The 72089-nt window shown below is 39.5% G+C and overlaps 1 protein-coding gene and 1 long non-coding RNA gene across 2 annotated transcripts; one reads left to right on the top strand and one right to left on the bottom strand.

The window, feature by feature from the left end:
- Positions 1 to 19217: 19217 nt before the first annotated feature.
- On the bottom strand, positions 19218 to 20775 carry LOC141627256 (uncharacterized). The gene is made up of 3 exons (XR_012536818.1): positions 20689 to 20775; positions 20311 to 20387; positions 19218 to 19274 (listed from the first exon to the last, which is right to left on the bottom strand). It is a non-coding gene; the product is annotated as an uncharacterized LOC141627256 (long non-coding RNA).
- Positions 20776 to 59344: 38569 nt separating this feature from the next.
- Positions 59345 to 60397, top strand: LOC141631792 (uncharacterized). Its single transcript, XM_074444416.1, has 2 exons — positions 59345 to 59859; positions 60046 to 60397. Exons 1-2 carry the CDS (start codon positions 59345 to 59347, stop codon positions 60395 to 60397), a joined length of 867 nt encoding a protein of 288 aa, XP_074300517.1.
- Positions 60398 to 72089: the final 11692 nt, after the last annotated feature.

The following is a 72089-nucleotide window of genomic DNA, read 5'->3' as shown; positions in this document are numbered from 1 at the left end:
AAAACTGGACGTTGTTGAGATTTGTGTCGGTACTCGGTCGAGTAAGGTAATACTCGACCGAGTAAGGGCTACTCGGCCGAGTATTCCCAATACTCGACCGAGTAATCCTCTGTGACAATTGCGTTCACTTCTGGAGTCGAAAACTCAGCCGAGTAATATAGTTACTCGACCGAGTATCCTGTACTCGACCTAGTATGCCATGTACTCGACCGAGTGCATCTTTGGGCGCTCTTTTTGAGTCGATGACTATGTTCTTACATTTGTTTTGAGTCGTAGACTTGACCTGAAAAAATTGGCAAACTACTTAAAATTTCCAAGTTTTTAGAGCCGTATAGCTGGTGTCATTTATGACCAGTTCAAGTAGGAATTGAGAGTAGTATACTCCTAGCATAACATGTTCACTAATTTGCACTTTTATGAAATTCTATTGCTTTTCGCTTGCATACATTCGGATTTGTGGTCGGTGTCACATGCAGGGAGGCGCTTGCAATTTTTCCCTTTCTTTCATTTTCACCCATTTAGCTCCACATTAGCCAAACTTAGCCTTTTTCTCCCATTAACTACACCCAAATTAAGCCTGCCTATCAAGCTAGTGAGTACGGAGTTTTGGGACGTAGTATCATGTCAAGTCAAGGGTGAGTTTTGTGGTAATAAAAGAGATGAACTTGAGAAGCTAATGTGAGTATGTATAACAATTGTGGATTGCAAGCCAAGATCGTGGAGATAAGTGTATATGTATATAGAAGTATGTCATTTTGCGGTAATGTGGAAGAGATGGAGTAGTGGTTATACTGAGGATTTTATGATATATGTTATGGGAGTACAGAATAATTGGAGGCATGAGAACTGTTAGACAAAGAGAGCCCGGATATAGAAATGGTTGTAGGTGTTGACGTTATAGTGGGTTATCATTGACATGCGGTGGTAATGAGGTTTATGGGAAGTATAGCAAAGGACCTAGTATTAGTGAGTTACGAGGACGTAACATTTATCTTAAGTGGAGTAGAAGGGGAAAAGAGAGTTTGATGGTTGTACATGTTATAGTACAATTGGAAGTTTGAGTGTTGGTGTAGAGTAAAGGATGGATTCGTGTTGTGGTTGATTTTCTTACAGGTAATGGCAGTGCTCGTAGTAGTATGATTTTTAGGAGTGTGAGTAAACTTCGATAGTGTTAAAGGATTGTGTGAGGATGTTTATGTGTGTCAGTAAACTTCGAGGACGAAGTTCGTTTTAAGGGTGGTAAATGTAACATTCCGTCTTGATGGTTGATCTTGTTCGGTGGATTGTCTTGGTAATTGAGGGTGCTAGTGAGCGTTATGGAAGTAAGACAGAGTTGGCAACAATTATGTTGTGGGTATCCGATAGTATTGTGGAGTTAGTATTAGGAGTCTATGTTGTACTTGAGATGATATCGTGAGCCATGTTTTGGAAGGAAGCGTGGTTGGTGGAGGTAGTGTTAGGTGTCCATGTTTTATAGGTTTGGTTAGAACTTCGGGGATGAAGTTCTTTTTAAGGGGGGAAGATTGTAATACTACGGTTTTCCTAAGCTGGTACTCGGCCGAGTATGGCCTGCTCGGTCGAGTAAGGGGTGTCGTGTATCCTGGTTTGACTACTGGCAATATACACTCGGCCGAGTATGTGGAATACTCGACCGAGTAGAGGGTGCTCGGCCGAATATACTCTATACTCGACCGAGTATCCGGTCTGACGGGATTAATTCCGCGATTTCGTTAAAGTGATTAGAGATTATTATAAATTATGCTTTTACGGTTTCTAAATCTTTCTTTTACCAAAACTAAACGACACTCACATCTCTCTCTAATCACCCTAATCATTCTCAAGACTAATTGATCGGTCGCAAGTCTACACTTTCGTCTCTTGTCTCGATTTATTTGGTAAGTCCCTAATTCGTTGTAATCTGCTAATAGGTTGTCTTTTAGGTTTTGACCCTAATTATTGTTTGGGTTAATTTGGGGGTTTAGGGTTTGGTCATCATATGTGTGTTGATTGTTGATAATCATTGTTGTAGGTGACAATGTGGTATTTGTTATGCAGTTGTATGATTGATTGCGGCGTAGCGGTTGAAAAGGTAGGGTTTCCCTACTCAGTTCCTGTTTAATTGACTTAAGTCTGTATTGCGATTGTGGTAATTGTTGTTGTGATTATTTGCTGTTGTTGAAGTATTGGAGTTGGTGTTGGGTTGTGATGATTGATGATAATGATGGTTCTTGAGGTACGTCCTCAGCTAAGTGGAGTCACTTACGGGAGTGGCTTCACGCCCTAGTTTCGCCCTCCGTGGAATCCGCCACGAGAGGGGATGTGCACATTAATGGACAGGGTTATCGCTCGTTGATGAGCGGGGTTTAGGTGGGGATTGGCTGCGGTCCCCCACTGGGGGCGAGGATTACCTGTTGCGATGGGTAATCTGGCAGGGCTACACACCTCGGTGTGTATTCAGTGATTGTGTGTGATCGGGAGACGATGGTGGATGTTGATCAGCTGATTACCTTATTGTACTTGTCTTACTTTAATTACTCAGTAACTGACCCCGTTGTTACAAAGTGGTATCAGAGCCGACGATTATGGTACCTAAAACTAGTGAACCCAATGAACTTAGGGAGTCTAAATAAAATGAACCTGGGGAGAGTTGTTTGGAGCTACCGCAACGACTTGGGAGATGTCCCGAAGTCGCACTAAGGCCCTTACGATCTTTAACCAACCGGTCACATGGGGGAGTCTTGGAAACTGTTGTATGTCGAGTCATGTATGTGTAGTACTTGTAACTTGAATTTTGTGAAATGGTTGGATGAAATGGTGAAAGTAAAGGAACATGGTAATATATGAAAGGTGAAATGTGAATTCGTATACGATAGATCTTGAGCATGAAATATGTTGAGCATGTTAACTGTTTAATACGTGACCTTCAAAATGGTAGTGGTACATGTGTATATGATCATGATGATGTTAATGCTTGGTTTGTTGGTAGTAGTATGTGATTAAGGTCATGCGTCTATATATATGAATGTCGTGTTTAATTTTCATGTGGGTATGATAAAAGTTCAATTATGTACTGGTTTTTAGAACTGTTGAGTCGTTATTGTTTGCTTTATTCATGTTTAAGTTGTTTTGTTAAGAAAAATTGATTTGTATGAAAACCGATTTTGGAAGGGTTGTCTTAAAATGATCATAAGTCGAGTTCTAGAAATGATATTGCGGTAATTCCAATTGGAGGTGATATCTTGTCCTCTTACGATTCTAAGATAGGTCACACACCCAAAATGACCTAGTAAGAAGTGAGATATGATTGTTTTACGAAAACTGGACGTTGTTGAGATTTGTGTCGGTACTCGGTCGAGTAAGGTAATACTCGACCGAGTAAGGGCTACTCGGCCGAGTATTCCCAATACTCGACCGAGTAATCCTCTGTGACAATTGCGTTCACTTCTGGAGTCGAAAACTCAGCCGAGTAATATAGTTACTCGACCGAGTATCCTGTACTCGACCTAGTATGCCATGTACTCGACCGAGTACATCTTTGGGCGGTCTTTTTGAGTCGATGACTATGTTCTTACATTTGTTTTGAGTCGTAGACTTGACCTGAAAAAATTGGCAAACTACTTAAAATTTCCAAGTTTTTAGAGCCGTATAGCTGGTGTCATTTATGACCAGTTCAAGTAGGAATTGAGAGTAGTATACTCCTAGCATAGCATGTTCACTAATTTGCACTTTTATGAAATTCTATTGCTTTTCGCTTGCATACATTCGGATTTGTGGTCGGTGTCACATGCAGGGAGGCGCTTGCAATTTTTCCCTTTCTTTCATTTTCACCCATTTAGCTCCACATTAGCCAAACTTAGCCTTTTTCTCCCATTAACTACACCCAAATTAAGCCTACCTATCAAGCTAGTTTAGTGTGTTTTGCGGTATATTTTTTCCATTGATGCTAGTTGGTTTGTTTTATATTGTTTTGAGTTGGTAGAAAAGATAAGGAAGGAGGTTGGATGAAAAGAAATTGAGAAAAAAAATAGAGTTGAAAAATGAAAAAAGAGAGAAAATTCGTGAGCAGGAAAATGAGAAAAAAAAGAAAGAAAAACTGACCGTGTGAAAAGAAAGCAAAAAAAAAAAAGAAAAAGCATGATTGTGACGGTCTTACTCCAATGCTTCACCTATATCTATTGAGGAGTTGTTGTGTTTGGTTGAGTGAGTTTATGTGCCAATTGAAGGGCACATGTGCTTAGTTTTCTAATTGGTTAGGAATTGGATGTTGCTATATGGTATTGTTTAGATGCCAGCTTGACGCTTTACCTCTACATTTTCCATAACTGTTTTTGCCTATTCTTACCCATAGCCTCACTTTCCCATAATTTTTGTAAGCCCTCGGCTGTGACAGACATTGTTTGGTTGGAATGTATGTATGGTGATCAGAATTGTCTATCACTTTTGTTGCAAGCATGTTTATGTGGATCGTAGTTTAGGTGAGTGACTATTTTCTCTTCTTCTCTTACACTTATATACTTACCCTTTGCTTCATGAGAGAAGAGTGACCCGTGAGAGTCAAAATTTTAAAGGTCTTGCAAGGTCAACAGTTCAGCTTATTTATAGACATCATACAACTCGTTTGCGCTTGACTGTTGTAGCTATAATGCCAGTTTTGTTTGCATTAAACGGTTTAAGTGGACAAATTATAGCTAGCTCTGAGTTTTCATTTCCGTTCCATTAGTTTGCATTTAGTTTATTCGAGTGATACGTGCATTTTATATAGTCTTATTAGCCTACTTTATGCACGTATTTCTATGCTTTTATCGTGGTTTTATGCTACGAAATGCCCCGAATATGCTACTTTGGTTTGTTTTGTCTTATTTGCAGGAATGAACCCAAAAGTAGTGAAATCAAGCCTTTTACCATCCTTTTAGCATGCATTTGGAGGAAGAGTGAATTTGGAGCGGGAATGAAGCTATTTTGAGATGAGCATTGGAGTAAGGAAGTTAGGCGAGCCAAGAGAGTGCTTCAATTTGCTAGTTCCTGCTTGTAAGAGCCATATCTCGAGTTCTACAACAGTTAGTAAGGTGATTCCAGTTGGAGGTGAAAGCTTATCCTCTTAGCTTTCCAACGCCACTGACCACGCCCTATTTGTCCAAGTAACGAAGGAATGGCAGCCGTTTGAAGTTCAGTGCGCGAAGCAGGAATTACGTGCTGAGAAGTGCTCGATCGAGAACTATTTTTATTCGATCGAGAGCCCATTTGCTCGATCGAGAGCTACTTCTTCTCGATCGAGTGATTAAAGGGAAAGAAGTCTTCGATCGAGAGGAATGCTAAGGAATATTACTCGATCGAGAGCCTTAAGTGCTCGATCGAGCAACAATCCTTGATGAGTGGGCTTTTAAGCTTTATTTTCCGCAATTAGGTTAATAATCCTATTTTTCTAATAAATAGGATAGGAGGTCGACATAATTAGGGGGCTTCTCCTCTCTAATTACTCTTAATACTCTGTCACTTTTACACTGTTACTTTGCTCTTTCTTTTAGGATCACTTAATTGATAATTTCTTCCCTTATTCTCTTTTAATGCTTATTTCTTCTTTAATTATTGTCATTGCTTATTTTATTATGAGTAGCTAATTCCCCGTAGTATGTTAGGATTAGGGAAGTCGTGGTAGCAATGTTTTAACTGACTTATATAGATTAGTCTTGCGATAGGAATTGTATTGGGCAACTTAATTGTTATCCGGTCGAATGAATGCATGCAGGAGACCATAAATTTAGTTAACCCCGACCTGGATCAAAAGATTGGAAGGGAAGGCTTGCTTAATTACAATAGGGTATTGCAGTGAGGGCGAAAGTTAAGCTGTTTACGCTCTAGGGCGGTTTAAGGACCGAAAGGTGACGACCATAGCTCTTCTTATCAATAGTCTAATCGCCTTAGTATTCCCGATAGTATAAGATCTGATAGCTGCCACGGTGGACCGACTCTTAGCATACTTTCCTTCTCTTACTGTTAATTCTCTTCTTCATTTTCCTTTGCATTAATCTCTAGTTTAGTTAAATCAATCAAACCCCAGCATTGTGACATTTAGACAGATAAACGGACAAATAGATAGTACACCGCCTCCCTGTGGAGATCGACCCTACTTACCGCTGACTTCTGTTAGTTGTACTTAGGTATTTATTTTTGGTACGAAACGACAGTATCATCGAGGACGAGTAAAGGTTCGGTTTGGGGAGATTTGATACGTGCAAATTATATAATCTTTTTGGCCTCTTATTGCCATGCATTTCCATGTCGTTTTCATAGTTTTGTATTGCAAAATGCCCCGAATAGGCTACTTTGGTTCGTTTTGCCACATTTGCAGGAACGGACCTGAAAGTAGTAAAATCGTGCCTTATTCAGTCCTCTTAGCATGCATTTATGGAGATGGAGGATTTAGAGCGGAAGTGTTGTGCCTCGGGAAGCGTGAAGGGGTCCTTGAAAGCTGACCAAACGAAGATCAAGTTGTTTTCAGTGGTTGGGCACTCGATCGAGAGCTCTTTTGTTCGATCGAGTGGTTTTGATGGTTGCTGGTGTTCGATCGAGTCCCTGCTGAACTCGATCGAAGTGTGCTAATTTGGAGGTCTTTGATCGAAGGCTGTTTTTGCTCGATCGAAGGGATTGGCTGAAGACCTGCTCGATCGAGAGGAATGAAATGCCTCGATCGAGAGGTTTGCTGTTTTACACGGGATTTTATTCCGTGGTTATCTTAATTAGTATTTTAGTTTAGTTAATAAATATCTTCCCTATATAAGGGAAGACGTAATTAGGTTTTAAACACATTCGATATTACGCTTAATTACTCTAGTTTACTCTTAATTACTGCTGAAACTTTCTCTCCTTTTGGGTTACGTTGCTTTTGCTCTTAATTCCGGATCTCAAGCTTGTAATCTCTCTTTACTTTTGCTCTTAATTTAATTTCCCTTTGCTCTTCTCTTAATCCTTATTCTTAATTTCTGTCTTATCATTATTGTTTTTATTAGTTCATGATTCATCTTTATTGCTCTTTTATCATGTCTCTTGCTTATTCATATATTGTTGTTGTTTATTGCATCAATAGCATGAGTAGCTAAATCTATCTATGTTAGGATTAGGAAAGCCATGGTAGTGAGTTGACGACGTTGTGAATAGGTTAGATGATTGAATTGTGGGAACTGTTTTATTACAATATAATTGTAATCGTTTAATTGAGTGCACGCTTCTAAACTAGTTAAATTGGTTAAATTCAGACCTAAATCGAAAGATTGGAATGAACAGACCTGTTATGAACAGTAGACTACACTAATGAGGATAAAAGTTAAGTTAGTTGTATTCTAGGGCGGATAGCGGACCGAAAGGACCTTTCCCTTACCCTTCTCACATTAGATCGTCTGAATTATTTATGACTGAGTTGATTAATTGCCATGGTGAACCGACTTCTTAACATACTTCTCTTTATTTGATTACACCGTTTATTTCTCTTTATTCTTACTGCTCTTTTCTCTTGCCTTAATCCTTTTATTAGTTAGAAATCAATTCAAAACCCCCAATTATTACGTGACAGACTTAGTTAGCAGATAAATATAATAGCCTCCCTGTGGAGATCGACCCTACTTCCACTAGCTTTTGTTAGTTGTTTTAGGTATTTATTTTTGGTACTAAACGACAGGTATCAAGCAGCTGCTAGAACAAGCTAAAACAATTTTTTTTTAAAAAAAATAATTAAAAACAATAACGGTTAAAAACAACTCGTTGTAAACAATTATTTGACAACGATTTTATTTAGATAAATAACCGTGTTGACATATTTTCCCTCCCATTCAAACCGCCAAAAATATAAGATAACGAACGATAACCGTTGTCGAATTCAAAACTTTTACAAAAGTTTATTTAAGCAGAACCGTTGTCAAACTTTCATCAATAAAAATAGATAACGGTTACATACCGTTGTCAATAGATAAATATAACAACGGTTTTGCATGCAATAAAGCCGTTATTAAATTTTGACATTCAATTAAATAAGATAATGAAATGAACCGTTATCATATATAATATTTAACAACGGTTTGGGAACCACTAAAACATTGTCAATAGTAAACTACGACAACGGATTTGAAACCGTTATTAACATTTAATAACGGTTTCTTAAAAGTATACCCGTTGCCATAAACATATTTAACAACGGTTTTATAACGGTTCTTGAGTTGTGATAACGGTATTATAGATCCGTTATTGATGTTATATAACGGTCGCGTGTTTGTACAACCGTGATATATATTTAACAACCGTCGTTGCAATAACGGTTCCATGTTTTTATTTAATAACAGTAATTGCATTATCTGACCATTATTGAAGGACTTATTTGGCGTAGTGATATCAATATTTTTCATTCTTAACTTGTATGAAGTTGCACTCAAATGAAAAAGACTAGCTTGTAACCTCACCAACACGTAAAATTGGATATGTGGAGTTGAAAAAGTGCAGGTTATAACTTTCAAGATGTTGGTTTTGAAGTAGCAATCAGGGCTGTTATAGGAGTTAAGTTTTGGCACATTCGAGTATGGAACAAGTCAAGATTCTTTTCTTTCTTCACCCTTGCTTGAATTCCAACAAGTTTCACCATTGAACGCGACAATGGACTGTCCAACCCTCAAGGTTTCAACTGTAGGCAACCCTTGGTTCACAACCACAACCAGCTCTAGGGGACTCAAATCAGTAGCTTGGCGAGTGCTTGCACCATAAAGCATGCCAGGACTGGTGTAGGCTTGTTCTTCCTCTTGTTTGTCAGCCTCAAATGAGGAGTTGAGTGTGGGTTCAATGTGATATGAGGTCTTAAAATTGACGGGGCAGGAAATACAAGTTCCCTTGACTTGTGGCTCAATGTTCTTAGACTTAGGGCAAACAACATCCAAGCATGGCATGACAACTCTTTGGTTTAAACACTCTTCATCCCCAACTATTTTCATGGCTTCTAAACTGTCCTTTTTAGCTAAGACCTCATGTTTCCTAGGCCTTGCCAAACTCCTTTCAACATACACAGCCAACTCAAGCAATTCACCATACGAATGCATCATTTCCAAGTTAATTCTCCTAGCAATTTCAGATTTCAAGCCAAGATAAAATCTGATTCTCTCTTGGACAGAATCAACTTCTGTGTCACACAAAAAGTGTAACTCTTTAAACAACTTAGCATATTCAATAACACTTAAGGAGTTTTGTTTAAGGGTCTTAAGTTCAGCCCACAAATCATTCATGGTAGAGCAAGGTAGAAACTTTAGTTTCATGTTCCTTTCAAGTTTAAAGCAAGAACTAAGTTTACCCATCCCTTTCACCATCCTTGAAATATTAAGTGTATTATACCAAAACAAAGCAACGCCCTTTAAACGAGACACAACCATTTTACACTTCTCTTTATCAGAAAAACACTTGTTCTCGAAATAGCATTCAACATCAAACAACCAAGACAAAAATGCTCTACTGTTTTCACCACTAAAAGAAGGACGTAATGGTGTTGTACCTTTACCTCTAAGGGAAGGAGAGGACTTAGAACATTGACGGAGCAGGTGGTGTTCTCCATGGCATAAATCAGGTGGCTTTGGTTCTCTCGGAACTCCATAAGTGCTGGTTGTGCTCCTTGTATGCACAACACTTCCATACCCTTTTGTTAGAGCTTTCAACTTCACCCTAAGAGCTTCTAAAGACTCGGAGACGGAACCAAGGTCACAGGGCTTCATCTTTGAGTATGGAACATAGGCTACAACATTAATAGCTGCTGGTTTTCCATAAAAAACAGAATGACAACAAGTTTGTCAAAAACAGATTTTTTTAAGAAACAAACCAAAGTTTTGATAACCTCTCTTCACTGATTGGGTTATTTTTTTTATTTATTTTTAATGTAGTTAAGGATATATAATGAACTCACAAAAGCTTAACCAAAGACACACAAGATGGAATTCTGTTATAACCTGGCTCTTGGTACCAATTTGGACTAAAACTCAAAGGACTCGAATTTAGGACGAATTAAGACTCGAAATAGCTCTGCCAAATGCTCGAAATTGAGTTAAAAGGATATGACTTGAATCAAGCACTAAGCCAAGATTCAAGCCTATAAGTTAATCCAAGCATGAAGCAAAGGATTCACTCAACTCCAAGCACATAACAATGGAGGGTCTTCTAGCACTAAGCAAAGAATTGAAGTTGAAAACAAAGGTTTCAAACTTGTGTTTTTATCTCAATCAAATCTGAATGTTTACATTAGGTTTACTTGGTTTATATAGACCAAGGCAATACAATCTCCACCATTCATTCTAGATCTAAGGGCCACGAAAGAGCCTTACAAAAGCACAAAATAATAGCTCTAAAGCTTTACACAAACTGAATAAAAGACTAGAAAATAATAGAGCATAAAGTAAATAAAGTTGAATTCTATTTTGTTTGTTTGCACAAGGTCAATTAAGATGTGTAAGACCTGGGAGAAGGGCCCTTGGCAGCTTCAAATTTTCAGGTACAAATGGTTAGGAGGACTCCCAAACCGTGCCCAACTCTTTTTTAGCCAAAAGAAGGAAGTTGAAAGCGATATTGCACCCATTCTCTAAAACAGCCCAAATCTGATAGACAAAATGTGCCCTTAAGCTACTTTTTGAATCCTGCATTTTTAGGAGAAATGACCCAGACAAAGTTGCTTAAAACTCTCCAAAAAATCCATATTAGTCTTTGGCTTCATCACTTAAGCATTTGTGAAGCTCCTGGACTTCAAAATAGAAGACGAACCAAAATCGGGTTGGAGAACATCTCAGGAATTCAGACGCATCTTGTAGGAGCCATATCTCTTAGCTCCGGGTGAATACCAAGGCCCGTGATAGCTCATTGGAAATATAATGAAGTTAAATTTAACCTCCAAAAATAATCATCCTTAAACATGGAGTAAATCTTGAGTTATCCAACGTTTAGTGTTGATAGGTCAGAAGCTGTTCCAAAACGCATAGGCAGTTTGCATCGGCCAATAGAGCTGATATTGTGGTGATTCAAAATTCATGATCTATTTAAGACCTTAAGCTTTCTAATGACATAAGAATCAAAGGATTTTCATGAGTATAACTTGAGACATAAGGCTTAGAAATTAGGCCCGTTGTAATGACACTTCAAAAAGCTATGAAATGCATTCAATTGTGAACCATTTCTTGGACTGTTTCTTTTGGCATAAAATGAGTCACAATGAAACAACTTTTGTTGTATATTACTATTATTTAATGGACATAGCATGGTCTACCTTTATTGGGTGTGTGTGTAGGAGGCATTACTACTTTACATAACTCAATTATGAGGCCAATTAGGCCTGAGAGTTAATGTAAATTTCCATTGCTGAATAAAGATTGTGAAATATTTTTGCCTGTTGCTGTTGGTTTATAATCTCAACCATTACTGATTGTAGTGTTAGGAAAATGTTGTTGAGTTTTGTATGACTATAATCAACAAATGCTTGCATCACTGAATTCACTAGTTCATCAACTAATTTTACTACTTTTTTATTGTAAGGACTGTAATGCCCTAAAGTACACAAGGTCATTACAGTTTAAGTCTGGTGAGTTAGGAGGTTGGAAAATTAGCTCAATGTTGAAACCATTTGTGTTTGCAACAGCCATGAAATCTGGATCATTATTCTTTATATGAGGCCTTGCATTATCTTGTTGTATGAAAATGTGTTTACTTGCTCCTTCAGGCCATTTACTCTTGATAGCTAGTATCACTTGTTATATAATGCATTCTCTTGTAACTTGTTTTGTGATAGAGTCAATTGGCTTTGTCTCCAAAATTCCTCTTGGTCTGTTTCTACTTGCCCTTGTTGCTGGTTGTTGTTTTGTGAAAGGGAACATACCAATTTTTCCATCAAAGAGTAACTCCCCATCCTCTGAATATATAGGCCTACTAACTCCACACATAAACATTACTTTTATGATATACCACTTTGATTGACAGCTCCTATATGGCAACTCCTCCCCATTAACAACATAAAACTTGTGACCATCATAGGTTATGTAAAACCACTTCTCATCCATGTGAATTATGTTGCTCATCTCATCAAATTTGATTTTAGTGATTGGCATTGCTTTTAAATCTAAGTATTCTTGTACAACTTGTTGAACCACTCAACACTTCAAAGCATGCTTCAATCTGTGGTACTTGTTTACATCTATGAGATGAGGATGTAGTGGGCTTGAATGTGGTTAAAGTAAAACTTCAGTCACCCATGAGTGAACTGTCTCCACTGAAACTCCAGTGTTTTCTGCAATCCTAACCATGGTGTCTCTTTGACCCCAATCCGGTGCTTTTATTTGCTCAACATCAGGTAGTATTCGTTTCCTATTCTTGTTACCCATTCTTTTGCTCTTCACATCTAATGCTTCATCTAATGATAGTCCGGAACTTGGGTCAGTTTGCAAAGCTTACCATTTAATATAGAGACATCAAGAATTTTCGTGGCTTATCAATTTGAAAACGTGTGCGAAACCTCTAGTCAATGGAGTTGGAATTATGCAAAAATCATTTACACAAATTAAATGAGGATTTTTACAAAAACGTTGGTCAAAACGTCACTGCACAGGAACTTCCCGACCACAGCCCACTAAATCATTTATTACTCTTAATCCGTATACCCTATAAGCATGAAACCAACGCCAAAAGAACACTAACTCACGAGGCTATTTCTCATAAAATTTTCGTCCATAGAAAATTAACAGCAAGGAAATGACAGCAAGATCAATTACAGAGTAAAATCAAACAAAACGGATTTCAACACTAAATCATTCATTTTCCATGTTCCACCCTATTACAACCATACTATCGACACTAACTCATCCTAACTTAAATCTCGCACTTTTGTATATACGTAAACATCTATCCCATAGAAATCCTTTCGCATCCCGACCTACCCCTTACATCTAATCACGTTTGCTACGACTAGAAACAAGCAATTCAATGGTGCCTCTCATTACCATCACGATACTATACTAGCATGGCTTCGGGGTCACATAACCGCATATCACTAGACATAATAGTACAATCAACACATCATTCAACATCCAACTAGGCACTATCATCGACTCGCAATTATTTTCATACTCACGGCTACCACAACACTTCATTGATTATTAACCTGAACTCGAAAATTTTATCTCTCATTTCTACAACATCATATGCTCACGTCATCATTCATACAAAATACTTACCGTAGCGTTGTCATGCAGAATGGTTAGAATATATGGGTCGCAAGGTATACATCACTCGGTTATGCAATAATCAATGTATCAATCGATTAACACTTAGACAATGATGTAAGAATTTCATGCTCTACCTCAAGCCACTTTGCTACCCTTTCCCTCATATACACTCGGGGTTTCGGGTCAAATCGAGAGGGCGCTGGTTCGGTGTGAGGGGGCCCCTAACTCATACCTTACCTTAGTGTGCCCCTAACAGTTCTATCCCGGGGTTCATTTTATTTAGACTCTTCCTATGTTCATTGGATTCATTGGTTTAGGCCTGAGGATCGTTCGCTCTGATACCACTTTGTAACACCCCCATTTATTTAAGGGCCTGAACTAGGACTCCTCAGATAAATGACGGTGTTACCATCTCAAACCCGAGGCAAGTAGATATCAAAGGAAAGAAACACAAGATTACTTTATTAATTTCTTATAGTGAGATTACAAATCGAATAAAACAAAGCCTCCAAAATATGACCCAAAAGAGGAAGTCTGTTAAAACTACTAATAAGACTAAGGTGGGCTAAGCACTAAGTCCGTCATCCAAGCTCTCTTCCCGGCCAGCTTCTATCGGTCTACGAAATACTGTCAATCTGCTCCCCAATAATTGGATCATCACAGGCGTACACGAATACACGGTGGTCACCGAAGGCTGTAGTAGGGAAAACAATTGAACAACAAAATATGATATGCATGATCCTCCGTCACCTCCATCTTCATCTCAACTCATATCTCATATCTCATTTCTCATATCTCATAACCCGGACAACTTGACCATACCGATCCCCGGTAGACTATATATATCGACCGTAGCCGATCGCCGCTCTTGTTGAGGACACCAGGGCAAGTCTGCAGAACCCGCTTTGGGCCTTATCACAATCCACATCGTATCTCAACATCGTCACTCCTACACCATCCTCCAACTCCAATGCATATGAAATGCTCAACAATAATAATGCAACACAATGTGTATATTAATGAATGAAATCATGCCAGCTATCAAAAGATTGGAATAACATACTCAACACTAACATTGATCAACCCCACCTCATTACATGAAACATAACATCAATCACAACCACGAACAAGTCAACGATCTCAGCTTGGTCATATGAAACACAAACAAGTCAACTCAATTCAATAATACGGTAAGGAGTCAAGTGTGTTTCCCCTACCTCAAAGTGCCAGCGAATCCAACTAAGCAGTTAAGCAGTCCAGAAATAAGGCAATGAATTTGATTATCGATCCTTCACGAGTCCGTCACCTAAAACCATTATAATATTTATAATTACTAACTACTAAATATAGCAATCTCCCAAAATAGAAACTTTCCCCTTATAGTAACTTTCCATTTTAACCAGTCCCGACTCAAAGTCCATCTCTAATTATTTTAATGCACTCGGGAATTAATTAATTAATTTAGAATACGACCCGATACGAAATATAACGATTAAATCAATAAAAACCGTTTCAAACAACCAAAACAGCCCGTACCCCTTCACACTCACCCACGCACCACCACAGGCCACCGTGAGGCCGTGTCAACCACCAGCCCCAACACCCACTTCAACCCACCACCGAGACCACCTCCGGTAGGGTCGACTCCGGCCGAGGTGAACCACGGCCGCCAAAACACCTGGTTCACCACCACGCAACACCAAACATCCCTTTTCTCCACTCACCACCACCGCTCCTATTAACTAATCCCTGCCCAAACCACCACCATTCTTTTCGCCGCCAACCCATGAACACCGACAACACAGCACCACCTCGTCGACCTCCCCCTAGTCGACGGTGGTGCCACCCAAAACCCACTGGTCTAAACTCCCCTGAAAACCGTGTATAAACCTGTTTCCTACCCCCTTATCGACACCGCCTCTCTCTGCCCCTACAACCACCTACGACCACCCTAACCGCCACCAAAGCACTCGTCACCAACCACCCTTTACGTATACCCAGACACCAGCCACCATTATCCCCTCCCTAAGACACACAACAACTGCCAATAACTCGACATAAAACAAAAACAGAGAAGGGAGTTTAACTTCTTACCTTGCCGCCACCACAACAGCCACCACGGCCACCCACAGCCGTCGACAAAAGTCCCTAGCCCTTCCTTGCTTTGCTGTCAACACTCACGGCCACACCCTCTCCCTCTCTATGCGTGAATTCTGGTGTTTTGGTGTTGGTGAAGGAGGGAGGCGTGTGAGATGAGGGGTGTGTATGGTTAGGGTAAAATTAGGTTAAAAACTTAGGTTAAACAATCAAGTTAGAAGGTAAATGGGTCATGGGTATGGGTAACGTGATATGGGTCATGGGTAAGCTATCGTTCAGTTAAGCCCGTCTCAACAAGTTTACGAGTAACTTGGTCTTACGATATCAACACGACTAAACAATTACTCGACTCGATAGGCAATATAAAATACGGGGTATTACAGTTTAAGATTGTTTTATCCTTAATATCAAACCTCACCACGGGTGAGCTTGCCCTGTTTTGACTTTTGAAGCAAGTATATGGCCACTTCATGCCTGCTAGATTCAGAGATGCACTTGGCTCCCATTACTCAATGAAGATTGTGTAATTTATTGCTTTTGGTTGTGTAATTTTTTGGTGAAGGTCTGTAATTTTTTTTTTTGCTTATTTTCCGAATTTCTGTAATTTTAGTTGCCTGATTGAAGAAGCTGTAATTATTTAGGGGAGAATATCCTTATATAAAGGACTGTACTGGGCCACAAGTGTACTTGTGGACTTGATGATTTTTGGGGGGAAACTCTTAAACACACCGTTTGGTGAAGTTTTTAAAAATTTGTAATTTTTGGTGGGAATTGTAGTCCCTAATGATTTTGTTAATACCAACGGTTTTTGCACTAATAAAGCAGATTTTTTGTAAAGTACTTGTCCTTTTATTATTTGTTTAATTTTTCCTTAAAACTTGTGCATAAAGCATAAGTGTAACGTCAAGTTGAATGGAGGGAGTATAAATTACTAACACTGTTTTAAATTACATATGATATGTCGCAAGATAAAAATAATGGAACACAAAATGAGACATAAAATTTGGGCATACACAATTCTCATTTAAGATAAGCACTACCGTCTTAAGCCAAATACATACCACATCACCCCACTTATTGTCTAGGAAATACCAAAAATTTTGGTGATAGTATTTTACCCGCCTTAAGCTTAAAACGGATAGTATCGATCTTAAGTAAGACTTACTATTGGACATATAATTTGAACTCATTGGCGAACCTATTTGAGATTGAGTCGTTAAATTAGTCTGTTGATGGCAATGAGGTACTTGTACTCCGTGAAATTTTTTGTTGTACACCGAAAATCATTACTCCTCTGGACAGTGATATGTTTACACTGCCGTTATTTTGTGAGAGGGAAAAAAAAGATGTAAACATATCACTGGGACGGAGTGAGTAGAAAGTAACGTGATTTCACTAGAAGAAATACAATATTGGTACTGCAAATAATATGAATACAATGTTTCAATTTGATGAATATGATGTTTTAATTTGAGGAACACAACATATATTGTTAAAAAGGATGCAATAATGTCCAACTAAAAAATGAAAATTTTGAAAGATTTTAGGTAAAATTTTAGGGTTTTTTGTCAGAAACTACCTTTTATTTAGGGTCATTTATGAACAACTACCTTTCATTTTATTTTTGGCTTTCAACTACCTTTCATTTCTTCATTTTGCGAAAGACTACCAAAAATCCACTTCCGGCAAAAAAAAGTCAACTTTGGCATTGACTTACCATTTCATGTTGAATCTAACTCTTTACTTCATAACTCTAATAATCGATGATAAAGATTGATTAAACTCAACATTAATCACCTCAATTTGTATATCTCTTACCCGAAGCAATGTCCTAATCACTGAAACAAAATCATCATTGATATTAATCTTAACATGGTAAATAATTCTTCAACAGTAATGATCTATTATGACCTTGTTGGCAAAATTAACTCCTAGTGTTAACTATTCGGAAAAAAAAAACATGGATTCATTCTTAGGATCACTTGTGTGCTACTATCTCATTAGTTATTTTATACCCATCATCTTACCATAAAGAGAGAAAGAAGGTACTTTAATATGACTTAGATGGACAGTAGATTGATGAATCATGAGTAGTCTATAAAGTTGTTGAAATGTAAGGGTGAATGTGAAAGTGGTAGTAAAGGTGACGACGGAGATGGAGATGGAGATGGAGATGGTTGATGCGTTGGTATTGCTTTGAACAAACTTTTGATAAGGTGTTGAGCATGGAGAGAAGCTTTTTCGGATTTTGTTGGGTGAACAAACGGAGAAATATAAGTTATATGTGTGAAAAAAGGAGAAAAGAGGAAGTCAACACCGGAAAGTTGACTTTTTTTCACCGGAAGTGGATTTTTGGTAGTCTTTCGCAAAATGAAGAAATGAAAGGTAGTTGAAAGCCAAAAATAAAATGAAAGGTAGTTATTCACAAATGACCCTAAATAAAAGGTAGTTTCTGACAAAAAAACCAAAATTTTATAATATTTTCCCAATTACTATAATAAATTACTAATTCGCCCTTGCATAAATTTTTTATCCCTCCTAACTGCAATTTATGGTTACGCGTTGGTGATATACAACAAAAAGTATCAACCATACTCGTCAAGACTTAATACTCACAAATAGGATCCTACATCGTGTTGTACAGTAGCATTGTACAACAGACTCATATACTATATATATCTATCTAAGCCAAATAAAAATAAAAATAAATCCTACGCATCTTCTTTTTCCCTAATTCTGATTTCTCTTCAGTCGACAAACACCTCTTCCTTCTCTTCTCTAAATTTCTCTTATACGACAGTCGACAAATCTCTTTTCTTCATAATTTTGATTCTAAAATGGTGAAAGGGAAGCAATTTACATCATCATCGAGGAAAAACGCATCTAACAATATTTCGTGAACGAGAAGCAATTTATATCATCATCAGGAAGGGAAAATGCATCTAACAATACTTTGAGGTAAATTTCTACAACAATCATACGAACTATTATTAAAAGAATACGAACTAAAAAATACGAGCACCTAAGAATATGAGCTATTAAGATAAGAATATGAGCTAATGTAAAAAGAATACGAGCTTAAAAGGATCACGAACTTAAAAAGACGAGCACATAAGCATACGAGCTATTAAGATAAGAATACGAGCTAAAGTAAAAAGAACACGAGCTTAAAAATACGAGCACATAAGATTACGAGCTATTAAGATGAGAATACGAGCTAATGTAAAAAGAATACGAGCTTAAAATGATCATGAGCTTTAAAATACGAGCACATAAAAATACGAGATATTCAGATAAGAATACGAGCTAATGTAAAAATAATACGAACTTCAACTATTTTCATGCATTATAAATTTTGGTTAAAAAAATTCTTTCAAGATGATGCTCAGTTCCGCATAATCAATTAATTATAATAATTTAAGGGAGAAGATGATTCATTAACTGGATGATGGAGGAAGATGAAGAAAAGTTAGAAAAATATGGAAACAGACAGAGAGAAAATGAGGATTAGATTGAAAATTGAATTACGTTACCTTTTTTTTTTTGCAAAAATATTTGAAAAAAAGACTAAAATAAACTTGGATGTACAATGTAGTCTTGGAACTGCTTAATACTCGGAGTGGTTCTCAGAAAAGTAGTTTAATGGAACAGCCAAACTCGTTAAGACTCTTCCTCTGAACATTTGGAACATTTGCATCTAAAGCCATAATCAGCCAGTGATCTCTGCCTTTCTTCGTATGACAATTCCTCATTGATATACGAGACAGTCAATTAAAAATGATCTGATACAAACACATCTTTACATTTAGATGCTCTCGTCTGAAATATTTCCGTGAAAATGGTTCACTAAATTAAATAGGTAAATTATGTCCTTAATATTGCTAGACTGTTATATTACCTCCTCTCCCCTTTGAATGTCACACGCACTGCCACGATTGTTGCCTGCCCATCCTTGTCCTTCATACAAAACAGAAAAAATGAGTTAGAATGAGGTGATTTAAATTTTCGAACAATCAAGGATTCAACACAAATTTAGGTAGACATTTGTCGAAAACCGGGATCTTCTTCACTTCTATGCATGATAATAAATCTAAACCGCAACAAAGCCTGCTTTGTAAGGATTAAGGTCATTCTGACTGCATTTTAAGCATTGATCGCATCTATGGTGCAAAAATTAGAAATCAAATTCCGTGATCAAGCGTGAAACTGATATTTAATACTCCCTCCCATTCAAAGTAGGAAACATAACATTTCATGGCAGTAGGGTCAAATATGACGGCAGATTTCCACCTAAAGAGGGAAGCTGTGATGCTTGGGAGCAACGAAGATGTGGGAGAAGAGAGAAGAGAGAAGAAGAGCGTTGGGAATGGTGGTGGTAGGTGGTCGTGGTTAGCGTTGTGGTGGTGATAGATTTTGGGTCAATGAGTTGGCTGGTGGTTGTAGTTGTTGGGATGGTTGTGGAAGAGGGTAGATCAGGGTATAATGAAGGAAGTAGAAAGTCGAAAAAGCAACTGAAATTTTGAAACCGGCTTCGAATCTGTTTAAAGTGATGAAAAAACGGGTTGGATCCAGTTCAGGAAAATCATGATTTTAGAAATCATGTTAGGTCATCTGTTAGGTAACACTGTCATTTCAAGAAATGATATGAATCCAGTAACTGAGATGAAAATGCAAAATAGTATGAATCCAAAGAATGGGAGGGAGTACCATGCTTTGCATTTCTAACTTCTAAGACCTACAAGAAAGGAATCATCCTCACTATCAGAGAAAATCAACTAACTTAAGAAGTAAAACTTTTTTTTTGTCAACTTTTCCCACGATCATATTCGGCTGAACCCCTTTGATATAAGACTGAGATAAGCGTCAATGACGTTGAACATTTCCCGTGTACGTTTCCAATATTCATTCGTGGAAAGAGGAGTCAAAGCGATGTCAAAACTACAGGAAGAATATAATCCAGCCAATCTAGAAACAAGAGATTTACTGTACATACTTCATCTCTCTTGAATGCTTTTGCATTTGGACAACATGAATGATTCATACAACTTTGCAACGGAAAGAAAGCAGTGCCTACAATAAGAAAAACATAATATATTAGTTCTTGTTAAGACGAAACAGATGTTTCATCAAATGAAGTGAAAAATTATAGTAGAAAGTTACTGTTGCAAGAGTCTATGGGATATTTTCGAGAAAAGGTTCTATGAAGTCAACAACAGACTCTTTAAATACTTGAGCTAAAAGAAAAGATAGTACTCGTATGTAATATACAGCGCATAATCCAAACCCATATCCATAAAGTTGTATGACAAAGACATGATCAAATATCCAATTAACTACTACACGTGCAATTAAAATACAAAAAACGCCATACCTTGACAACAAATAGAGTAGTCATCACCAAGAGCATTCAATATAGGTCGGGTTACTGCTTCAGCCTTTTTCTGCACAAAATCAGGAAAACATATCGTGACATTCATGGTGACCACAGAACAGGAAGATTTCTAGTTACTAGTCAAAAGCAAGATCCGGACCTTTTCAGTGCCTGGAAGATCATCAATATAGAGAAAATATTCTAAGTATTGATGGGAGAATGAGATATAATGAATTGGAAGGAGAACAAATAACCCCTAAACTATGAAGAAAAAAAATCTGAGAAGGGAAAATTTACAGCAGATAATGCTTACTCAGCCATAGTCATGAGGGAATTGCCGAGATCAATTTAAAACGATATACTATTGTGTATGATGTTTCGAGATGATTGTTGGAAATTATCTCATGTTCGGTAACCCTGCTTAATATGACACAGGTATAATGTTTTATTACAAAAAAAAAAAACTAATTATAACTTCAGTACCTTTTTGTAAGGACCAAGTAATGTTAAGTGGATCTACAAGGTCATACGAATCAAGTGTTCCTTATTATAGAGACTAATTATAACTTTGTTCTTGATTCCTACGTGTGGATACTGCTAGAGAGTGTTTGTTCATGAGATTCACCCACTATTCTGGAGCTGCTTTGTTGAGCTGCGCTGTGATTTCATTCTTTAATTTTTGGCACCGGGCATTACAAATACTCTTTAGTTACTGTAGATACCGAAATTTTATATTTTGGTATCTATTTATTTTATAATATCTTTAGTATTTAGAGATAATTATCAGAAAATAATGTGATAATATCTTAGAATATTCTAAAATATGTCGTCTTGCCCTCCAAGCCACTCTACTATAAATACAACTCCATCTTTAGGGTTTAGAGGAGAGTAGATGGATTAAGTCAAATGACCCCATCTTCCTACTACCAAATTGTAGGTAAGATGAAATAAATCACAAAACGACCCCATATCTCCCTACGGGAATAAGTCGATAAGACCCTCGTAGAAACTATCAAACCCTAGCCCTTAGAGATGGAATCAAGAGATTTCCGAAAGTTGTAACCCTCAATCTTTCGATAATAAAATAAAATCTTGTTTTCCATATTATTTGTTCCTCTTTAATTTTTTTATGGTTAACAAATTGGCACGCTCGGTGGGACGATTTTCGCTCTTCATCTCCATTCTCAAGGGTCAAATTCAGTAGCAGATTCAAGACCAAGTTGCAACCGACATCAAAGTCTCTACAACCAGTCTCGAGGGGGCATTTGTAGATACCGAAATTTTATATTTTGGTATCTATTTATTTTATAATATCTTTAGTATTTAGAGATAATTATCAGAAAATAATGTGATAATATCTTAGAATATTCTAAAATATGTCGTCTTGCCCTCCAAGCCACTCTACTATAAATACAACTCCATCTTTAGGGTTTAGAGGAGAGTAGATGGATTAAGTCAAATGACCCCATCTTCCTACTACCAAATTGTAGGTAAGATGAAATAAATCACAAAACGACCCCATATCTCCCTACGGGAATAAGTCGATAAGACCCTCGTAGAAACTATCAAACCCTAGCCCTTAGAGATGGAATCAAGAGATTTCCGAAAGTTGTAACCCTCAATCTTTCGATAATAAAATAAAATCTTGTTTTCCATATTATTTGTTCCTCTTTAATTTTTTTATGGTTAACACCATGCTTGTAGGAAGGGCGTGAAGAGCAGCCACTATTTCGTTCTCCTTTTCAGAACGCAACTGTTGAGGCAATACCGTATCATCTGGGCCTCCTTCCTCTATATTCTTTTTATCATCACCACCTTCCGTAGCTGAGACGGTGCACACGGTAACCTTGTTTAAGAAGTCTTGTGGGAAAAATTCTTTTAAGGTGACGGGACTCGGTGGTTCTTGCTCAAGTATATCGATAGGCAAGACATGTGGTTTGACCGCTGTTTTGGACTTTCTCTTTCCCTTCGTCTTGCGAGATTTCGTCCTTTTTGATTGTTTTCTTCGACGATGAACAGGTTGCGCTATCTGTCTCGTTTGTTTCTTTGACTTCTTGCGCGTAACCAAAGTCCAACCTTCATCGTCATCTTCATGCTTCTTTTCCTCATTCTTATTCTGAGGAGGTAGTTTTTCTTCCAATGACATTGGAGGTAGCGACGGCAATGACCCTTGGATGCAGTAATGCCACGGGCTCAAAACTTCCGAATCGCAACATATACACACATTGTCCTTGCCGTATAATTGGCTCGTCAAGTTGCTCCAGGACTACGGTAGTTTGATTTGTGGTTCTTTGTGTCCTCCAAGTCAAGAATGATCTTCCCTTCCTTGGAGAGCGGCATGATCTTCTCCTTGAGTGTTATACACTTTTCAATAGGATGACTCACCAGCCTATGATAACGATGATAATTGGGATCGTTTGTCTTGTTTGCTTGCTCGGGCGCTTCGACTCTGGCAATTGTATAACCTTCTTCTCTAAGAGGTCATCGAGCATTCCAGACAAGTCAGAATCTGGGAATGGGTATTTCTTAGCCTGCAACTCCTTCAATGTAGGCTTGTCTCGTTGGTAGTTGTAAGAGAATGACTCTTTCTTCTTTTCATACTTAGGCTTTGACGAGATTTTTGACAGTGCATCTTTCTTTGGTTTCGACGACCATTGTTTCCTTTGTCGACGATTTGGAGTTCTTATCAGTTTTCTTGAACTCCTTCTTTTCACTTGGCACCTTAGAAGAACTTGGTCGAGCACTACCATGTTCTTTGATTGTGATCTCCATGTCATGGGCGCGGGTAGCCAGGTCTTGGAAGCTCTTTGGCATGATCCCTTTCAGGATGTAAAGAATGTCCCATTTTATCCCGTTGACGCACATTTCAATCGCGACGCTTCACTTAAGCGATCCTTGCATTTCGGACTCGCGCACGCCATTGTTGATGTAATCGACAGGCTCATCTTGCCATTGAGTTGTCTTTGTCAATTCGCTCATCGACGACACGTCTGGTGGTCTTTGTAGAATCTGTTGAGGAATTCATCTTCCATGTGACCCCAGTGTCAATTGACTCGAGTCTAGATCGTGTACCGGTCGAACGCGATCCCTTTGAGCGAACGAACGAATCGCTTCACCAAACGATCACCTTCTGTTCAAAGATTGTTGCATGTCTCGACGAAGTGGGCGATGTGTTGCTTTGGGTTCCCCTTCCCGTCGAATTGTTGAAATTTTGGAGGCCGATAGCCGGATGGCATGCGCAGACTATCAATCCTCTTAGTGTAAGGCTTGATGTAGCGTCCACTACTTGTCGAGCTATCATCCAACTGACACTTGATCGTCTTGGCTATTAACTCCTGCAGACTTCTCTTGGTGAAGTTGCTTGATCTCATTCTTTGGCTTTTCCCTATCTTCGCCAACTTCTCTATCGCTATCAACATCCCTATCGGTGTCACCATGCTCGCTCTCGGCCTTCCTGTCACGGAGTGCCACCACCTCTTTTTGGAGCTCATCAATTTTTTTGTTCTTTTCTTCATTCTCCTTCATCATCTTCTCAAGGAGTTCATTCATTTTCTGCATTCGATCCTCAAGAGTATCACCACTTATCACCATGACCGGCGACGCTAGGAGTTGATGTTTCTTTCTTCTTTGGCGACGCCTTGGATTTGCAGGGGGAAGCCTTTTTGTCAGCCTTAACACTTCTACCCTCCTCGCGTGAAGGAGATGAGGCAGCCAAGAGTGCTGTAGCGGCAGCAGCTATGGAGGCGACAGAGAACTTGCGCGGCCTAGTTGGGACGTGTGCGGAGCGTGGCGGGCGGCAACATTGACAGCAGCCTTCTTCGCCATTCTTCTTGTGGAGATGCTAAACCGATCTGCGTAGCGAGGGGAGGTAGCGACCATGGGGGTACCCTGCGGGATATCTGCGTAGGTCTTTTGGATGGACTGGAGGAGGTGCTTTGCTTGGTAGACATCTTCTTATTTTGGTAGACTTGAATAAAACAAAGCAGAGTAGAGATGAGAGGTAGAGATTTTCACGTCGGGTTCACCAAAATTTGTAACAAAGAAATTTTGTATTGCGATAATCGAAATACAAAACAAGGAAACAATTATATTTTATTAATAAATATCAAAAGTACGTGTACAATCTCTAATGTATCCTCTGATTCTAATATGTCGTAAGGGGTACGTGTACGGGGTACACGTGAGGGTATCGCGTGTAGACAAATTTAATTGCTCTACGCGCGATGTAAATTTGATTTCTTGAGAGGGTCGCGATGACTTGAATCTCTCTTGAAGGCTTGAAGGTTTGAACTTGTGATTGAATCTTCAACGCAGGCGGCACGATTTGATGTGCTTGTTGACTGCTTGCAATGATTTTGACAGAGAGGATTTGTAGGAATTTGTACCTTGTTCTCTCTAGCTCCTTTGCAATTATGAATTTCCAACCCCTTTGAATGAATGAGGAGAGCTCTATTTATAGAGTTTCAATTCCCCTTGTTGGACTTTGATGGTCACAGGCCCATTTGTAGGTTTATTAGCAACCTCGGCCCAAATTTGATTCTTTTTGAGTTTAATGATCCGAACAACTCCTTTTGTAATCCGAATCGGCCCATATTTCATTTAACCGGGACAAATTAATTAAATTAAGTTAAAATTTGGTATTAACTCAAAATAATTAATTTATTTTATTTATTCGGCACATTAATAAATTTTCCGTGCCTACACATGGGATGGAAGCAAATCTTTCATCTACCTAAAGAGAAGCGTCAGCTGATAATTCAAGGACTTGAGAAGCCCGAGTTGTATGCGGGCAAGATGAAAGAAAAAATTGAGCCTCTTGAGCAATCAACTGGATGTGTCTCATTCAATGCAGCCTTGAGTTTTTCAGATGAGGATTTACTTCTTGGATCCAAGCCTCACAACAGGCCACTTTATGTGTCCGGATACATCCGGGGGCAAAAGGTCAAGCGTATCTTAATAGATGGAGGATCAGGAGTCAATCTCATGCCAAAAGCAACCATGAACGAATTAGGGATCACGATGGACGAACTCTCCAGTAGTCGAACAATGATTCATGGTTTCAACTTGAATGGGGAGCGCGCAGTTGGCATGATCCGTGTGAACCTTACCATGGGTGATCTTTCTTCCGACACATTGTTCCATGTCATGGATGGCAAGACATCGTTCAAACTATTGCTGGGGCGACCTTGGAAGCACGAAAACGGAGTTGTCGCCTCAACCCTCCATCAATGCTTGAAATATTATCGTGGTGGTGAAAGGAAGATAGACGGAGACGCCAAACCCTTTTCTAAAGTCGACTCTTTCTTCGCTGATGCAAAATTCTTTGAAGAGAATGGTACTTCCAGTGAGTTCATGCCAACCACCATCTCTTCAACAGGAAAAGGAGGTAAGCAGGAAAAGAACATCATCAAAGAAGATGAAGCTGCAAGTCCTGCTAAAGAAAATGATGTTAAGAAAGATGTAGATAAGGTCAACAAAACAGCTACTCCTGTTGCGTCACCCAAGAAGCAAGAGACGCCGCAGAAAACTACACCACCAGTACTACGCTACATCCCGAAGTCTCGCCGCAAAGATGGAGAGAGTCCTTTTGCAGAGTGTCTAACACCAAAGATAGAGCCTAAGGATAAAAAATCAAGTCTGGTGTTCAAGCAGGAATGGGTGGCCAAAGTCGTTACACCTCTACCAAGTTCATCTCAAACGAAGATTGTGAGACCTCCTCCCAATGGTTTCGTCTGTTCATCCAGTCAATCGTCAAGTGAGGGAAACAAGGGGATATTTGATTCCAATGCTTACAAGCTACTGGCAAAGGCTGGATATGACTTTACAAATCCGACTCCTCTCGGCAAAGTTATAGAAGTTGAGCCGTACGGTCTGAACAAAGCGCAACATGAAGTGTTTAAGCAAGATGGGAGCTTCATGGTGACCAGGGCCGGGCTCGGATATGAGTCTCCTGCGCCTGTGAAGATTGGTGCTCGTAGAAAAGGGGCTACTGCGTCTTCTCAAAGACATCACAAAGTAGAAGAGGTCGAAGAAAATGAAGGAGAGGAAAAGATGCATCCATCTTCAGTCTTCGATCGAATAAGTCCACCTGCAGAGAAGTGTCACCCTTCTATATTCACAAGGTTAGGGAGACCAAGTGCTTCAACCAAACACATTTCTGTATTTGCTAGGCTTGGCAATCAAGGAGAAAGTAAAGTCAAAGTGTCAACACCTTTGTTGCGCATAAACAAGAAGGGCGCAATACATGAACGCTTAGGCGGTCCATCAAAAACGATCTTGATCGACTAGGGGCTCCCAAGAAGAATAGTGGCAAGGGTCGTCCTCTCTCAACTTTTGCAACACAAAATGAAGAAGAAGTAAGAGTAAGCGATGATTTGAGAAGCGCAATACCATCTCGCATGAAGCGTATGCAAGTAGTGGATATCATCCAGCATGAGCCACTCAAAGCAAGGAGGCGCGTACTAGTTCTCACAGGCGGTCAAAAAATGTTGAGCCTATCCCTTCCTCTTCACGTCCCCGATGTAAAGAAGCCAAGAGATTTAGAAGTTACAACGTCGTCATATCATATCACAAAGAGAAGAGATACCGACGAGAATGAAGAAGTTGAGGCCGATGAGGCCCCAAACACTTGAAGACGGGGGCAATCGATCGTGGATGAACTTAAGGAACTCAATTTAGGAACTCAAGATCCTCGCCCCATTTATGTAAGTGCTTTGCTGACTAAGGAAGAAGAAGAGGAGTACTACAAGTTATTGGTCGAGTACAAAGATGTCTTCGCTTGGAGCTATAAAGAGATGCCTGGACTCAGCCCAAAAATTGCAGTTCATCGTCTAGCAATCAAGAAAGGCACCAATCCCAAAAAGCAACCTCAACGTCGTTTCAGGCGGAGCTTGTACAGTGAAATTGAAAAGGAAGTCAATAAACTCATTGAAGCAGGTTTCATTCGAGAAGTCAAATATTCTACTTGGATAGCAAACATTGTCCCGATCGAGAAAGAAGAATGGACAACTGCGCATATGTGTCGACTTCGGAGACCTTAATGATGCATGCCCGAAGGATGACTTCCCTTTGCGATTCTGAGTTGATGATTGACGCAACCACCTGGTCATGAAGCCCTCTCATTCATGGATTGTACTGCTGGTTACAATCAAATACATATGGCACCCGAAGATCAAGAAGCAACAGGTTTTCGAACCCCAAAAGGGATCTTCTGCTACACGGTCATGCCGTTTGGATTAAAGAACGCTGGCGCTACGTACCAATGCGCAATGCAAAAGATCTTTGATGATATGCTGCATAAAATAATAGAGTGTTATGTTGATGACGTGGTTGTCAAATCAAAGAAAAGAGAAGACCATATCAAAGACCTTCGAACCGTCTTTGAAAGACTTAGAAAATGTCAACTCAAGATGAATCCACTCAAGTGTGCGTTCGGTGTCACATCTGGGAATTTCTTGGGGTTTGTGGTTAGGCATAGAGGCATTGAAATTGACCAAACAAAAATTAAAGCCATCAACGAAATGCCGGAACCAAAGACGTTAAAAGAGTTGCGCGGATTGCAAGGACGTTTGGCATACATTCGAAGGTTCATATCAAACCTAGCAGGACGTTGCCAACCATTCAGCCATCTCATGAAAAAGGATGCTCCATTCCAATGGGATGAAAAATGCAAAAATGCTTTTGATAGCATCAAGAAGTACTTGGCGGTGCATCAGTCTTGGGGGCACCAATTCCGGAAAGCCACTTGTCCTCTACATCGCAAAGACAAGAACGCTCACTGGGGGCAATGTGTGCTCAAGAAATTGAAGACCGTAAGGAGAGAGCACTCTATTACTTGAGTCGTACCTTGGTTGGAGCTGAGTTGAATTATTTGCCCATAGAGAAGATATGTCTTGCTTTGATGTTCGCCATCCAGAAGTTGAGGCACTACATGCAGGCGCATACCATATACGTGGTCTCAAAAGCTGATCCAATCAAGTACATACTCTCAAGACCAGTCTTGTCTGGAAGACTTGCGAAATGGGCAATGTTACTTAAGCAGTATGACTTGGTGTTCGTGCCTCAAAAGGCTGTCAAAGGTCAAGCTATCGCCGACTTCTTTGCTGATCATCCAGTGCCAGCAGAGTGGGAAATTTCAGATGACCTCCCAGGAGAAGAAATTTTCTATGTGGACGTCCTACCTCCATGGCAAATGTACTTTGATGGTGCTGCAAGGAAGGACGGAGCTGGAGCCGGAGTTGTATTCGTAACTCCACAAAATCATCTCATGCCGTACTCCTTTACGCTCACTCAGTTGTGCTCAAATAATATGGCAGAATACCAAGCTCTCATACTCGGCCTCCAAATGGCGATCGAAATAGGTGTTAGAGATATGGACATCTACGGCGACTCAAAGCTGGTGGTCAACCAAGTCCTTGGTGAATATGAAGTAAAAAAGGAAGACTTGATTCCTTACCATCAACGGGCATTACAACTGTTGAATCAACTTGAGGACATCCATGTTGGTCATGTGCCAAGGAGTGCCAATAAGTTGGTTGACGCGCTTGCTAATCTTGCGACCACTTTGCCTTTGGGGGCGTAAGAGTCTATGCAAGTCCCAATCTGCAATCGTTGGGTAGTATCATTGCTTGAAGGAAAGGAAAATGTAGATACAACCAACATGATATGCGTCTACACAGTTGATGAAGATGACTGGCGTCAACCTATCATTGATTTTTTGGACCACCAAAAACTACCCGATGATCAGGACACAAGGTAGAAATACGTCGACGTGCTCCAAAGTTCATTCACTATAAAGGGACACTCTACAGACGTTCTTTCTCAGGCCAATGGTTGAGGTGTCTAAGCAAGGACGAAGCTACTGAAGCAATGCATGAAGCTCATTCTGGCATTTGTGGTGCTCATCAATCTGGGCCTAAACTTCATGATCGCGTAAAGAGAATGGGGTATTACTGGCCAACCATGGTGCAAGATTGTATGGACTTTGCAAAAAAATGTGAACCCCGTCGGTTTCTACGCAAACTTCATACACCAACCGCCGGAGCCGTTGCATCCTCTTTGTTTCTTCATGGCCCTTTGAAGCTTGGGGACTTGATGTTGTGGGACCTCTTACTCCAAAGGCCTCAAATGGACACGAGTATATACTCGCTGCCACTGACTACTTCTCAAAATGGGCAGAAGCCATCACACTACGGGAAGTGAAGAAAGAAAATGTTGTGGACTTCATTAGAACCCAAATCATCTGAGATATGGTGTACCTCAACGTATCACAACCGACAATGGGAAACAATTTTTCAACCATCGATGACAAGTCCGGGAGAAAAATTCAAGTTCAAACAATACAAGTCATCCATGTACAATGCCTCTCGCAAATGGTTTGGTGAAACCTTTAATAAAACTCTTTGCAATTTGTTGAGAAAAGTAGTAGCAAAGTCAAAGCGAGATTGGCATGAAAGAATTGGTGAGGCGTTGTGGGCATATCGTACCACATACAAAACACCTACTCAGGCAACCCCGTACGCGTTGGTGTATGGAGTGGAGGCCGTGTTGCCTTTGGAGTTGCAGATCCCTTCCTTACGCATTGCTATTCAGGAGGGACTCACAGATGATGAGAATGACAAATTGCGATTAGCAGAGTTGGAAGCTCTCGATGAAAAGAGATTAGAGGCTCAACAAAAGCTCCAGTGCTATCAAGCAAGGTTGTCACGCGCATTCAACAAAAAGGTGCGCCCTCGTTCTTTCCAAGTAGGAGACCTCGTCCTTGCAAAGACGAAGACCAATCATCACCTCTCACAAGCCAGTTGGCAAGTTCACCTCTAAGTGGGATGGTCCATACGTGGTACAGGAGGTCTATACAAATGGTGCTTACAAAATCGTGGATGAAGACGGCGTTCGGGTAGGCCCAATCAATGGGAAGTTTTTGAAGCGTTACTATTCTTAAATCCCAACAGTCCAGGCTCCTAAGCAAGAGCGTAAACTGCAAGTCCAAGCTCCTAAGCAAGATGTTAAACTGTATACAAAAAAAAAAAAAAAAAAAAAAAAAAAAAAAAAAAAAAAAAAAAACTCCTTCCTTTATGAACTACGTCGGCTTGATCTTGTGAAATACACTTTGTGCTTCACAAGTACGTAGGCAACTTGGGTGAACATGTAGCTCAAGTGCAGCCACACCTCCAAACAAAAAAAAAAAAAATCCCTCTCTTGAACTACGTTGGCTTGATCTTGCAAGTTGTCATCTTGGTAGCTTTGCGAGTACGTAGGCAGTTTGAGCAAACACTTTGTTCAAGTGCAGCCACACCAAAAAAAACCAAAAAAATTACAGCAAAATAATTACTCCTGGCCCGCAAGAGTTTAAACTGTGTACGGCTAAAATTACAGTCAATCATCAACCAAGGTTGTAAAAGCAAGGCCATGTTAATCGATGATGAGTTCCGCTTGAGCTGGGTCTTTACACTATTTGCTTCACGGTTAGCATTGGATAGATCTTTAAAAAAGAGGGTCACATCGCATACAGGTGATGAAATGATGTAGCAATCTGGCACATAAAGGCTTGGAACTTCCTTACAATCGACGAGCGAGTTCATTGCATGGTAACTCCAAAGGGAACCCAAGATGACCCACCCAGAAGTGACTCGTACTCTCTTGGAGTCGACGAGTCAGGTCCATTGCGAGTTGCATCCCTGCAAATAAATAAAAAAAAAAAAAAGGACAGATACAAGTTAATATAGAGAATATGAGGAAGTCTTTTGCAAGTAGGAGGGACATCATGTCTAGAAGTTTATTCGTCCGGCAGGTCTCATGAGGAGAGGGTAATGAAATAATAGTCTTCATAAGGAGGTTCATTGCATGGTTCTTCAAAACTGTGTCGCGATGACCCGAATGGGTTCACCCTGACACAACCTGTCGCGATGACCCAAAAAAATGGGTTCACCCTAACAGGCAATAAGTCTTCAAAACTGTGTCGCGATGACCCGAATGGGTTCACCCTGACACAACCTGTCGCGATGACCCAAAAAATGGGTTCACCCTAACAGGCAATAAGTCTTCAAAACTGTGTCGCGATGACCCGAATGGGTTCACCCTGACACAACCTGTCGCGATGACCCAAAAAAAATGGGTTCACCCTAACAGGCAATAAGTCTTCAAAACTGTGTCGCGATGACCCGAGTGGGTTCACCCTGACAACTCGACTAGAGGCTGAAATATTGTCTGAAATAATAAATCGTCTGTGGTGGATAAATAAAATTGCGCCTTCGAATTAAAATTGCTTGATCAAGAGGGACCCCTGCATATACAACAAGAAAACAAAAGAAAACTGATACAACTTTATGAGGGAGTAATAAATATGCAGAAGTGCATCATCATCCATAGGCACATGAGTCCAAGAAATCAAACAAAAGAGACGCCTAAAGGGTTGGCCTAAGAGCATAAGCTTTCTCATCATTATCTTACCAAATATTCAATATTGTCGATAATATGCTGCTACATGGCTACCTACATCATCAAGAAAAAAATCGTCACATCATCATCATCATCGTGCCATCGAGTTGCCAGAAGTGACGAAGGGCGTGTGGTTTTAATCACCAGTCCAAGCAGCGCTACCAGCCTCACTCCTCCAAACACAATAAAAAAGAGAAGGCGTCACAACTCTTCGCAACTCTTCGGTAATGGCAAATCTTCGTTGAGCACTATGTTCTAGAAGATAATCGGTCGCCAACACGAGCCCCGTTGCCTCATCGCTATACATCAACCTCATCATCCTGCACAAGCGCTGATCAATAGATGATAAAGGCTAGAAGTTAATAAGCTAAGATCAATTGCCCTAGGAGGAAGTAAAAAAAAAAATCATGGCATGATATCAAGAATTGAAGAAATTAGAAGAAATTTCGTACCTCGAATCTCGATATACTCGACTGCGTAAAAAAAAAAAAAAAAAAAAAAAAAAAGAATATCAGAAAGTGAAAACAGCTAAGATAAAGCAAATATGTGAAGAAAAAAAATCAATCACGAGTGGTGATTAAATGTAAAAGGACAATGCAAGTATGGAGGGCTTTGATGTCGTGTATATATATATATATATATATATATACTCCATATATTGAATTAGGGTTCCTTCTCAAACCCTACTTCTAAGAAGCTTACTGTCAAAGAAATAGATAAAGAAACCCGCACTTGATTCGTGTTTTCTAAGTACGGAGTAATTCACATGGACATCAACGTGTAGTTGGCTAACTAGATAAATGTTGGGCCTATAATTGCTATTTAGGCCGAAATTGCCAAGTTGTAAGTGGACGACGTTAAATAGTTGAATAAATTGGTCATCCGCCAAGTCAGATAATGACAGGGTGACGAGAAAAAATATGGAGCTACCTTTACGACAAGTTAAGGTGCCCTCGACTTCCAAGTCAAACAAAAATTCACTCGCGAAGTTAGATAATGACAGGATGACGTCAAAAAAAAAATTATTACCCTTACGACAAATTTGGGTATTCTTCGACTTTCAAGTTAAATACAAATTCACCCGCCAAGTTGGATAACGACAGGGTGACAAAAAAAGATGGATCATTCTTTAGGGTGTTCATTATCAATTTCCAAGTCAAATCAAGTCAAGTGGAGCTGTCTTCGCGACAAGTAAAGGCGCTCATCATCGACTTCCAAGTCAAAGCAAAATCGAGACCCCGCCACGTCAAGACACCGGGAGGTGCACGTGACAAGGTCCCGAGGGGGCAATTTGTAGGCACGGAAAATTTATTAATGTGCCGAATAAATAAAATAAATTAATTATTTTGAGTTAATACCAAATTTTAACTTAATTTAATTAATTTGTCCCGGTTAAATGAAATATGGGCCGATTCGGATTACAAAAGGAGTTGTTCGGATCATTAAACTCAGAAAGAATCAAATTTGGGCCGAGGTTGCTAATAAACCTACAAATGGGCCTGTGACCATCAAAGTCCAACAAGGGGAATTGAAACTCTATAAATAGAGCTCTCCTCATTCATTCAAAGGGGTTGGAAATTCATAATTGCAAAGGAGCTAGAGAGAACAAGGTACAAATTCCTACAAATCCTCTCTGTCAAAATCATTGCAAGCAGTCAACAAGCACATCAAATCGTGCCGCCTGCGTTGAAGATTCAATCACAAGTTCAAACCTTCAAGCCTTCAAGAGAGATTCAAGTCATCGCGACCCTCTCAAGAAATCAAATTTACATCGCGCGTAGAGCAATTAAATTTGTCTACACGCGTACCCCTCACGTGTACCCCGTACACGTACCCCTTACGGCATATTAGAATCAGAGGATACATTAGAGATTGTACACGTACTTTTGATATTTATTAATAAAATATAATTGTTTCCTTGTTTTGTATTTCAGTTATCGCAATACAAAATTTGCTGTTACAGTTACACATACATATGAATATATGATCCTATGCGAGTTTTATCATAAAATACAACCATTTTGAAACCATATCAAAACCCTTTACATATTGTATTAGTTAACAAGGGGAAAGAATGTGTTGAAAATATGTGCGAATTATGAAAGTAGGTTTCGAAAGCAACGGAATTAGAAATGAGCAAAAGTAACTCAAATATCTGAAATATAAATTTCAATGAAAATGGACCAACTGAAGGCAAGAAGATCACGTTAGATGGTAAGATTTTCTATGTTTAAGGTCCATTATCCCATAATTGCGAACTGACTTACTGTGCAAACCGTACAAACTACTTAGATACACATATTAGCACTTTGGATACACAAATCAGTATTCCAGATACACAAATCGGAGTGCTACTTTGTGTATCTGGGGTCATATTTTATGCATCCACCAACAACCTGAACTACCACAGCCCACCATCACTCACCAACACCAACACCAACACCAACACCACCACCACCACCACCACCACCACCACCAATACCACCACCTCACCTACAACGATTAAATTAACACCGCCACAACAAGCCACCTTCATCCATCACCACCAACTGTCGCCGGCGACTTCTCCAGCGCCCACCATCCTACTGCTGGCAACACCATCAGACACTGCCGTGGAGCATCACAACGCACCTCCCACGTCCCTCTCCCTTTTTCATATCTCAAAACCTTGTCGTCTTCTACGGCGGCGACGCGACTTCACTACTGAACCGGGGCCCACCCCATCCTGTCGACACCTCGCCGGAGTCACAGCTTTCCCCTCAACCATCTCTCATCACCGGCATTCTTGCCCATCACAACCATCTCACCCCTTCTTCATTTTCCTTAAAAGGGCCCAACCCCTCCCCGCGTCGTCACTGACCTCCAACCGTCCTCATCACCACCCAACCACTGGCGATCTTCCCTATTTCCCCTCGTTCCAACACTTTATCATTTGTTTTTTTAGAAGCAGCACGCCTGGTAGGCAGGGGATAAAATTAAGCAGCAGTTTGCCGGCTTGGGCTGGTTTGCCGGCGAAGAAGAAACCGTTGATGGAGTGCGACTAGGTGGCCAACGTTGGCGGTAGTTAGTGGCGATGGTTAGGGTTTGAGATTGGCTTGTGTGGTAGCTGGTGGATTCAGGAGGGAGGGGGATTTTAATTAGGGTTTAACCATTAACTTGGGGTTGATAGTTCGTACAGTTTGTACCGTAAAATAGTTGGCACACGGTTTCACATATATATATATATATATATATAGCTAATATGAAGTGAGAGATAATAAATTTCTATGTGATCTCGAAATGCCTAAGGATTAGGGGGAAATTTTACCACATGACAATTAAACATGCAATGTTATATTGCACATTTGCTCCTATTGTTGGTTCTGAATAAATTTCACATTTATAAGATGAATGTGTGGCCATCATTCAAGAAATGATATTAGACCATCCTCAAGCAGTGGTCGCGTTAACTAGGTCGTGACCCGATTTTACTTTTAATCCTAACTTATTAACCTTGACCCATTTTCACCCTCCCAAACAGAAGGTCGCGACCTAGGTCATCAACCCAATCATTATCCACTTTACAACATTCTCAATCATTGTTTTTTTATTGTTTTATAATTGTTCAACCAATAAGAAATTGACACGTAGAAGGTCAATAAGACCCCTCTTTTGATCAACCTTGGTCACAAATTGACCAACCTTGGTCACAAATTGACCATTTCTTGTTTTTGGTCACAAATTAACCACCCTTGGTCACACATTAACAATACTAATTACTTGATTAACCGTGACCAAGCAAGGTCACGACCAAGGAATTGACCTTGTTTGGGGATGGTCTTAGGGAGATGATAAAGGTTATAACTTATATCTATTGAAGAGATAGGGGGCCATTTAAGACAGGCACGACTTGAAATACGAGAAGAGAACTGATAAAACTGAGAATGTAGGGGAGGAGGAACAAATGATCATGACATGAGCTAATCTGATCGGGTATAGGTCAAGCTACCATAACCTAGGTGAAGAGTTTGGATCCCTAGTACCTAAGAGGGGGAGAGGGTGAATTAGGTACCTTTTTAAAAATTTGAAATTAATCTTTATTAAACTAAAGTTGATAACAATATGATTTGACAAATATATACAACAAATAAATTGCAGCGGAAATTAAATAAACGAGACCGATTATTATTCAACTATAAACCTACCCATATCCCATAAACTGCCTTTTGTTTAAACCCTTGCCCCTCACTCTTATTTTATGGTGGTGTAACTTAAACTATGTCTCGTTTTGTGTAACAGACTGATTATTATTCAACTATGTTTGTTATTATGTGACTAACCATGCCTGTTTATTCTGTGTCTGAGGCCCGCCTCCTTACCCTTAGATGATATCAAGAAGGGGAAAAAGGAAAACTCATGTTAATTGCTCTCGTGATTAATTTACTCTTGCTATTGGCTGCCTAAATTTGTATGCAATTTTGTCCTAGGTTCTGTTAGTTACATAAGATTACCTTGCCCTTCTCTATGTCTCAAGATATGCCTTTCACTGACATTGTAAGGGGTAATCGTGATTACGAACATTCGTTTTTTATTGGGCTTGTCATCATCAAACGTGGAATTTGTTGGGAACCTTTGATTGACGATAGCATGTCCATTTAACATGTGTTTTCTTAGTTTACCATTTCAGGAAATAATGATTCTATGAGCAAGATTAAATAAAGACTTGTTGAATAATTGCTACCCAAGAGATTGTGTTTTAATTTGTCTATAATGTAAAGGTAAGGGAATATAATACTTGCAATAGTTTGCTCATCTGTTTGTCTGTTTGTTTGTAACAGTTGTGACGACTGTTGACGTTAGTGTCACTTGAACAAAAGTTTCAATTAAAAGTATTTATTTTTCAAAATAAAGGAGGTTTTTGTTTCTCAAGTATTTCTCAGATTATTTTGTTAACAAATTTGAAATAAGGAAAGATGCCATCTCAAAAGGCTTTATTTGAAAATCAACAAAAGCCTTCCCCTTGCTTTTGTAAAGACAAGTTTGTTGTTTCCCAATTAGTTTATCAAAGCCTTGTCTTCACTTGTTTGGGTTACTTAGAACATTTCCGTGTCAAGTGTGAAGCCCCCTCTTGAGATCTTTACAAGCCTTCTTTTTGCTTTTCATCTTTTTAAGGAATGCTCTTTTTGGTGCAAACTTGGGTAAGCCAATTTAAACTCTCTTGTCTCACATCAAGAGTTTGACTTCAAAACCCTAGTTTGCCTCTCTATAAAAGGAACACTTCCCTTCACTCATACGCCAAGATTTTCCAAAGAAAAATTTCTCTTTGCAAAATCGTTTTATGAGTTTTTATGCTTTTCAAATTGTTTGCAAAATCTTTCTAAGGCCTTGTTCTTTCTGGCTTTTTAGAGCTGAAGTGAACTGAGCTAAGTTGAACTGAATGGAACTAAGCTGAACTGAACTAAGCTCATTGAAGTTCTTGGTTCAGTTTTGGGTGAAAAGGGTACAAATTAGAACGTTTATGAAAAAGTGAATGTGAAAAAGTAAAAGTTCGTATATGAAAAAACAATTAGGTATTAATAATAGTAATATTAAAATTAACATTAACAATGTTACTAATAATATTATTATTAATTAATATTAATAATAATATTAATAATAATAGAAGTAATTATATTAATATGAATATTATTGATTTTCATAACCATAATCAATCAATCAATCAATCATCAATCAATCAATGCATATATATAAAGCAGAAACTTTTCGAGCGATATTAGAGAGTCCAACTTTTTTAGAATTCCTAAAGTTTTTAGTGAGATTAATTAATATTAATACAAAATATTTAAATAAACTGTTAAAATAGTCCCATTCCAAAACAAATACCTAAAAGTAAATTTATTAATATTTAGAGGTTAGATAAGAAACAATTTAAGTGATATTTATTTAGAGATTATATAAGAAACAATATTAATGTTTCATGTCTTATAAACAAGGGGAATACATCTATTTTAATAACAAGTTGGTCCTGTACAAGTTTACATTGACCTAAAAAATCTAGGGTTTCTCCTAGGTTCCTGTCTGGGTCTAGCTTTAGGTCTTCGGTTTTATCCTTCGAATCGAGGCTCTTCTCACGTTCTTGCGTGGGATTTTGGCTTCTTTTGCTTTTGTTTTTCAATTATTTTGTGCAGGTTTCGAGAAAGTATTTGATCTGATGGCTACTACTTCGAGCAAAGGGAAGGGAATTATGGGTGACAGAGATGGTGGCTCTGGGAACGATTTTGTCTGGGACGGGGGGTCAGAGGAGGAAAAGGAGAAGGGACAGTTAATGCTTGTTGGTAAAATTTGGAGACAGAAAGTGATAAATGCGAAGGCGACTATCGAGACAATGATTAGGCTTTAGAATCCCTCGAAAGCCATCATTGGTAACATGATCGATGCGAAAGATAAGACGTTTGTTTTTCGATTTGGGGCTATGCGAGATAAGGTGAAGGTGCTAGCAAATCAACCATGGCACTTCGACAAATTTGTATGGTGCTTCAACGAGCCAAACACCGCGGGTAAGATTACTGATACTGTTTTACATCAATTGCCAATGTTGGCGAGAGTGTATGACCTTCCCATTTCGGGTAGGAAAAACGAATCGAATGCGAGGAGGATAGGGTCGATGTTAGGGCAGTTCATAGGTATGGAATTAGGACCAAAACCGGAGATGGATAAGGCTATTCGTTTAAGAATCCTTCATGATGTGAGGAACCCGTTGCATGCTTTTGTTCCGATTAAAATGCAAACGGGACAAATGGTGAAATTTGATGTTAAATACGAGAGGTTACCAACATACTGTTATGGATGTGGAACCCTTGGCCATGGGGAGAAAGACTGTGATGATGACCCTTACGAGGAAGACGAGCTTCGCTATGGGGAATGGCTACGTGCTTCCCCGTGGAAAATTACAAAGACAACCAAAGAGGGGAACGGGAAAGCCATGAGAAGCCTGCAGGCTGAGTTCGATAATCAAGGAAGGAAAGATGAGGAGGAGGAAATTGCAAAAATGATAGAAAAGTTACAGAATATTGTTGTTGGTTTCAAAAATAAGAAGATGGTGGAGGGAAAGGGCACGGGCACGGGCATGGGCAAAGCAGAAGGGACTGAGCTGCTAAAGGAAGGAGAGGTGGAAGGCCAGTAGGGGAGACAAAGGGAGAGTGAGATAGGGAATGGAGGCTATGATGCTGAACAGGGGCAGGAGGAGGGATGCGGGGGACAGGTGATGACAGTGGCAGGGGCAGAGGAAGGGTGTGTGTGAATGGAGGTGCAGAGACAGTGCAAAGGGAGTGGTGTGTCAATGATATGGAGATGAGTGCAGGGGATGGGGTAGGGTGTGGTTAGGGTGTGAAGAAGGAAGGTGAAGGGAGCCTGATGGGAGGGAAGGGTGGCAAGGGCATGAAGTGGACACGAATGCCAAGGGTGAGTGGAGGGTCAAACCATGATAAGCTTGAGCTGAGGGTGGATGTGGGAGAGAAACGGGACAGAGAAGACGATGTCAGGGGTGGGCAAATATAGAGGCTAAAACAAAAGAAGGACGGGGGCGTCACTATACCTGAGGCGGTGGTTGAGGGAGCTCAACCCCGCCGGCCCCAATGAGTCTTTTAAGTCGTAACTGTTAGGGATTGGGCCACCCCGACAGTGTAGGTGCGCTCCGTCATTTACTACGCCGGGAGGCCCCGGCCATGGTGTTTCTTTGCGAGACGAAGATAAGTGGTCGTGAAATGAGGACCGTCCGGGCAAAATTTGATGGGTATGAGGGAATGGAAGTGGATAGTGTGGGAAGGTCGGGAGGTCTCGCTTTCTGGTGGAAAAAAGGATTGAGGTGAGAGTTTGTGTCGGCCTCGGCTCATTATATGGACTTTGTGGTTCGAGATGAGGGGGGTGATTGGAGAGTCACTGGGTTTTATGGATGGCCTGCGGTGTCGGATCGTCATTTGTCGTGGCAGCTGCTTCATCTTCTAGGAAGGCAATCTGGATTGCCTTGGATGTGTGTGGGCAGTTTCAATGAGATTCTCTTTGCAAATGAAATGAAGAGAGGAAGTCGTGCCCAATGGCAAATGAACAATTTCCGTGAAGCGGTTGATGTGTGCGGTCTGGTGGATATTCATTTCGAGGGCTATGCCTTCACATGGGATAATGGGCAAGCGGGGGAGGCTAACCGACAGTGTAGGATTGATAGAGCAATGGGAACAAATGAGTGGCTTGACCGGTTTCCGTATGCTCGCTTAATCCATTTGGAGCGAGAATGGTCTGACCACTCACCGATCAAATTGGTGTTGAATAAACGAGAGGTTAAGAAGGAGTATATGCACAAATTTCGGTTTGAACAAATGTGGGTTGGGGAAGAGGGATGTGAGGATGCTATTCGAAGGGGAGTTGATCGTGGGGGAGGGGATATGATGAACATTCTCAGCTCGTGTGCGAGGGAGCTTCAGGCATGGAAGAAAATTAGCATTGGGAAGGTTGTAAAGGCTATTGCGACGAAGAGGGGGCAGATTCCTAAGCTAAATGAGGGGGCGTTCGGTGGCTGATGTTCAGAGGAGGCGGAAACTAGTGAGTGAAGTGGCTGATCTTTGTAGACAAGAGGAACTTTTCTGGAGGCAAAGGTCGAGAGCTCTTTGGCTTAAGTATGGGGATCGAAACACGGGGTACTTCCTGTTGGAATATTTGTCCTCCGACAATAATGCGATCACAACTGTCGATCATGATGATCACATGTTTAAGTCTCATTTTAAAGAATATAATTGGGAAGTAATATTTTACTGTCAACTGGTCCACGCATATCAGTAATGATTGGTTGACTAGAGTTTGACATTACTGTCGTGCGACGCTGGTGATCAGTTGATCCCCTTAGGTCATACCTAAAGGATAATACTTTCAATTGATTATTTAATTGATCGTATGACGATACGGGTTAATTAAATTACTTAAAATTGACGGACGATTTTGGAAGTAATATTTACGTGTCTCATTGTAATTTGATTAAATAAGATACGGTCTAAGTAATCGAATTGTTTTATTACTTAGATGAAATTATTGTTTAAGGAAACAATTACATTTGAATGAATAAATTATTATAAATACAAGATGTTGTCATTTATAATTGGTGAATTATTTTGGTACAAGTAATTATGAATTACTAAGTCAATTTCGTATATGACGTATTTTTATTAATGCGTTGATTTTTAATATGTTAAAAATACATAACATTTTTACATGACATGCTACATGTGACAAATTGACAAAATAAAGTGTAAAATGGTTTTTCCATTTTACACTAAATGGACCGAAATAATGGGGAAGTGTTAGGTATATATTATGTTAATTATGTTAGTGGTAAGCATAATGATGTTAGCCTAATACTAGCCATGCATACCTACATAATCTTGTGAAGACCACATTGTGCATGCATTGGCCATTCTCTCCCTCCCATACCCGGTTTTTCCACCCTCCATGCAAAGAGTTTTTGTCTTATTTTTGCATATAGACTACTCTTGAAAAACCATTATTCATTCATTCATTTTGACATCTAAAATAAGAGTTTTTAGAGAGAGATAAAAATCTTCCCTTTTCTTCCTCCTCTTAGCCGAAAATAAGAGAACATAAATAAAGATTTTGGGTCAATTTTATTTAAAAGTTAATATTGTTCTAGTAATAATAATATTAATTTGTTAAGAGTATTTTTTGGGTATTATTCCTTGGGAGGGATTCTATACTTGAATCCTTTGTTCATCCATTTTAGGAGAGCTCAAGAACAAGTAAGAAGGAGATCTTACTTGTGCCCTTTGATCCGAAATATCAATGTAAGAATGAAGATTTCTTCCTTATTTTACTTATAGTTTGCATGCATAAGATCATCTTTTAATTTTATGACTAAATTAAAAGTATAACATATATGAATATGTTGAGTAAAGAGATATAGATTTCTAACAAACGGTATCAAGAGCCTTGGTTGTTTGCATGCAAATCGGTTATAGTTTTTCCGAGTTATACGATTAACATATAAAACTTGTAAATTTGTGTTATTATGAAATATCACGAAATAAATTATGCATGTTGAAGTTTCTGGTTCTAAAATGTTTTTAAGATATTTTGGTTAATTTATGGATTTTTATTGTTCATCTTATATATTAATGGCATTAAAAATGTGATTTTATGATTAAAATGTCATTTTCGGACTAAAATTAACTAAACTTCCTATTTTCCAGTGATTTTTGGATACGTTATCACATGTTTTATTTTTAGATGACCTGTAAATTTTCCGAATTTTTGGAGTTTTTATGCTCGAAATATGGATTTTTCATGATAAAGTTCGGATTTAGATGAAAAATAGGTTAATATGAGATAAATTTCGAATCTAATCATAGAAATTTAGTATGTTGTCACATGCAATTTTACAAGATGTGTGTAAAATAATAGGCTATAATGAAGTCCTCATGCATGATTTATGAATTTTTGATGAAAAATAGCATAAATAGTGACTTAATTAGTGAATAATTGCTAAAACATACTTCATTATTAAGGAAAAACGTCACATGTTGCATTTTATTATATTTTTCAGATTTAAAATTGAAAAGTTGATGAATATAATTTTTCTCATGTTTTTTATGATTATAATTGATAAAACCGATAAACCGCAACATAGTTTTTCCGATAATTTTACGAAATTTTAACCTAAGTTTTTTGAACATTATGAGTGTCATGGTATTTTTCCAGAATGTTCATAAGTTTAAATTTCAAATTTCAAATTTATTTGAAATTTTTGTGATTTATTTGAAGTTTATAGCATTTTTATTGTGATTTTAGGTCCATTAATGAACAATTTTAAGAAATATGAATTAATTATAGTCAAATAGTTAATGGAGACTATTTTTGAGTCCTAAGAGGTTAGGGTAATTAACTTATGCATAAATATGAATTTATGTAATTTATTGTGATTTTAAAAGGTTGAATCACGCAAATCCGTAAAAACCATTAAATATACGATATTGGCTACTTAAAGGCGATTTAGCATAAAATTGGGCATGTTCAAACATATTATAATGCTGCATTTTATTTATGATTGTCATAATTTTATTTTATGTAATTTTTTGAATTATGTAATTTTACTTAGTATGGCCTTAATTTTTAATTGGTATTACCCGAAATGTATGGGAATATCGATTCGGTTGTAATTTATTGTGATCTCGTATCACCGTTTTGTAATTTAATAGATTTATTTTATTTTAATTACAAATGTATAATAGGAAATTATGTAATTTGTTATGTAATTTAATTATTACGGAGTTCTTGAAGACGGTGTCACTCAAGAAGGCGATACATAAAGACGGTGTTACCTCGAGATGCGTGCCATAACCGAAGTTCAAGGGACCAATGGAGTTGGTTTCCGAATATGTAATAGTTAATTAGATTTTCTATTTTAGGAAGGCCATACTAGGATTTATTTTATGTTTTGCATTTTATTTATATGTTGCATGCATCGCTAAATCGCCATAACTAAAACATGCATTGTCTTTTAATCGAGTTTATCGACCGTGTCAATTAGAATTATCGTAGTTCACCGCTTTAGTTCACTTAAAACGTGATAGATAATAAATTGACATGACCTCTCGCTTAAAAATAAACAATTGAGACATAGCCTTACCAAATAGTAGAAACCATGAAAACCTATTTCGTGAGGGAGTGCACTCGGCTTTATCGGGGTACAAACCTTGTTACGTAGGGGAAGTGGGTGATAAATGTCTACCCACCGAATTTATAAAGATGAGGGTTGTTTTCGGCTTTACCGATGCCCAAGTTGATGTAAGTTTGGATCATGGACACATTTATTCGAAATTTGGGTTGAACTCAACGAAAGTATTCTCGGCGGTTGCCGGATGTGTTTCGGGCTAAAGATAAATTTTAATGTAAATTTATCGACCAAGAGTTCTAAAAGTAGAATCGATTAAAAGGTTAATCCATCGAGTTATATTGATAAAGGTTTGTTTTCGGCTTTACCGATGCCTAAGTTAATATGAATTTGGGTCTTGGAATCATTTATAATAGTTGGGTAGAGGTCACTATATAAATGTTCATATCTTGTTAATTTATTTACAAGTATGATTTAAAAAGACAAATGTTAATATTTCCTTTTCCTCCATATTTGTAGTTCATTACAATGAATCCATCAAACGCTACCGCACCGATAACTATTGAGTCATACCACAATGTTTTTGACAACGTTTGCTCCAACAATGATCTCGACACTACTAGAGAACTTCATTTTGGGATAGGTTCGGATGGAAACTTTAACTTCATCACTTCTACTAGACCACTTACTACTACTAGATCTCGTGTGAGCCCGTCTCAGGAAGACTGCCTCATACAATCTATAGGATCTTTGTCTCTGAAAGATAAAGATGCCAAAATTAGTGGGAGCTCAAGCAATCAAGTTCTTGCTTCAAAGGGCAAAAAGTTCAAGAAGAAGGGAAAGAAAGTGAGAAACTTCAAGCAAGTTGATGATGAGTGTCATTATTGTTATGGCATGGGACATTGGCTTAGAAATTGTCCCGTATATTTGCGAAATATAAGGGAAGGAATCATCGTTCCAAAAGGTAAAATTCCTAAGGAAATTTATGTTATTGATATAAATTATACTTCCACTACGACATGGGTACTGGATACCGGTTGTGGTTCTCACCTTTGTAATCATTTACAGGGTCTAAGAGACGTGAAGCGGCTTAGCAAAGGAGATGTGGATCTACGCCTTGGAAATGGAGCTCGAGTAGCGGCCGAATCCAAAGGAACTTATGTATTAGCTTTGCCTAATGGATTTAAGTTGTATTTACATAATTGTTTTTATGTGCCTACACTCTCTAAAAACATTATTTCTATCGCTATGCTAGACATGGATGGATTTTGTTTTGTCATTAAGAACAATCGTTGTGCTATTTCGAGGAATGATTTGGTTATAGGCCAAGCTTCTTCCATCAATGGCATTTACTGTAACACCCCCATACTCCAAGTGCCTTACCAGGACCACTCAGGTATAAGGATACTACCATCTCGGTTGCCCGAGGTACTGAATATCATAAGACAATAAAGAAACGTACTTTTAAAGTAATTATAGATTAAGTGATTACATGTTCAAACCAAAACTAATAAAAGGAATTACAAGGTTCTCATACGGTCTCTGGCTAAAACTATCAAAGCTACTAGACTTCGTCGACACGGCGGAAGACTTCTAAGCGCCACGTGATGACTCATCCCGGCTATCCCATACGCGTCATATCACACTGCTCAAGAGCGCTCACCACCCCCGAATGGATCACCACAGTTTTTAAAACATTTAAACGGGGTCAGTACTAATCACACAATTCAATACATATATCAACAATAAGATAAACAGACAGTTGAACTGTCACACACACACACACACACACCACCAACTCCCATCGTCTCAATATCGATTGTCCCTTTGGACCACCACGCCCGATGGGGGACCGCAGCCGTTCCCACCTAAGCCCCGCTCATCGTACGAGCGATAACCCTGTCCCATTAATGTGCACATCCCCTTCCGTGGCGGGTTCCACGAAGGGCGAAACTAGGGCGTGAAGTCACTCCCGCAAGTGACCCCACTCAGCCGAGAACGCATCTCGAGAGCCATAGACAACCAATCACAATCACAATCACAATCACAATCATCATATCAAACAACTAACTACAAAGACATCACCAATATCCCATCATGGGACTAATGCGAGTAGGAAATCCTACCGGAAAGCACAACACGCAGACGGTATCTACAAATTTGTATCAAAACGGCTCCTCTACGAATTCTCCTCCTATCATACGACACATAAAGACTACACATCACAAACTACACACCAAAACCCCAATTCCTAAATTAGGGTTTAACCAATCTTAACAAAACATTATAAAAACTATATTAAAAGCTTACCCTCAACGCAAGGAATCCAACGACACGAAAAACGACAAGAACCGACCCGTCGAACTCGGAATTGCTAAGAATGCGATTAGGAAGATGAAGTGGTCGCTTTCTCTCTTAAACAGGGTTTTAGGTTTTGTAAAAGTGAATTAAAACAATGACGAATATGTTTAAATACCTTAATCGCATAATTAACAAAACCCGAGAAAACTCCCCGTAAATAGGACACTCGATCGAGTACCCAGGTACCCGATCGAGTACCCCTACTCGATCGAGTACCCCTGACTACTCGATCGAGTACCCAACAGTCGAAACTATTCTAAACGCAACTTACCCTTACTCGACAGAGTAAGGCCTACTCGATAGAGTACCCAAAGACTCATAAATACGGAGTATTACGGTCTTCCCTCCTTAAAAAGAACTTCGTCCCCGAAGTTCAACCCATACATAAAAACAACCATACTGACTAGACCAAGACACAACAACTTAGCTAAGGACTCAAGAACTCGACCGAACATAGAACATGAACTCTTAACACCCACTCCACCAACTATGTTTACTTCCACAACATGACTCACTATATCGTATCTACCACATATATATCTCTCACGACACCAACTCCATACATAACCAACTACCATCCTCTAATCTCTTTAGCTCCATAATATCATCAACTATCAAATCCAATACCAAGACACTCATAGACATCAAACGGGATGTTACATTCTACCACCCTTAAAAGGAGCTTCGTCCTCGAAGTTTACTCACACTCGTAACCTCATCATCCAACTGTCAATACTAGCGAAATATTCTCACACTCCTAAATATCACGCTACTACAAGCACGGTCATGACCTTTAATAAAATCACCCACAACACGAATCGATCTTTTATTCTACATCAAGACTCAACTTCCGAATATATTACCATATGTACAACCATCAAAATCTGTTTTATCGCATCCTACTCCTCTTAAGACAAACGTTACGTCCTCGTAACTCACTAATACCAAACCATATCTATATCTCATTACCCTCTGTACCACCACATGTCTAAGATAACCGTCTATAACCCAAACACTCACCATTCTTATATCCAAGGCTCCCATACATAAACATTTCCCATTCCTCAACTCATTCGGCAACAAGACCTAACCTATACCATAAACTCGTAGCAAATCACCATACCCACTCTTCATTATTACTGCCAAACAACATACCTCTCTACGTAAGGCACTTATCTCCCAGAAGCATAACTCACGATCCGCACTCGTTACGTACACGCACACTAGATCCTCAAATTCTTTCTTTCATTACCGCAAAATTCATACACAACTTAACATGACACTAATTTCCCCAACACCCTACACTCACTGTCTCAACAAAAGATTATGAACTACCTGCCGCTTTCGATCATTACACACATGTTCCACGAATTATTTTCCATTACCATGTCTACCGATGTCTCATCCGAAAACAAGATCAAAATTACCGTAACAACCTCTCACAACCGTGTCCCATCATGATTATCACTATCCCATGACAACAACGAAACATATACAACTCTATTTCACATCATACTCTACCTCATTCCCAACTTAACTTGGTAAAGAAAACATGAATAAGCAAGACAACTGTCTATCAAAGACAAACCGACACTCGCAGAGAGAGCAACATCAAACAAAACAACAATCTATGTATAACTGGTATGTACTTTCGAAACTCGAATCATAATCATCCCGCCTACTCCACCACAACCGGTGACGGCATCACAACACCGCCACCAACAGCCACACCGTAGTGCGAAAATACCCGCATCACAAAGACTATGTACCGTGCCCGGATCACCACCCGAGGCACCACAATCACACCGATAGACATCACAATCGCATACTGATTCCCATAAATACGACTTAGCATAACTTCTCAGACAAGAAAAACTTACTCAAATCCACTTTATTAAATCACCACGCAACATATTATATGGATAAACAGATAAGCATCTCATGAACATCATCTCTACCATTTCCCGGAATACACATGTGTTATCAATACACATAAAATTATAACTAGCCATGTCAAATCAATCAAATTATTACCTTTTTGGATATTATTAAATTAAATTACCGTGTCCAACATATATATTACCGAACATTCATAAAACAATTTTATAATTATCATACCATACCACTTCTTGTGAGGTCAGAACCTCACACAAACATTTACACAAATCACAGACCCGTAATCACAACCAACTAGTCAATCCTGACCACGTAAGTCACCACTCGAAAAAGGTTACCTGCCGCCCGAGTTTAACTCATATGCCCCTCATAACATATTCCCCCATTCGCACAACCATCACTTTACGCCAAATATAATCACACCTTCACTATTCAACTAATAGCGTCGCCTCATCTGACCACATCTTATACCCTCTCACAATCATACACAACAATCAGGTCCCTACCAAATCAACCTCTTTAGAATTGTTACCTTTCTAATATTCCATCACTCTTAACCATTAGTGATAACACCACAATGCCACCGCTGCTCGTATATCAAATCTCTTACACTCATATCAAAATAACATGGTTTTTCTCCTATTTTTTTTTTGGTTAATATTGCAAATAACGAACATCAAACCCATCCACAAAATTACCTCAACATTATTCCCAATGCTATCTTATTTGTATTGTCATCCAACTCTCCACCAAATATCTCGTATCGTGCCAATACTCCACCAACTTCTTACTCCCTTAATTCCTCGAAACTCATTACCAATCATGTTGCCCTGAAACTCCTATATAACCTTTAGCTAACATCCTCGTGATACCATCACATATTTCGATGATTTCTTATCTTTATATCACATAGCTCCGGTGAACATTTTCCTCAGCTTACTTTTATCCTTCTTTTCTCTTTACACTCAATAATACCAATTAATAGTTCAACTCCTTATTCCTTCTAGCTAACTCTTTAGAAATCTGGTTACCCCTTCGTTGCTCCAAAACTCAATTCCATTATTTTCTACCGACATCATCTCACTCTTTCTTACCATGGATCTTCTCTTATTATGCTATCACTCATACTTGCCACTAATCTATCCATAGAACCAACGTTTAATGTTCAAACAATTGTATCCCCCTTTTTACATCTCTAGAAATCAGAATTCATTTAATACCGTTAATTACCCAAGGAAATCACACAGTAGTTTCATCTTTTAATAAACCAAACCTCCCAAACTCACTCACTTTCTACAAATACACCTCGCGACATGTCTCCACAAAGTTCACTATGTATTACTCTTCTCAACCCCTTTAAACGAACTTTCACTACATAAATCCATAACCCACACGACTCCTAACCATTTCCTTCCATAACTCTTTACACATCTCAAGCTGCCACTATCCACATTCTTACTTTCAATCTTTTCATTCTCACGTTCATTATACTCACATCATCCCTTGCCTATATTCACTTATTTTTACCTTACTCAACACACAATCATATCACTCATCCCGTCTCGCAAAACGTGCGCCATGCCTCAATAAACTATACCAATCTTCCTTTTCTTTTTCCACCATCTATCATAATCACATATAACTCATGTCCTCCCCACCGGACTCATACTTATCATAGTGCCACTCTTTACATCATAAGCTTGGGTAACTTACGCTTCAGGACCAACACATACGTAAAACAATGCATAAAGAAGTAATACAACACCTTTGAATTAAACATAATATGCAACGAATGTCAAAAGACAAACATATGACCCGAAATACGCATATGACCTGCCACGGACCCACTCGATCGAGTACCGGGACCTACTCGATCGAGTTGAGGCTACTCGATCGAGTGCCCAACATGCTCGATCGAGTGCCCCGACTCAGAACCCAAACGGACCTTCGATCTCGACTTACTCGACCGAGTAGCCCGGCTACTCGATCGAGTGACCCCATACTCGATCGAGTGCTCGAGGTACTCGATCGAGTGCCCAAAAACACGATTCTGGTCAAAATAACGACAAGTACCCACTCGATCGAATCAAACCCACTCGATCGAGTCATGCAGACTCGCGAATACTACCCGCATGTTATCTCACATACCCCAACGTACTATGCATTCATTATTATTTCAACATTATGATTACAACTACGCATTCAAATCTGCGCGACTCCTCATACAATTAACAAAATAATCTACTTCGTGTTATCAAGTGCCACGTTATAAACAACCATCATGCTTTTCATCCAATTCGTTATATAAAACACATATCATTGAACCTCTATTCTTCATGTTACTACTCACCAAAAGCCAAACATTACCATCTATCATGCTCATATAACATTCAACTTTCTATTACCCGCATGTTTTAAATTTTCATAACTTTTCATAACACAAACCACACCCATACACTACAAATCCTATTCCCATGTTGCTAATACAACAACATTACAAATCCACTTCATCACACATCATCATATACGAACTACTTTCTTTTTCTACCATATCATTCATCATTCTCATATACTTTTCCAACTATTCCAACCAACATGTAAGCCAACTATCATGCAACATGCTTTCAACAAACCATATAAGACAATTAACATACACGTCGCACATATACACACGGACTCCACGTTCCCATACCATGTGGCTGGCTTAAGTATCATGGGGCCAAGATTTTGAAGTGAGGGCGCCTACTCACCCAAAACCTAGCATCGGTCGGGGCTCCCATTACACATACACCAGGTTCATTTTATTAGACTCCCTATGTTCATTATGTTCATTAGTTACTGAGTTCCAAGATCGTCGCTCGATACCATTTGTAACACCCCCATACTCCAAGTGCCTTACCAGGACCACTCGGGTATAAGGATACTACCATCTCGGTTGCCGAGGTACTTGAATATCATAAGACAATAAAGAAACGTACTTTTAAAGTAATTATAGATTAAGTGATTACATGTTCAAACCAAAACTAATAAAAGGAATTACAAGGTTCTCATACGGTCTACTGCTAAAACTATCAAAGCTACTAGACTTCGTCGACACACGGAAGACTTCTAAGCGCCACGTGATGACTCATCCCAGCTATCCCATACGCGTCATATCACACTGCTCAAGAACCGCTCACCACCCCGAATGGATCACCACGATTTTAAAACATTTAAAGGGTCGATACTAATCACACAATTCAATACATATATCAACAATAAGATAAACAGACAGTTGAACTGTCACACACACACACACACACACACCACCAACTCCCATCGTCTCAATATCGACCCCTTTGGACCGGACGCCCGCGATGGGGGACGCGGCCGTTCCCACCTAAGCCCCGCTCATCGTACGAGCGATAACCCTGTCCCATTAATGTGCACATCCCCTTCCGTGGCGGGTTCCACGAAGGGCGAAACTAGGGCATGAAGTCACTCCCGCAAGTGACCCCACTCAGCCGAGAACGCATCTCGAGAGCCATAGACAACCAATCACAATCACAATCACAATCACAATCATCATATCAAACAACTAACTACAGCACATCACCAATATCCCATTATGGGACTAATACCGAGTAGGAAATCCTACCAGGAAAGCACAACACGCAGACGGTATCTACATTTGTGTATCAAAACGGCTCCTCTACGAATTCTCCTCCTATCATACAAACACATAAAGACTACACATCACAAACTACACACCAAAACCCCAATTCCTAAATTAGGGTTTAACCAATCTTAACAAAACATTATAAAAACTATATTAAAAGCTTACCCTCAACGCAAGGAATCCAACGACACGAAAAACGACAAGAACCGACCGTCTGAACTCCGAGAATTGCTAAGAATGCGATTAGGAAGATGAAGTGGCTGCTTTCTCTCTTAAACAGGGTTTTAGGTTTTGTAAAAGTGAATTAAAACAATGACGAATATGTTTAAATACCTTAATCGCATAATTAACAAAACCCGAGAAAACTCCCCCGTAAAGCCAGGACACTCGATCGAGTACCCAAGGTACCCGATCAGTACCTTTACTCGATCGAGTACCCCAACTACTCGATCGAGTACCCAACAGGTCAGAAACTATTCTAAAACGCAACTTACCCTTACTCGACAGAGTAAGGCCTACTCGATAGAGTACCCAAAGACTCATAAATACGGAGTATTACATTTACGTTTTAGAAACCTCAAATCCAATTAATGATATCTATAACATTCAATCAAAGAAACTCAAATCAAGTGACCCAAATGAATCGTTCATTTGGCATTGTCGATTAGGTCACATAAACGAGAATCGCATCAAAAGATTAATTTCGACTAATGTGATTACACCATTTGATTTTCAATCATATGGTACATGCGAATATTGCCTTCTTGGCAAAATGACTCGTAATCCTTTTAATGGTAAAGGGACACGAGCTAATGAACTATTGGGACTCATACATACCGATGTGTGTGGACCAATGAGTATCACCGCTCGTGGAAATTATGACTACTTCATAACCTTCACCGATGACTTGAGTAGATATGGGTATATCTATTTGATGAAACATAAAAGTGAAGCGTTTGAGAAATTCAAAGAATTTCAAAACGAAGTAGAGAACCAATTGAACAAAAGGATTAAGGCACTACGATCCGATCGTGGTGGAGAATATCTTAGCCTTGAATTCGATTCACACTTGAAAAGTCGTGGTATTATATCACAACTTACTCCACCCGGAACACCACAACTCAATGGTGTTTCCAAAAGGAGAAATCGAACCCTACTTGATATGGTTCGGTCCATGATGAGTCAAACCGAGTTACCAAACTCGTTTTGGGGATTTGCGATTCAAACCGCAATAAGATCTTTGAACAATTCTCCCACTAAAGCCACCGAGAAAACTCCATTTGAGATATGGAAAGGAAGAGTTCCTAATCTATCCTACATGAAAATTTGGCGTTGTAATGCTTATGTCAAAACCAGAAATGACAATAAGCTAGTCCCAAGATCTGAAAAATGCACCTTTGTAGGCTATTCTAACACCCGAGGTTATTACTTCTATAAACCTCAAGAAAACAAAGTGTTTGTGTCTTATGAGACTGTCTTCTTAGAAAGGGATTTTATTTCTAAAAGACAAAGTGGGAGAAATTTTGAACTTGATGAAGTTCAAGAGCCACAAACCGAGATAGAGACGCAAGAAGATGTTCCTTCGTCGTTTAACACGGTTGTCTCTCCTCCTCTTCGAAGAACGGGCCGTGTTATACGCCATCCCGATCGATATGTGGGAGTTATCGAAGAAGATGGAACACTCGATGTGTTGCTTTTAAAAAGTGACGAACCCGCCACCTAATGAAATTATTACGAAATATTAGATACTTTGTAGGCTATTCTAACACCCGAGGTTATTACTTCTATAACCCTCAAGAAAACAAAGTGTTTGTGTCTTCTGAGGCTGTCTTCTTAGAAAGGGATTTTATTTCTAAAAGACAGAGTGGGAGAAATTTTGAACTTGATGAAGTTCAAGAGCCACAAACCGAGATAGAGACGCAAGAAGATGTTCATTCGTCGTCTAACACGGTTGTCTCTCCTCCTCTTCGAAGAACGGGCCGTGTTATACGCCATCCCGATCGATATGTGGGACTTATCGAAGAAGATGGAACACTCGATGTGTTGCTTTTAAAAAATGACGAACCCGCCACCTACAAGGCCGCAATCTCTAGTCCAAATTCCTCCTTATGGCTTGAAGCCATGAAGTCCGAAATGGATTCTATGCATGAAAACCAAGTTTGGGACTTGGTAGATTTGCCTAAAGGGGCAAGACCTCTTCAATGCAAATGGATTTTCAAAGTTAAGAATGGCATAGAAGGACATGATGATGTCTACAAAGCTAGGCTAGTGGCAAAAGGATTTACCCAAGTCCAAGGTCTCCATTATGATGAGACCTTCGCCCCCGTAGCCATGCTAAGATCCATACGGATTTTGTTAGCGATTACCGCATTTCATGATTATGAAATATGGCAAATGGATGTCAAAACCGCTTTTCTAAATGGGCATTTAGAAGAGGAGGTGTACATGATACAACCCGGAGGTTTTGTTGATTCTAAGAATCCTAACAAAGTGTGCAAGCTTAAGAGATCCATTTATGGTCTTAAGCAATCATCTAGAAGTTGGAATCATCGATTCAATCATGTTATAAAGGAGAATGGTTTCACTCGAAGTGTTGAGGAACCATGTTTATACATGAAATTTAGTGGGAGCAATGTTGTGTTCCTAATCTTGTATGTCGATGACATACTACTCATTGGAAATGATATTCCAATGTTGTCTTCTGTTAAGAAGTGGCTAGGTAACCACTTCCAAATGAAGGATTTAGGAGAGGCACAACGCATATTAGGTATCCGGATCTATAGAGATAGATCCAAGAGAATATTGGCACTAAGTCAAGAATCTTATGTTGATAAGATTCTTCGACGGTTCAGCATGGACAAATCAAAAAGGGGTTTGGTACCTATGGTAACTGTGACTATATTGAGCAAGACTCAATCTCCCTCCGAACCCCATGATGTTGAACGCATGAAGACAATCCCTTATGCTTCCGCTGTTGGATCAATCATGTACGCCATGATATGCACACGTCCTGATGTCTTGTATGCCTTGAGTATGACGAGTAGATATCAAGGAAATCCAGGTGAGAGTCACTGGATAGCCGTCAAGAACATCCTTAAGTACTTGAGAAGAACTAAGGATTCTATCTTAGTGTTTAGAGGAGACACTGAGCTACGTGTTAATGGATACACGGACTCGAGTTTTCAAACGGATAGAGATGACATGAAATCACAAGCTGGTTTCGTTTTCATGATCAATGGTGGTGCCGTTAGCTGGAGAAGCTTCAAGGAAGCTGTAACCACGGATTCAACAACGGAGGCTGAGTACATTGCAGCATAAGAAGCTACCAAGGAAGCTGTGTGGATCAGGCAATTCACGGAAGGTCTAAGAGTAGTACATACCGCCAATGATCCCATCACTCTATATTGTGATAATAGTGGGACGATCTTCCAAGCTAAGGAGCCAAAGTCTAGTAATAGATCTAGACATGTACTTAGAAAATATCATGTAATAAGAGATTTCATTGAAAGAAAGGAAATTGCGATTTGTAAGGTTGGGACGGATGACAACATAGTTGATCCGCTCACCAAGCCCTTATCGCAGGCCAAGCATGATGGACATGTTACGTCCATGGGACTTAAACGAGTACCAAGTTTATGTTAGATTTTGAAATGAAATAAAAGTGTTGTTTTTGTTCATGTTCATAATCGAATTTGTCTTTTATCTTTTCTTTATACCTTGTTACATCCAACAGGGTTGTAGAGACAATTGAACCCCGTTAAAGTGAACGCGGATTAGCATTGTATTCGCCCATAGTTACTTACATGAGGTGACGTCTCGAAGTGACTAGAGTGTGATGCGATTGATGGCAAGTTCAAGTGCCATAGAGTCATGTGAGATGACTAGTCGATCACATAGGCAGACTGTTAGGAACACTTTGTCGGGCCTTATGACCGCTTATAGAGTTCTGGCAAATTTATATAGCCTGATCATGGCAAGAGCTACTATAGTATTCTAATGAGTCGATTCTTTTGACTAAAGACTATTCGCCCAAGATGGCACAGTTTCAGATTAACTTTGATTTGTGTTACTACGAGCTTCCTAAATGGAGTCAAATGGGCATATTTTGGGTTATGATGGCTGCGGCTAGTCGAAGGGAATGAGTGCGATAGGAATTGTCCACCCCTAGTCAGGGTTATAACAATATCTCAGGGCCACTCGAGGAGTAATGAACTGGAAATGCGTGGCCACGCTCGGAAGATATCTATGGTAGATGAATCCGGTCAATCAGTTATTCTCCAAATCGAGGAAACCACTCTCGATATGATCACTTGCAAGTACGACCTGAAAGACACCTTGCATTGAGTGGGAGATAGTAATAGGACAAGAGAATTGGTGACGCACACTTGTCGAGGACAAGTGGGAGATTGTTGGAATATGTGTCCTCCGACAATAATGCGATCACAACAGTCGATCATGATGATCACATGTTTAAGTCTCATTTTAAAGAATACATTTGGGAAGTAATATTTTACTGTTAACTGGTCCACACATATCGGTAATGATTGGCTGACTAGAGTTTGACATTACTGTCGTGCGACGGTGGTGATCAGTTGATCCCCTTAGGTCATACCTAAAGGATAATACTCTTAATTGATCATTTAATTGATCGTATGACGATACGGGTTAATTAAATTACTTAAAATTGACGGGCGATTTTGGAAGTAATATTTACGTGTCTCATTGTAATTTGATTAAATAAGATACGGTCTAAGTAATCGAATTGTTTTATTACTTAGATGAAATTATTGTTTAAGGAAACAATTACATTTGAATGAATAAATTATTATAAATACAAGATGTTGTCATTTATAATTGGTGAATTATTTTGGTACAAGTAATTATGAATTACTAAGTCAATTTCGTATATGACGTATTTTTATTTATGCGTTGATTTTTAATATGTTAAAAATACATAACATTTTTACATGACATGCTACATGTGACAAATTAACAAAATAAAGTGTAAAATGGTTTTTCCATTTTACACTAAATGGACCGAAATAATGGGGAAGTGTTAGGTATATATTATGTTAATTATGTTAGTGGTAAGCATAATGATGTTAGCCTAATACTAGCCATGCATACCTACATAATCTTGTGAAAACCACATTGTGCATGCATTGGCCATTCTCTCCCTCCCATACCCGATTTTTCCACCCTCCATGCAAAGAGTTTTTGTCTTATTTTTGCATATAGACTACTCTTGAAAAACCATTATTTATTCATTCATTTTGACATCTAAAATAAGAGTTTTTAGAGAGAGATAAAAATCTTCCCTTTTCTTCCTCCTCTTAGCCGAAAATAAGAGAACATAAATAAAGATTTTGGGTCAATTTTATTTAAAAGTTAATATTGTTCTAGTAATAATAATATTAATTTGTTAAGAGTATTTCTTGGGTATTATTCCTTGGGAGGGATTCTATACTTGAATCATTTGTTCATCCATTTTAGGAGAGCTCAAGAACTAGTAAGAAGGAGATCTTACTTGTGCCCTATGATCCGAAATATCAATGTAAGAATGAAGATTTCTTCCTTATTTTACTTATAGTTTGCATGCATAAGATCATCTTTTAGTTTTATGACTAAATTAAAATTATAACATATATGAATATGTTGAGTAAAGAGATATAGATTTCTAACACTTCCATAGGCAAGCCGGGCAGCGAAGAACAAAAAATCACATTGGGAAACTCGTGGATGATGGGGGTAGTGCGTGTTGGTGAAGATGCAGTTTCAAGGGTGGCTACTAGCTATTTCGAAGGGCTTTTCAAGGCAATTGGGCAGCGGGAATTTGGTGATATTTTCAGTGGGGTGGAGGGGCGTGTGACGGAGGACATGAACGCCATCTTACAGCGGGATTTCCAGGAGGATGAAGTTCTCGAAGCCTTAAATCAAATGCATTCGCTCAAAGCTCCAGGACCGGATGGTATGAATGGTTTGTTTTATCAAACATATTGGCATATTGTGGGACCGTTGGTTACATGTTCTGTGATCGGTTTTCTGAAAGGGGATCCCATGCCGGATGAATTGAACCATACCCATATTGTTTTAATCTCAAAGAAAAAAGCGCCGGATAAAATTCAAGATTTTCGACCAATTAGCTTATGCAATGTTATATATAAATTAATCTCCAAAGTATTAGCTAATCAGTTGAAAATTTTCCTTGGTGATATTGTCTCGGAAAATCAAAGCGCTTTTACACCCGGGCGCCTTATATCGGATAATGTTTTAATAGCTTTTGAGCTGTTTCATCATATGAAGCTTTCGAAGAGTTCGACTGAGGCTATAGCTGTCAAGTTGGATATGGCTAAAGCCTATGACCGAGTGAAATGGGACTTCTTGAAGGGCGTTCTTAGGGCGATGGGTTTTGATAGGCATTGGGTGGGGCGTGTCATGGAATGTGTTTCGACGGTCTCGTCAGCTGTGCTTATAAATGGGACGGCAAAGGAAGTGTTCCAACCGGAGAGGGGTCTTCGCCAGGGTGACCCTTTATCTCCATATCTTTTTATCCTTTGTGCGGAGGTATTATCAAGCCTAGTTCGACGAGCTGTAGAAAATAATGCGCTAAGGGGTTTTCGAATTACTACAAATGCACCTTTAATTACCCATCTCTTCTTTGCCGATGACAGTATATTTTTCCTTCGAGCTGGTGTGAGGGAGGCTGAACAGCTGAGTGCTATCCTAAGGAACTATGAGCAAGCGTCGGGACAACTTGTTAATCTAGATAAAACGACGGTTTCCTATAGTAAAGGAGTATCGGAGGAACGGAGGCTGGCCATTACCGAGAGGCTTGGAGTGCGTATGGTCGAGGAACATGACCGCTACTTAGGGCTGCCCACTGTCATTGGTAAGTAAAAAAAACGGTGTTGGACATCATTAGGAATAAACTTAACAAACGTCTTCAAGGGTGGCGTGGTAAGATATTGTCGAGGGCTGGTAGGGAGATCTTGATAAAGGCCGTGGCCAATTCTATCCCTACCTATGTTATGAGTATTTTCCAATTACCTGCTTCCTTTTGTGACGAGTTGAGAGCCTTGGTGTCAAGATTTTGGTGGGGTAGTGAAGATGGCAGGCGTAAGATTTCATGGGTGGCGTGGAAGAAGCTATGTAAACCGAAGGATTTGGGGGGCATGGGGTTTCGGGATTTTCTGAAAACGAACCAAGCTTTGTTGGGAAAGCAAGCATGGAGGTTGCTTACATCTCCGGACTATTTATGGTCTAGACTTATGAGAAGTAAATACTATGCAAATGAGTCGTTTCTTGAAGCTAGATTCGGGCACAATCCGAGCTATACTTGGCGGGGAATCTTGGGGGCCCGAAAGGTGGTGGAGTTGGGCTTGCGGAGGAGATTTGGGGATGGCGTGGACACTTATATTTTGAAGGATGCGTGGATAGTTGGGACTCAAACAGGCCGGGTCCTATTACCATGCTTCGGGGACCCGAATGTCTTGAAGGTTGCGGATTTGATGCTGGGGAATGGAGGTGGATGGGATGAGCAGAAGCTCGCCATATACTTGCTGCTTTTTGAACAAGAGCGAGTGCGGAACATTAGGTTGAGTATGGGGTAGGTGAGAGACTCGTGGTTTTGGTGTATTGAACGGGACGGTATGTATATGGTAAAATCGGCATATAGGTTGCATGAGGGCGACAATCCGACTGTGGCTGAACCGTCCTCGTGGGAAAAGGATAAGTGGATATGGAGCCGCCTATGGAAGTCTCAAGTATGGCCTCAGATCAAACTATTTTTCTGGCAACTTTGTCACGATGCGATTGCAACAAAGGTAAATTTAGCTAAACGAGTCGAATGTGATAACACTATGTGCCCAATGTGTTTTGCTTCTCTTGAGACAGGTACCCATCTATTTCGAGACTGCTTCATTGCGCAAGGGGTGTGGGAGGAGCTGCAACTGACGGGGAGGGAAGAGCAGTACGGGATCGAGGTGCGGGATTGGGTTGAGGGATGGTGGAGGGACATGCTGAGCTTGGAACGTGAAAAGATTATGGTGGCTTGTTGGGCAATCTGGGAGGCGAGAAACAGAACGGTTTTTGAGGGTGTGCGAGTCCGGATGGAGCAAATTGTGTGGAGGGTGGAGGATGTTTTGGCAGAAATTGCGGGGAACGGTGAGGGGTGCAGGGACCTTTAAAGAGTGGATGGAGGTAGGAAGAGGGAGACTAGCACGGAGTGGAGGGCACCGGAAAATGGTTGGGTGAAAATCAATGTCGACGCGGGTGTTAAGGAGGGGCTTGGTGTTGGAGTCGGGGCCGTTTGTCGCAATGCTCAGGGTAAGGTTTTATGGGGTCTTTCGCTTAATAGAAAGGAGGTGTGGGAACCACATGTGGCGGAGGCGGTTGCGGTTGCGGTGCTAGAAGGGCTAGTGGAAGCTGTGCGGGCGGGCCATGATTTGATCATCGTGGAAAGTGATTGTTCGCGTGTGGTTGATGCTCTCAAGACAAGGAAAACGGGTCGAAGTAGCTTCTTTTTAGTTATAGACGATATCCTTCGTATTTGTTCTTCGTTTGTTGATGTAGTTTGGTCGCATACTAGTAGGATTAACAATGAGGTCGCTCATGCTCTCGCGCATGTGTCACCGGGTGTAGTTGGTAAAACTGTGTGGATCGATCAGTTACCGCCGGTAGCTGAAGCTTTGCTTGTTTTGAAGTATTGAATTTACCCTCGTTGGGTTTCAAAAAAAAACAAGGGGAATACTCTTTTCATTGTTAACACAACTGGATTCAAGTTCTATGTACCTCTCACTCCTTAATTGATAACTTGAAAATATTTATTTTTCATCGATAATTATTCTTATGTGTATTTAACGCTAAAAATGATTGTATGTGTAATTGTATGATTAAATTGAATATAATATATTGTTTTAAGCAACACGATGGATCATTCGTCATAGCCTTGCTTCCCTTAATTTGATCTGATTTCATGATGATGTATATGATCATCCATGGACGTGTTTAATTACACGCATTGTCAATGGACTGAGTGCTCAAATGTCCTTACAAGATCAACACAAAAGTAAATCTGATCTAATACGAGTAGTATTCATATTCTCATATATAACAAACATCTTAATCTATATGTATTAAAACTTCTTAATTATCTCTGTGTATTATAAAATTATGGCAAATAATATCTAACAGGAACTCTAACTCATTTGTTTGCTTTTGTTTTGGCACAAAGACAAAGAAAATGAGAGTTGACCATTTATTGGATGACAATTGGACTGATTGAGTGAGGAGATCAAGTTAAAATGTAACACCCGCGAATTTCCCTTTTCGACATTTAAAATTTATTAAACCGTTTAATCACTTTATTAAATATTTTTGAATTATTCAATTTAATTAATTTTATGTCAAACACGATTTTTATGAACGTATTATATAAAAGCTAATTTTTATAAAAATACGTATTATTAAATTATATTTTTGAGGCATAATTTATATAAGAATAAATGTATACGTTTTTTTGGTCGGATAATAATAGTGACAATAATAATATTAGTCTCCGTCTCAAGTTAAAATAAACTCGAGACATTTTTTTCCATCTAGCTATAGACCGTCACATTTCATTTTGTACCTACTTTAATCCGGACCAACCAAAAACCAACAACACATTCACCTACCTATACTCTACTTTTAAATATCTTGTATATTATTATTATTATTATTATTATTATTATTATTATTATTATTATTATTATTATTATTATTATTATTATTATTATTATATATATATATATATATATATATATATATATATATATATATATATATATATATATATTGTAGATACCCGTATCCGTCGATATTGGAATTTATAGAGAACCCGACAAACACCCGATGATGATAGGACACATGTATTCTTTAGTTGTCACTGTCATTATTTGGAGCTCGTTTTACGATGTAGAATGGGCGTCGTCGATGAAGTATTTTATTAATTTAAATGATATTTAAATTAATGTTTTTTAAGTGAGTTCATTTTATTAATTTAAATGATATTTAAATTAAAGCTTTATTTTGAATTTATTTTCTCAAGTTTATTTTATTGAAAATAAAATAAATATTTGATTTGAAAAATCATTTTATGAGTGTATTTGATTTGAAAAATCACTTATTTTAATGTGTTAATCGATTTGAAGAATCGATTTAAAAATCGAAAAGAACTCGTTTTAAACACGTGTTTTAGAGCTCGATTATAGCTCGGTTTTGGGCCCGTTTTTTACTACGAGTTGGCACGAATCTCGAGTACACTAACCAACCTAAGCCTCTACCCATCCAACCCAGTTCGAACCCCCTTAACCACAGCCCAAATCCCATCCTAAACATCACCCCCAACAGCCCGCAAAAGCACGAGCATCCCCCTGTTTTGCGTGCCAAATCCCGAGCCCAAAACCCGCTCCAAATACCACCAAAACCCGTGCCCATTAACCCTAACCCATACCCTAATATCCTACCCATATTACCTTACCTTAATCACCAAGAAAAACCCCCAAACGAACCCTAGAAAACCCCCCAAAAGCTGCTGGACAGCAGCTATGTTCAGCCGAGCCCGTCTGCCTCTCCTCCCTTTTACTCTACTTTAACTCCTTATAAATACCCACCCTTCACCATACATTCATTCCTCTAAGTTCTCCATACATCCTACCTTCACTCACAAGCTTTAAACCTCAGAAACAAACCCTAATTGCCTCTCAAAAACCTTCCACAAAACCGACATCCAAACTGAAACAGTTTGTGTGTCCTCTTCGAAAAACAATTCGTTCCTCCTTCAAACCTCCATCAAAACTCGAGTTTCTTATTCCTAATTAACCATATAACATCCAGCTACACATTAGACAAAGATTTACGAGCCAAATTGCCCTTGAGAGTACACGAAATCCCTCGAAATACAGAGTGTTATACACTCTGTTTTTTGTGATTTGTTCTGTCTGTCCAGTTCTGTTTGTGCTCGTTTTTCGTGCCCAATAACTCAAAACGAGCAGGGTTTGCTTTAAGATCTCTGTTCTCCTCTCTTTCTAGTTTTCAAAACATCTTTTAAATCGAATTTTCATCGTGAAACGAGGGAGAAATCGCTGTTTGAAAGTTGCTGTCCAGATTCGATAAAAACGCGTGTTTGCTTTGTTTCTTCGTCGACGACGGCCTCTCGAGATAAAATCTACCATCTATTACGACCCAAGACGGTGTCAACGATACATGTAGGTTGAGGGTGCATCAAATCCTCCTCTTTCTCCTTTTTTTATTTCGTTTTTATGTTTGTTTTTCTTATAGTTTGTTTTGTTTGTTTATCGCTTTTTATTTATCGTTTAAATTAACTATGAAACTAGTTTAGTCCGAGTATGAGTTAAAGTACCACCATGAACACCGCGTTGACTTGAGATGGGAAAGAAACCGCTACATCAGTCGGTCGTACACCCCCGTCTCATTTACATATCCTCGTGTTCAAGGTAGGGCATAAATAAAACGAATTTCTAACTTCGCTCCTCGTTTTTGACCCTTTGTTTGTCTCGGCCAATTCGACCCACCTTAAGACCCGTTGCATGTTAGTATGACTTCTTATTGTTAACATATAACTTATTTAGATGACATTAGATCAATTTAATAACCTAATTAGACACGATAGGTGGCTTCGACATAAGCTTTAAAATCAACTAACAATTCTGTAATTCAATCGAATGCATCTCTCTTTCACATAATTTCTCGCTAGTATGAGAGTGCGTGCTTAGCACCTTCTTATTGACACTCGATGAGTTAAATTAATTAGCGAATTTGACCTAACTTGACCCCTTGTAGGCCGTGTAGAATGCCCCTTTGCGCGACATCATCTCAACCGATCAACGTCGTTTTCAACTTGTTTTCTAATTTGTTTCGAGTTCGTTTCGCAATCATTTGATCTAACTAATGAACCTGACCTAGGACCTAGGGTAGCCGTGTTTGGTTTGGCCGTGATTTGGCCGTGTCTTTTGGTCCTTCTGGTTTCGTCCGTTTTATGAATCGCTTGTTCTTTATCGCTTTATAACTTGTAATTTATCGTTTGTTCATCGAGTTGTAATTTTCAAGTTAGTTTCCCCTTATCGAGTCAAAACCTCTTTCAAAAACCTTAGTTTTGTTTGGTTAGATGGTTGTGTCCCAATGCATGTAAGAGCGTAGTAAATCGCATGTTGTTCAAAGCAACATGGCCCGGTTTATGCTAATGCATGCTTTGGTGCGTAGCCCTATGTCTAATTCGATGAGATTAAGTGAAAGAACACATCACGAGGAGTGACCCAAGGCCGTGAGTCATGTAAGCCGTGGGCCACCCCTCTTGTGCACGGTTTCCTAGGCCGATTAGCCGTGTAATGTGTCGTGTACGGTTCTGTATGTAGCAATTGTATTTAGATCGAGTTGTATCTTTAATTTATTGTTGTGTCGGCATGAAATGCCTGATTTGTAATAGGTAGATCCCAACGGCTCCCCCATTCCCCCTAAGCCTTGTTTGCTTTCGTTTATATGTTGCTTAGATCAATCAACCCACATGCTAAATTACAACTTTGACAAAGTTAGTTTAGTTGCATCTAAAACGACATAGAAATTGTTGTCACATGTTAGGGTTTAAAACGATGTTTGCATATCATATATCGTAGTAGCTATGACCTTGTTTGAAATCCATACTTGACTTAGTAGAGGCCGTTATTGACGGGCGGGGTTGGGTGTCCTTATGGGCTTCCTAACACGTACCCTCACCCCTTACTCAAGATCTATGGTTTGTGGATCCGTCTAAATACCATTGGATTACGAGAGTCATTCAAATCGAGTGATATAGGGTACAAGTCTTTATCTTTAATCACTCGTAGTCGATTGGCTTTATGCTTTTCGATGAAAGGTGTAAAGTTGACTTGAACGGTTCCAAGTTCCCAAAAAAACTTGGTGGCGACTCTAATATGTCTTAATTCGATTCGAAATAACCTCGAGTCGATTATGCCGAGTGTGGATCCCGCGGACGCAGATTCCGAGGGCCTTGTCCACGATTTGGCGACTCATTTGGGAAAAGAGGACTAGTTACACTTTGTTTCTAGGGTCTTTTCCTCCGAGGTGAAACTTGAAAAGAAAGTGTTGGAAAGTAAAACATTACTCATAGTGCTACGATTCATGCATAAACCCTTAAGGACTTGCCCGGGCCGTCCCAGCGTTTCTTCGTGATGCGTGGGGGGCGACGTCCCACTATGCTAGGAAGCTGCACATTGCTCGCTTCCACTTCACCTCGCGTGGTTCTTGATGGTGGGGACGATCTTCTAGGTACTCTACCTTAAGACACCTTGCTCTATAAGACCGCAAAAGGATGGAGGGCATAGACCTTCTTGTAGAAAACTTGTCGAGACTTAGAGATGTCTAGGAGCATACATCCTTGTAACATGAGAATGACAATGTGCAAATTGTTTTCCCGAGTCTTTTCGAAATTTCCCATGTTCTTTTCAAAACCGAACTTTTGAACAACTTACTTTCAAAATAGCATGGTTTTAAAAACGCGGAATCTTTGCCCAAATAGGACTAGAATTTTCGGCCCAAAATGAGCTTTTATAGCGGCATCTTGCCCATTTCAAATCTCATTTTCGAATCAATCTTTCGTTTTTTTTTTAAAACCAATCCAAAATGCCTCTCGAACCTCAACCAAGCATGAAATGCGTCAAGTCGTGTCCAAGTCATGGCCGTGTTAGGCCGGGTGTGTTTCGTTCTAAGAGTCTAGAACACGACCTTGTCGGGTCACCCAAGCTCACCTCTTGGGCCTTGAGTCATGTTGGTCGACCTTTTGGTCTAGGATAGTCCACAAAAACGCCCAAGCTAGGCCATTTAGGGCGTTTCACCCGAACCTATGGGCTATGTTAGTCCAATCACGGGTTTGGCCACACCGAGTCCGGTTTATAACCGATTTATGACAGTTTGAGTCATGTCGTTTTGTCGAGTCTAAAATGAACCAAGGTCTAGATCCAACCGTGAGTCGAACCTCTGGTTAGTCAATCTCAAGTCGAGTCTTTGTTTGAGTCAAGTTGGGGTCGTGTCCTTAAGTGTGCAGGGGCTCTTACTTTAAATATTGACTCAGTACGGGGTTTTCTTGTAGAAAGGCCGCCAAAAACCCGACGTCAAGCAATGGAAGATGTTATCAACAAGCTCACCGAGGCCGTGAACCTCATGATGACCCGAATGGATGCAATCGAATCTAAGTTGGGTGAAGATTCCCCTCCACCTCGATCGATCCGGAGAAACGGTTCAAGTTCATCGAAGACCGTTTGAAACTCTCCCAGGGAAGAACATTCACTATGAGAATGCTAGGGCCTATGCCCCGGTGCAGGATAAGTTGTCCACGAACATGGTACTCACTGACATCCCAAAGTTTAAGGGCACAGAAGATCCAGTCCACCATGTTAAGGCCTATAAGGGGTACTTAGCACTAAAGGGAGTACCTGCTGACATGCTCTCTGAAATCTTTGCCCAATCTCTGGATGAACACCCGAAGGCGTGGTTCTATAATCTTGACCTTAAGAACTTCCCCACTTTCGAAGATTTTACGGTGGAGTTCTGTAAGCACTATGCTGACAATGTTGAGATTCAAACCAACATAAGGACTTTGGAAGTAATGACACAGAAGGAAAAAGAAGGTTTTTGAATTCCTTGCAAGATGGCGCTATTTGAAAGCGTGAAATTAGCCAAGAAGCCCGATGAAGTTGAAATGGTAGATAAGTTCGTAAAGAATCTACGACCTATTTACCGCAATGCTCGGAAATACCAGAATTTTGGCTCTTTCAAAGAATTGATAAGAATCGGGATAAAGGTAGAAGATGATGTCCTAAGGGCAGAGGCTGAAAAGCCGAAAGGGTACCAAGGGGCCTCATCGTCTAAGACAAAAACCCCAGCAACGACCCATATTGATGAAGCCATCAATCTCTTAGAAGGGAAATCGAAGAAGTCGCAGCGCCAAACACCTAGGGCATTCACCGATATCGGATGCACTTATACATATGCTCTCCAAAGGCTCATAGCCCAAGGAAAGTGAAGCCTATTGGTCCGACTAGGACCCTCCCCATTGCTCAACAAGGTAAATGGTATAAACCAAATGCCTACTGTGCCTTTCATCAAGGGAAAGGCCATGATACTGAAAGGTGCTATCGACTGAAGCACGAAATTCAAGACATGATTGAGAACGGAACGCTCCCGATCCCAGCTGTTAAACCTAATAACATCACCAATCCATTTGGCGATCACTCCAACTTTGTTTCTGTCGAAGACAATGTCGATTATTCCCATCTTATCCGCCCATGTCTCTTGAAAGAGGTGTTTATCGGGGAAATATTTGTGGATTGCTTTGAATTATTGCAAAACCCGAAGAATGAAATTCAAATCGGGAGTCTCGCTCTAGAATGTACTCCTCTCGTTAACGAAGTTAATAAAGGACTATTCGATTCACCAACCTTCATCACTGGCGTAGATCCTCAGAGGACTACCTCGGGATGGAGGCAGACCATCAAAGGGATCAAGGACTAGAACCGAGCATCTAAGCTGACAGCTGAACAAGGGAAAGCTCAAGACCAGATTTGAAAAATTATGAGTCGGGATCTATTTTCTTTTTTTAGTCGAGTCGAGTCTAGGACTTTCTTTTCTTGAAGTTGAGTCGTTTGTCCCGCGATGACCTAGGGTGTGTCCTAGGAATCGTTCCTTTGAGTCTGTTAAGCAATTGCCTTTCCAATAAAAAGTTGCAGTTTCGTTTCCACATATGTCTTGTTTCCCATCCTCAATCATTCCGAAATATGATAAAACGCACAACACACTCAAAGGCATCCCTGGGGTGGAAATATGTCTCGTTTCAAAATGTAAGGTACACTAGGATCCAGTGTTTGATTCCTTTACCTATTCCATGTCTGGTGGTAGAAAACCTCCATCTGAACCAGTGCTTATGACAAGATTTTAGATGATTCTATGACGAACCCTAACTATCTCCTTGTTTCCCCTATCGATGACGGAAGACAAGCCTTTCCCCAACAAAATCATCCCATCTCGAAGAGAGAAGATATCAACCCGTTTTAACAAGGAATTGTTAGTTCTAACCCAATTTACTTGGCGAAGCCCAGTTTTCAAGGTGTATCCATTTATGACTAAGAGAATGAATAGAAGATCATTTTCAAAGAGAGAAAAAAGATGAAAAAGAATGAAAAGATGAAAAAAAAAAGGATGAAAGAAAAGAAAAATGAAAAAAGAAAAGTGATGAAAGAAAAAGGAAAAAAGAAAAAAAAAGAAAAAAAAGAAAAAAAAAGATGTTGAAGTTATTGCGGAATGCTTTTTGGTTGAATGTCGAAGTTACGGGCTTAAGTCAAGTCAAGTACCCATAGTTGAAGTTTAATGGGCGAAGCCCAAAAGCGTAAGTAGTAACCTCTTTACCCCTAAGTCCTTCCTGAGACAGTTACAAGGAGAAAGTCGGGAATTTTGAGAATCATTCCGCTTGTGTTGTTACACCCAACCTTTAGGGTCCAGACATGGAAATTTGAACCCACATCATTTTTCAACCCATTTTCACTCAGGTTCATCATACCTGAGACACCATTTCCAACCACGTTATAAGCCATAGACCTTGGCCTTAGCACCACAAAACAAACCTTCAGAATGATGGTTAACCATTCCAACTTGTTATTACCAAGCTCCACATCCCAAAAGATTCAAGCCTTTTACACCTAACCCCAGACACGGGATTTAACGGTACCTTACAGGCTAGAATGGGATATGACATGATACCTTAGGTGAAACCTTCGAGTGTGTACACACAATCAAAATGCCATGTTTATGCACCATGATCGAACTACGTCGGATTTGATTTCGCTCCACGCGAATACGTAGGCAGTCCTTCAGAATAAGGGATTCAATCCACTCATCAACCAAGTTGTCATCTTCTCGGTTTCTTACGGGTCTTAACCAAGTCCAAATGAAGCCACCTTTGTTTGAGTCGGTCTTAGCACTCGATGTAGGCTAGGATGAGGTTATAGGTTCAGATGAATAGTATCAAGTCTCAGAATGAGCTTTATCTAATGGTTTAGGCAAAGCTGCTGAGTCACACAGATGTGGTTTGTGTTGGGAACAGAAAATATGAAAAAACCCGCTGAAAAGAAAGAAGGCGTGGAAGAAAAATAGTAAAAGCCCGCTGAAAAGAAAGAAGGCGGTGGCAAGAAATGATGAAAACTCGCTGAAAAGAAAGGAGGCGAGGAGAAGAGGGACAGAATGTTCCCAACAAGAGTGATGTGTGATGTCTAAGTGTTCTCATAAAATCATTCTGTGTTCAGTGTCTAGGCGAAGCTAACGTCGTTGCTCCGTGAGTTTAATCCACCATGTCAATGCCAAGTGATCTTGATTCCCAGGTGACCTCCGTCCCAAGTCCGATGGCCTTGTGATTCCCATTTGCCATCTTTTGGCGTCAGAATGGCCAATTTACATTTCTACCCCCAACAAGTCAATATTTGAATTTAAACTCGTGCACACTTGCGGTTTTATTTTCCTTTTTGTTTTACGGTAGCGGGCTACGCCCACGTTTGTTTACGGGTCATACGGAGTGTCTGAGTCGTATTTCATGCTCACCCATCAAGGTTCGGTTTCAAAAAAAAATTTTCAAAATTTCAAAATTCCAAAAACTTTTTGCGAATTGTAGATAGATGATCCAAGTAGTTGAAACTTCGGGTCGATGGCCTAATTATTCAAAATTTTCAAATACAATCTTCGGGTCGATGGCCCAATCATTCAAAATTCCAAATTCAATTTCGAAGGGTCGATGGCCCAACATACCTTCGGGTCGATGACCCAATTATTCAAAATTTTCAAATCCAATTTTCGGGTCGATGACCCAATCTTTCAAATGATCCAATTTCAAGATCGATGATCTAAATGTGCTTATGTGATGATTATTACTAGTACGTTTTTGTGTTTCAAATATAGCAGGATATGCTTCAACTGGGGGCTCTAAAGTCTTCGACTTTAGAGCTATCAGAATCGGGGCTACGAAGCCGTTGGCTTCAGAGACCATTATCAAGATGAAATGGATGACATCCACCAAGAATTCAATTCAATTACAAGAGTATGAAATGGAGGAATTCCTTAGCTGAAAGCAAATAATGAAAGCGGCGGCAACCTCCTCGGAAAGTCCCGTCCCATTTGGGCACCTGCTAGCAGATGATAAGCTTTGGGCAGGTGTCAACAGATGATGAATTTTGGACAAACGCCAGCAGATGATAAAGTTAGGGCAAGTGTCGGCGATTCTTAGAACTATGACGCGGGTTTGATTCCGTCAGAAACGGATACGTAGGCGCCTAAGGATAAGGCTCAATCCACCATATATGCAATTTTATGGGTCGACGACCAACGATGATAATTTGACGCAACAGAAGCAAGAGTTAATCCCCGACGAAGTTTCAGGTATGATCTCTTCTTATGGCTGGTGAGCTTATATACGCAAGTCTAATGGACTATAAACGACCCGAAGAATCCTCAGGTCGAGAGGGACCTGGGGTATACTTTGACTTTCGCCTTGTCCAAGCCTCAGTCAAAGTGGGGGCTCTGTAGATACCCGTATCCGTCGATATTGGAATTTATAGAGAACCCGACAAACACCCGATGATGATAGGACACATGTATTCTTTAGTTGTCACTGTCATTATTTGGAGCTCGTTTTACGATGTAGAATGGGCGTCGTCGATGAAGTATTTTATTAATTTAAATGATATTTAAATTAATGTTTTTTAAGTGAGTTCATTTTATTAATTTAAATGATATTTAAATTAAAGCTTTATTTTGAATTTATTTTCTCAAGTTTATTTTATTGAAAATAAAATAAATATTTGATTTGAAAAATCATTTTATGAGTGTATTTGATTTGAAAAATCACTTATTTTAATGTGTTAATCGATTTGAAGAATCGATTTAAAAATCGAAAAGAACTCGTTTTAAACACGTGTTTTAGAGCTCGATTATAGCTCGGTTTTTGGGCCCGTTTTCTTTACGAGTTGGCACGAATCTCGAGTACACTAACCAACCAAAGCCTCTACCCATCCAACCCAGTTCGAACCCCCTTAACCACGGCCCAAATCCCATCCTAAACATCACCCCCAACAGCCCGCAAAAGCACGAGCAGCCCCCTGTTTTGCGTGCCAAATCCCGAGCCCAAAACCCGCTCCAAATACCACCAAAACCCGTGCCCATTAACCCTAACCCATACCCTAATATCCTACCCATATTACCTTACCTTAATCACCAAGAAAAACCCCCAAACGAACCCTAGAAAACCCCCCAAAAGCTGCTAGACAGCAGCTATGTTCAGCCGAGCCCGTCTGCCTCTCCTCCCTTTTACCCTACTTTAACTCCTTATAAATACCCACCCTTCACCATACATTCATTCCTCTAAGTTCTCCATACATCCTACCTTCACTCACAAGCTTTAAACCTCAGAAACAAACCCTAATTGCCTCTCAAAAACCTTCCACAAAACCGACATCCAAACTGAAACAGTTTGTGTGTCCTCTTCGAAAAACAATTCGTTCCTCCTTCAAACCTCCATCAAAACTCGAGTTTCTTGTTCCTAATTAACCATATAACATCCATCTACACATTAGACAAAGATTTATGAGCCAAATTGCCCTTGAGAGTACACGAAATCCCTCGAAAAACAGTGTTTATACACTGTTTTTGTGATTTGTTCTGTCTGTCGATTCTGTTTGTGATCGTTTTTCGTGCCCAATAACTCAAAACGAGCAGGGGTTGCTTTACGATCTATGTTATCCTCTCTTTATAGTTTTCAAAACATCTTTTAAATCGAATTTTCATTGTGAAACGAGGGAGAAATCGCTGTTTGAAAGTTGCTGTCCAGATTCGATAAAAACGCGTGTTTGCTTTGTTTCTTCGTCGACGACGGCCTCTCGAGATAAAATCTACCATCGATTACGACCCAAGACGGTGTCAACGATACATGTAGGTTGAGGGTGCATCAAATCCTCCTCTTTCTCCTTTTTTTATTTCGTTTTTATGTTTGTTTTTCTTATAGTTTGTTTTGTTTGTTTATCGCTTTTTATTTATCGTTTAAATTAACTATGAAACTAGTTTAGTTCGAGTATGAGTTAAAGTACCACCATGAACACCCGCGTTGACTTGAGATGGGAAAAGAAACTGCTACATCAGTCGGTCGTACACCCCCGTCTCATTTACATATCCTCGTGTTCAAGGTAGGGCATAAATAAAACGAATTTCTAACTTCGCTCCTCGTTTTTGACCCTTTGTTTGTCTCGGCCAATTCGACCCACCTTAGGACCCGTTGCATGTTAGTATGACTTCTGATTGTTAACATATAACTTA

The sequence above is a fragment of the Silene latifolia genome, chromosome Y (assembly GCF_048544455.1).
Source record: "Silene latifolia isolate original U9 population chromosome Y, ASM4854445v1, whole genome shotgun sequence".
NCBI classification, from domain to species: Eukaryota; Viridiplantae; Streptophyta; class Magnoliopsida; order Caryophyllales; family Caryophyllaceae; genus Silene; species Silene latifolia.
Note: the sequence above shows the minus strand (reverse complement) of the source record. Positions and strands in the feature narration are given on the sequence as shown.

Excerpts from the sequence above, each read along its gene's own strand:
- LOC141631792 (XM_074444416.1), top strand. The coding sequence starts at position 59,345 with ATGGTAAAATCGGCATATAGGTTGCATGAGGGCGACAATCCGACTGTG. Across the intron at positions 59,860-60,045 it reads ATTGCGGGGAACGGTGAGGG|AAAGGAGGTGTGGGAACCAC; the intron begins GTGCAGGGACCT and ends TTCGCTTAATAG.